This window comes from Anabrus simplex, chromosome 5 (assembly GCF_040414725.1).
Source record: "Anabrus simplex isolate iqAnaSimp1 chromosome 5, ASM4041472v1, whole genome shotgun sequence".
Lineage (NCBI taxonomy): Eukaryota > Metazoa > Arthropoda > Insecta > Orthoptera > Tettigoniidae > Anabrus > Anabrus simplex.
This window is the reverse complement of record NC_090269.1, coordinates 225,111,051-225,183,139: the sequence shown is the minus strand read 5'-3', so window position 1 is coordinate 225,183,139 and position 72,089 is coordinate 225,111,051.

Genomic DNA, 72,089 nt, shown 5'->3' with positions numbered 1-72,089 from the left:
ATGAAGCCAAATTTAATGACGATGCAGACTTTCGTTTAGAGCTATTTTGTGGCTGAACGGTAATTGCTATCAATGAACTGATTGCACTTTCGCGTCCTAAAATTAAGATGTCTACAATTTTGGTCGTATGACTTTTTGTCGTATCTCGACCCCTTCTACCTTAGACTGACCTTCATTTCCCCGGTTTTTATCAATTTTGTTAAATTTCCACACATTTTTTACTGATTAACACACTCATAAGACAGATAGACACTAAATTCAGCACGTTCCCTGACACGACCATTGGCCATATGTAGACCGACTTTGATTATTCTACTGCTATGAATGTATGGGAAACTGAAGGAATAACTTACCTAGAAACACTACCTTAATTTCAGCATAATGCATGTACCGTAATCAATTTATGGTGAAGACCATGGAGATACGGCAAAACTTCAAACAACCAAAATTGTAGGTCGTTATATTGTCGTCCAGCGTGCCAAGTTTCAAGAGTGTAGGTGTCTGCTAAGTTGGCAAAATCTTTTTTCAACTTGTTTAAAGCTGTCGAAATTTGACATGGATCGATATGTTCACCTCCTTCCTTGGTATAAATACGCAAGATACTAGAAAGGGCCTAAGACAGTAATGTAGAAGACTAAAGGGGTCGTCTGATGGCGCAATCCATACTTTGATACGACGTACCGTTTTTCCGCAATAAATTTCCTAACCAAAGTCTCCACTATTTAGCGTGCACATTGCCTGGCTCTATATTATATATATAAAACTGTTTGGCTCACTGGCTGGCATAAATGTTTACCCACTTCGGCATGACCTAGAAACTTAAAATTTAACAATATGATAGCAAATAGGCTGTATTGTGGAAAAGTTCCATATGTTGATTTTGTGTTAATTTTACTTCCCTTGCCTTAAACTAAATTTTGGACGATATGTTGCAGTGCGCCAAAGAATTAAAATTTGCCGCAATTACATCTTTGGCCTGCAACCGACGGAGAAATTCTAAGGAGTTGAATTGTTTAACGTTTTCATCTCCAGAAGTTATCAAAATCTGGAAGCAAATTTCAGTATGGTGCTAAGTAACGTTTCGATAATTTTAGTGGCTAAACTGTAAGTCGTACCGCGAAATGGACAAGACGTTCGGATCCCATCATGAAGGGTTCTACAACTTCGGTCCCGGGAATTTTAGCGTATCATGATCCCTTATGCCTTGGATAGAACTCCATTTTTCAGATTTAACTTCAGTTTTCTACATTTTCCGTAATTAATTTACTGTTTTACACACTTATAAGACCGATAGAATCATGAAATTTGGCAGGCTCATTGGAACGTTTGTGGGCCACAAGTGACCAAATGCATGATTCTAGCACCCTGTAAACATGGAAAAACGAAAGTAATACGTAAACCCTGTCCTCCTAATCCAAGGTTCTAAACCAATCTACGGTCAACTCGAACAGATACGACAAAACATCAAATAACGGAAATATAGAGCGTTTCAACCACAATAAACCTTCCAAGTTTCAAGATTATAGCTCCCCGTTACGTTAGGAAAATAATTTCTTATCTTGTGAGAATCGTACGTAATTTTCACCACGTCGGAACGTTTAACGCTACCTCGTCTATAAATCGTGAATATACGGTACGAGAAAATATTACAGGACCAAATATGTACGCGAATATATGCGCCGTCTGGTGGCGAATTCGTTCTTCGTAACGAAGTACCTTTTCGTCACAGTAGTTTTCCATGTGAGCACTTGAAATATAGAGGAATTGGGGGTTTGGGGGCGCAGCCCCCAACGAGCGAAAGCGAGTCTTATATATATAAAGCCGCAAGGCTCACTGACTGACATAAATGTTTACCCACTTCGACATGAGCTAGAAAGTTGAAATTTGGCAAGGTGATAGCTATTAGCGTGTAACCTACGGAAAAATTCCAAAAATTTTAAATTTTAAATTTTTGCCCCCCTCCCCCCAAACAAAATGGCGGATACCGTGATGCAGTGCCCTAGAAAATTCATATTTGGCAAAGTTCTAGCTCCTAGCCTGTAACCGACGTAGAAATTGCAAAAAGTTAAAATATTTAATATTTCATCCACTAAAGAATTCGAAATATTAAGCCAAATTACATGACGGTGCAGGCTTTCGTTTCGAGCTCTCTTGTGGCTAAACGGTAATTGTTATCAATAAACGGACTGCACTTTCGGCCCTTAAAATGAAGAGATCTACAACTTGGGTCCTATGACATTTTGTCGTATCTCGACTCCTTCTACCTTAGATTGAGCTTCATTTTTCCGGTTTTGGTCATTTTTGTTAAATTTCCATAAATGATTTTACTGATTCACACACTCATAAGATGGATAGATGAACTAAATTCAGGAAGCTCCTTGGTAACGTCATTGGCCATATGTAGACCGACTTTCGTTATTCTAGCTGCCTTGCAAGTATGGGAAAACGGAGGGTACATGTGGAAACACTATTGAAATTTCGGCCTAATTTATGATTCTTAAGCAATTTATGGCGAAACCCGTTGAGATACGGCAAAACCTTAAATAACCAAAATTATAGGTCGTTTCATCATCAACCTGCCTGCAAAGTTTCAAGACTGTAGCTGTCTGCTATGTTGGCAAAATTATTTTTCAACTGTTGCTAAGCGGACGAAATTTGATATGGATCGAAACGTTCACCCCTTTATATGGTATAAATAGGCGAGATACGAGAGAATGCCCCACACAGCACTGTAGGCGACTAAATGGGACGTCCGATGGTGAAATCCTTACCTCGATACGACTTACCGTTTGGACGCAATGAATTTCCAAGTGGAAGTCTGCACTATTTAGCGTGCACATTGCCCGGCTCTATCTTATCTTATATATATAAAGCCACAAGGCTGACTCACTGACTGACTGACTGACTGACTGACTGACATTAATGTTTGCCCACTTCCAAGTGAGCTAGGAACTTGAAATTCGGCAGTCTGACAGCTTTTAGGCTGCAACCCAAGGAAAAATTGCAAAAAGTACAATTTTTTTATATTTAGCCCCCCTTCCGCCCAATCAAAGAAATTTCGTGTTAGACCCTTCCAGATGAGCTAGGAACTTCAAATTCGGCAACCTGATAGATATTAGGCTGTAACCCAAGGAAAAATTCCAAAAAGTTCAAATTTTGTGTACGTAGCCCCCCACGGAATAAAAAAGTTTCGGGTTAGATCCTTCAGTTCCAGATGCGCTAGAAACTTGAAATTTGGCAAGGTGATAGCTATTAGCGTGCAACCTACGGAAAAATTCCAAAAATTTTAAATTTTTAATTTTTGCCCCCTCCCCCCAAACCAAATGGCGGATACCGTGATGCAGTGCCCTACAAAATTAATATTTGGCAAAGTTGTAGCTTCTAGCCTGTAACCGACCTAGACATTGCAAAAAGTTAAAATATTTAATATTTCATCCACTAAAAAATTCGAAATTTTAAGCCAAATTAAATCACGGTGCAGGCTTTCGTTTCGAGCTCTCTTGTGGCTAAACGGTAATTGTTATCAATAAACGGACTGCACTTTCGTCTCCTAAAATGAAGAGATCTACAACTTTGGTCCTATGACTTTTTATCGTATCTCGACTCCTTCTACCTTAGATTGAGCTTCGTTTTCCCGGTTTCGGTAATTTTTGTTAAATTTCCATAAATGATTTTACTGATTCACACACTCATAAGATGGATAGATGAACGAAATTCAGGACGCTCCTTGGCAACGTCATTGGCCATATGTAGACCGACTTTCGTTATTCTAGCTGCCTTGCAAGTATGGGAAAACGGAGGGTACATGTGGAAACACTATTGAAATTTCGGCCTAATTTATGATTCTTAAGCAATTTATGGCGAACCCCGTTGAGATACGGCAAAACCTCAAATAACCAAAATTATAGGTCGTTTCATCGTTAACCAGCCTGCAAAGTTTCAAGACTGTAGCTGTCTGCTATGTTGGCAAAATTATTTTTCAACTGTTGCTAAGCGGACGAAATTTGATACGGATCGAAACGTTCACCCCTTTATATGGTATAAATAGGCGAGATACGAGAGAATGCCCCATACAGTACTGTAGGCGACTAAATGGGACGTCCGATGGTGAAATCCTTACCTCGATACGACTTACCGTTTGGACGCAATGAATTTCCAAATGGAAGTCTGCACTATTTAGCGTGCACATTGCCCGGCTCTATCTTATATATATAAAGCCGCAAGGCTAACTGACTGACTGACTCACTCACTCACTGACATTAATGTTTGCCCACTTCCAGGTGAGCTAGGAACTTGAAATTCGGCAGTCTGATAGCTTTTAGGCTGCAACCCAAGGAAAAATTGCAAAAAGTTGAAATTTTTCATATTTAGCCCCCCTTCCGCCCAATCAAAGAAATTTCGTGTTAGACCCTTACAGATGAGCTAGGAACTTGAAATTCGGCAACCTGATAGTTATTAGGCTGTAACCCCTGGAAAAAATCCGAAAAGCTAAAATTTTTAATAATTAACCCCCTCCCACCGAATCAATATATAGGACGGTGCAGGCTTTCGTTTCGAGCTCTCTTGTGGCCGAACGGTAATTGCTATCAATGAACGGATTGCACTTTCGGCTCCTAAAATTAAGAGATCTACAACTTTGGTCTTATGACTTTTTGTCGTATCTCGACCCCTTCTACCTTAGATTGAGCTTCATTTTCCCGGTTTCGCAAAATTTTGTTAAATTTCCATAAATTATTTTCTGATTCACACACTCATATGATAGATAGATGAACGAAATTCAGCACGCTCCTTGGCAACGGCATTGGCCATATGTAGACCGACTTTCGTTATTCTAGCTGCCTTGCAAGTATGGGAAAACGGAGGGTACATGTGGAAACACTACTGAAATTTCGGCCTAATTGATGATTCTTAAGCAATTTATGGCGAAACCCGTTGAGATACGGTAAAACCTCAAATAACCGAAATTATAGGCCGTTTCATCGTCAACGTGCCTGCAAAGTTTCAACACTGTAGCTGTCTGCCAAGTTGGCAAATTTATTTTTCAATTTGTGACAAGTGGGCGAAATTTGACATGGATCGAAACGTTCACCTCTTTCTATGGCAAAAATATGCAGGATAGGAGAAAGCGCCTAAGACAGTAATGTAGACCACTAAAAGGGTCGCCTAACGCCGCAATCCGTACCTCGATTCGACGTACCGTTTGCTCGCAATAAATTTCCAAACGAAAGCCTGCACTATTTAGCATGCACATTGCCTGGCTAAATGTTGACTTTTGCTATTTTTATTTCCCTCCTTTTAAACTAAATTGTGGACGATGTGTTGCCGTGCGCAAGAAAATTAATATTTGTCGCAGTTACAACTTTGGCCTGCAACCGAGGGAGAAATTCGAAAGAGTTGCATTGTTTAACGTTTTTATCTCCAGAAATTATCGAAATCTGGAAGCAGTTTTCATGATGGTGATAACTAACGTTTCGAGGATTTTGGTGGCTAAACTGTAAGTCTTACCGCCAAATCGACCAGGCGTTCGGATCACATCATGAAGAGATCTACAACCCCGGTCCCGGGAATTTTAGTCGTATCTTGATCCCTTATGACTTGGATAGAGCTGCTTTTTCAGATTTGACGTCCATTTTTTTTACATTTTCCCTAATTAATGTTACTGTTTTACACACTTATAAGACCGACAGAATCATGAAATATGGCAGGCTCGTTGGAACGTTCGTGGATCATATGTGAGCAAAATGCATGATTCTAGCACCCTGTAAAAATGCAAAACGGAAGTAATTCGTAAAGACTGTACTCCTAATCAAAGGTTCTACACCAATCTTCCCCTAATTCGATGCAGATACGACAGAACATCAAAGAACGTAAAAATAGAGCGTTTCAACCACGATGAACCTACCAAGATTCAAGACTATAAATCCCCTTTACGTTAGGAAAATATTTCATATCTTGTGAGAATCGTACGTAATTTGCACCACGTCCAAACGTTTAACGCAATCTTTGCTATAAATCGTGTATATACGGTACGAGAAAATATTATAGGACCAAAAATATACGCAAATAAATGGGCCGTCTGGTGGCACAATCCGTTTTCCGTAACGAAGTACCCATTCCTCACAGTAATTTCCCATAAGACCACTTGTAATATAGAGGAATTGGGGGTTTGGGGGCGCAGCCCCCAACGAGCGAAAGCGAGTCTTATATATATAAAGCCGCAAGGCTCACTGACTGACATAAATGTTTACCCACTTCGACATGAGCTAGAAAGTTGAAATTTGGCAAGGTGATAGCTATTAGCGTGTAACCTACGGAAAAATTCCAAAAATTTTAAATTTTAAATTTTTGCCCCCCTCCCCCCAAACAAAATGGCGGATACCGTGATGCAGTGCCCTAGAAAATTCATATTTGGCAAAGTTCTAGCTCCTAGCCTGTAACCGACGTAGAAATTGCAAAAAGTTAAAATATTTAATATTTCATCCACTAAAGAATTCGAAATATTAAGCCAAATTACATGACGGTGCAGGCTTTCGTTTCGAGCTCTCTTGTGGCTAAACGGTAATTGTTATCAATAAACGGACTGCACTTTCGGCCCTTAAAATGAAGAGATCTACAACTTGGGTCCTATGACATTTTGTCGTATCTCGACTCCTTCTACCTTAGATTGAGCTTCATTTTTCCGGTTTTGGTCATTTTTGTTAAATTTCCATAAATGATTTTACTGATTCACACACTCATAAGATGGATAGATGAACTAAATTCAGGAAGCTCCTTGGTAACGTCATTGGCCATATGTAGACCGACTTTCGTTATTCTAGCTGCCTTGCAAGTATGGGAAAACGGAGGGTACATGTGGAAACACTATTGAAATTTCGGCCTAATTTATGATTCTTAAGCAATTTATGGCGAAACCCGTTGAGATACGGCAAAACCTTAAATAACCAAAATTATAGGTCGTTTCATCATCAACCTGCCTGCAAAGTTTCAAGACTGTAGCTGTCTGCTATGTTGGCAAAATTATTTTTCAACTGTTGCTAAGCGGACGAAATTTGATATGGATCGAAACGTTCACCCCTTTATATGGTATAAATAGGCGAGATACGAGAGAATGCCCCACACAGCACTGTAGGCGACTAAATGGGACGTCCGATGGTGAAATCCTTACCTCGATACGACTTACCGTTTGGACGCAATGAATTTCCAAGTGGAAGTCTGCACTATTTAGCGTGCACATTGCCCGGCTCTATCTTATATATATAAAGCTAGAAGGCAAACTGACTCACTCACTCACTCACTCACTCACTCACTGACTGACATTAATGTTTGCCCACTTCCAAGTGAGCTAGGAACTTGAAATTCGGCAGTCTGATAGCTTTTAGGCTGCAACCCAAGGAAAAATTCAAAAAAGTTGAAATTTTTCACATTTAGCCCCCCTTCCGCCCAATCAAAGTATCGGGCTGAAATTTCGTGTTAGACCCTGCCAGATGAGCTAGGAACTTGAAATGTGGCAATCTGATAGCTATTAGGGTGTGTTTCAAGGGAAAATTACAAAAAGTTCAAATTTTTGGTATTTAGCCCCCCCTTCGCCGAAACACTGAAATTTCGTGTTACACCCTTGCAGATGAGCTAGGAACTTGAAATTCGGCAATCAAATAGCTATTAGGCTGCAACCCAAGGAAAAATTCCGAAAAGTTAAATTTTTTTGTATTTAGCCCCCCACGGAATCAAAATATCGGACTCAAATTTCGGGTCTGACCCTTCAGTTCCAGATGAGCTAGGAACTTGAAATTCGGCAATCTGATAGCTATTTGGCTGCAACCCAAGGAAAAATTCAAAAAAGTTGAAATTTTTCATATTTAGCCCCCCTTCCGCCCAATCAAAGAAATTTCGTGTTAGACCCTTCCAGATGAGCTAGGAACTTGAAATTCGGCAACCTGATATATATGAGGCTGTAACCCAAGGAAAAATTCCAAAAAGTTAATTTTTTTGTATTTAGCCCCCCACGGAATCAAAATATCGGACTCGAATTTCGGGTCAGACCCTTCAGATCCAGATGAGCTAGGAACTTGAAATTCGGTAATCTGATAGCTATTCCGCTGTAACACCAGGAAAAAATGCAAATAGCTGAATCATTTCCTATTTAGCCCGCCTCCACCCAATCAAAGTTTCGGACTGAAATTTCGGGGTAGATCCTTCCAGATGAGCTAGGAACTTGAAATTCAGCATTCTGATAGTTATTAGTCTGTAACCTCTGGAAAAAATCCGAAAAGCTAAAATTTTTAATAATTAACCCCCTCCCACCGATTCAATATATAGGACGGTGCAGGCTTTCGTTTCGAGCTCTCTTGTGGCCGAACGGTAATTGCTATCAATGAACGGATTGCACTTTCGGGTCCTAAAATTAAGAGATCTACAACTTTGGTCTTATGACTTTTTGTCCTATCTCGACCCCTTCTACCTTAGATTGAGCTTCATTTTCCCGGTTTCGCAAAATTTTGTTAAATTTCCATAAATTATTTTCTGATTCACACACTCATATGATAGATAGATGAACGAAATTCGGCACGCTCCTTGGCAACGTCATTGGCCATATGTAGACCGATTTTCGTTATTCTAGCTGCCTTGCAAGTATGGGAAAACGGAGGGTACATGTGGAAACACTATTGAAATTTCGGCCTAATTGATGATTCTTAAGCAATTTATGGCGAAACCCGTTGAGATACGGTAAAACCTCAAATAACCGAAATTATAGGCCGTTTCATCGTCAACGTGCCTGCAAAGTTTCAAGACTGTAGCTGTCTGCCAAGTTGGAAAAATTATTTTTCAATTTGTGAAAAGTGGGCGAAATTTGACATGGATCGAAACGTTCACCTCCTCTATGGCATAAATATGCGGGGTAGGAGAAAGCGCCAAAGACAGTAATATAGACCACTAAAAGGGTCGCCTAACGCCGCAAACCGTACCGCGATACGATGCACCGTTTGCTCGCAATAAATTTCCAAACGAAAGCCTGCACTATTCAGCGTGCACATTGCCTGGCTCTATCTTATCCTATATATATAAGGCCGCAAGGCTAACTGACTGACTGACTGACTGACTCACTGACATTAATGTTTGCCCACTTCCAGGTGAGCCAGGAACTTGAAATTCGGCAGTCTGATAGCTTTTAGGCTGCAACCCAAGGAAAAATTCCAAAAAGTTGAAATTTTTCATATTTACCCCCCCTTCCGCCCAATCAAATTATCGGACTGAAATTTCATGTTAGACCCTGCCAGATGAGCTAGGAACTTGAAATGTGGCAATCTGATAGCTATTAGGGTGTGTCCCATGGGGAAATTCCAAAAACTTCAAATTTTTTGTAATTAGCCCCCCCTTCGCCGAAACACTGAAATTTTGTGTTACACCCTTGCAGATGAGCTAGGAACTTGAAATTCGGCAATCAAATAGCTGTTGGGCTGCAACCCAAGGAAAAATTCCAAAAAGTCGAAATTTTTCATATTTAGCCCCCCTTCTGCCCAATCAAAATATCGGAGTGAAATTTCGTGTTAGGCCCTTCCAGATGAGCTAGGAACTTGAAATGTGGCAATCTGATAGCTATTAGGGTGTGTCCCAAGGGGAAATACCAAAAAGTTCAATTTTTTGGTATTTAGCCCCCCTTCGCCGAATCACTCAAATTTCGGTGTTACACCTTTGCAGATTTGCTAGGAACTTGAAATTCGGTAATCAAATAGCTATTAGGCTGCAACCCAAGGAAAAATTCCGAAAAGTTGAAAATTTTTCATTTTTAGCCCCCCTTCCGCCCAATCAAAATATCGGAGTGAAATTTCATGTTAGGCCCTTCCAGATGAGCTAGGAACTTGAAATGTGGCAATCTGATAGCTATTAGGGTGTGTCCCAAGGGGAAATACCAAAAAGTTCAATTTTTTGGTATTTAGCCCCCCTTCGCCGAATCACTCAAATTTCGGTGTTACACCTTTGCAGATTTGCTAGGAACTTGAAATTCGGTAATCAAATAGCTATTAGGCTGCAACCCAAGGAAAAATTCCGAAAAGTTGAAAATTTTTCATTTTTAGCCCCCCTTCCGCCCAATCAAAATATCGGAGTGAAATTTCATGTTAGGCCCTTCCAGATGAGCTAGGAACTTGAAATGTGGCAATCTGATAGCTATTAGGGTGTGTCCCAAGGGGAAATACCAAAAAGTTCAATTTTTTGGTATTTAGCCCCCCTTCGCCGAATCACTCAAATTTCGGTGTTACACCCTTGCAGATTAGGTAGGAACTTGAAATTAGGCAATCAAATAGCTATTAGGCTGCAACCCAAGGAAAAATTCCGAAAAGTTGAAAATTTTTCATATTTAGCCCCCCTTCCGCCCAATCAAAATATCGGAGTGAAATTTCATGTTAGGCCCTTCCAGATGAGCTAGGAACTTGAAATGTGGCAATCTGATAGCTATTAGGGTGTGTCCCAAGGGGAAATTCCAAAAAGTTCAATTTTTTGGTATTTAGCCCCCCCTTCGCCGAATCACTCAAATTTCGGTGTTACACCCTTGCAGATTAGCTAGGAACTTGAAATTCGGCAATCAAATAGCTATTAGGCTGCAACCCAAGGGAAATATCCGAAAAGTTGAAAATTTTTCATATTTAGCCCCCCTTCCGCCCAATCAAAATATCGGAGTGAAATTTCATGTTAGGGCCTTCCAGATGAGCTAGGAACTTGAAATGTGGCAATCTGATAGCTATTAGGTTGTGTCCCAAGGGAAAATTCCAAAAAGTTCAAATTTTTTGTATTTAGCCCCCCTTCGCCGAATCACTCAAATTTCGGTGTTACACCCTTGCAGATTAGCTAGGAACTTGAAATTCGGCAATCAAATAGCTATTAGGCTGCAACCCAAGGGAAATATCCGAAAAGTTGAAATTTTTCATATTTAGCCCCCTTCCGCCCAATCAAAATATCGGACTGAAATTTCGTGTTAGACCCTTCCATATGAGCTAGGAACTTGAAATTCGGCTGCCTGATAGCTATTTGGCTGTAACCCAATTAAGAATTCCAAAAAGTTCAAAATTTTCATATTTAGCCTCCACCGAATTGAAATATCGGACTCAAATTTCTGGTAAGACCCTTCAGTTCCGGATGAGCTAGAAGCTTGGAATTCGGTAATCTGATAGCTATTAAGCTGCAACCTTGGGAAAAATTCTAAAAAGTTGAAATGTTTCATATTTAGCCGCTTTTCCGTCCAATCAAATTATCGGACTGAAATTTCGCGTTAGACCCTTCCAGATGAGCTACGAACTTGAAATTTGGCAATCTGATATAAATTAGGCTGCAACCCAAGGGAAAATTCCAATAAGTTCAAATTTTTCATATTTATCCCCCCACCGAATCAAAATATGGGACTCAAATTTCGGTTTAGAACCTTCCGTTCCAGATGCGCTAGAATATTGGAATTCGGCAATCTGATAGCTATTAGGCTGAAACCCAAGGAAAATGCCAAAAAGTTAAAATTTTTCATATTTAATCCCCCCCGACCAATCAATATATCGAGCTCAAATTTTTTGTTAGAGCCTTCCTGATGATTTACGATCTTGAGATTCGGCGATGTGATGGCTATTAGGTTGCAACCCAAGGAAAAATTCAAATTTAGTTCAAATTTTTCATACTTAGCCCTCTCCCCGCCCAATGAAATTATCAGACTCAAATTTCGTGTTAGGCCCATCCAGATGATCCAGGAATTGAAATTTATCAATATGATAGAAATTGGGCTGTCAGCCAAGAAAAAATTCCAAAACATTCCATTTTCTCATATTTTCCCCTCCACCACCCAATCAAAATCCTCTGCACCCCTCCCCCCAAACAAAATGGCGGACGCCATGATGCAGTGCCCTACAAAATTAATATTTGGCAATGCTCTAGATCCAAGCCTGTAACCGACGAAGAAATCGCAACAAGTTCAAATTTTGAATAATTAACCCACTGAAAAATCGAAATATGAAGCCAAATTTAATGACGATGCAGACTTTCGTTTAGAGCTATTTTGTGGCTGAACGGTAATTGCTATCAATGAACTGATTGCACTTTCGCGTCCTAAAATTAAGATGTCTACAATTTTGGTCGTATGACTTTTTGTCGTATCTCGACCCCTTCTACCTTAGACTGACCTTCATTTCCCCGGTTTTTATCAATTTTGTTAAATTTCCACACATTTTTTACTGATTAACACACTCATAAGACAGATAGACACTAAATTCAGCACGTTCCCTGACACGACCATTGGCCATATGTAGACCGACTTTGATTATTCTACTGCTATGAATGTATGGGAAACTGAAGGAATAACTTACCTAGAAACACTACCTTAATTTCAGCATAATGCATGTACCGTAATCAATTTATGGTGAAGACCATGGAGATACGGCAAAACTTCAAACAACCAAAATTGTAGGTCGTTATATTGTCGTCCAGCGTGCCAAGTTTCAAGAGTGTAGGTGTCTGCTAAGTTGGCAAAATCTTTTTTCAACTTGTTTAAAGCTGTCGAAATTTGACATGGATCGATATGTTCACCTCCTTCCTTGGTATAAATACGCAAGATACTAGAAAGGGCCTAAGACAGTAATGTAGAAGACTAAAGGGGTCGTCTGATGGCGCAATCCATACTTTGATACGACGTACCGTTTTTCCGCAATAAATTTCCTAACCAAAGTCTCCACTATTTAGCGTGCACATTGCCTGGCTCTATATTATATATATAAAACTGTTTGGCTCACTGGCTGGCATAAATGTTTACCCACTTCGGCATGACCTAGAAACTTAAAATTTAACAATATGATAGCAAATAGGCTGTATTGTGGAAAAGTTCCATATGTTGATTTTGTGTTAATTTTACTTCCCTTGCCTTAAACTAAATTTTGGACGATATGTTGCAGTGCGCCAAAGAATTAAAATTTGCCGCAATTACATCTTTGGCCTGCAACCGACGGAGAAATTCTAAGGAGTTGAATTGTTTAACGTTTTCATCTCCAGAAGTTATCAAAATCTGGAAGCAAATTTCAGTATGGTGCTAAGTAACGTTTCGATAATTTTAGTGGCTAAACTGTAAGTCGTACCGCGAAATGGACAAGACGTTCGGATCCCATCATGAAGGGTTCTACAACTTCGGTCCCGGGAATTTTAGCGTATCATGATCCCTTATGCCTTGGATAGAACTCCATTTTTCAGATTTAACTTCAGTTTTCTACATTTTCCGTAATTAATTTACTGTTTTACACACTTATAAGACCGATAGAATCATGAAATTTGGCAGGCTCATTGGAACGTTTGTGGGCCACAAGTGACCAAATGCATGATTCTAGCACCCTGTAAACATGGAAAAACGAAAGTAATACGTAAACCCTGTCCTCCTAATCCAAGGTTCTAAACCAATCTACGGTCAACTCGAACAGATACGACAAAACATCAAATAACGGAAATATAGAGCGTTTCAACCACAATAAACCTTCCAAGTTTCAAGATTATAGCTCCCCGTTACGTTAGGAAAATAATTTCTTATCTTGTGAGAATCGTACGTAATTTTCACCACGTCGGAACGTTTAACGCTACCTCGTCTATAAATCGTGAATATACGGTACGAGAAAATATTACAGGACCAAATATGTACGCGAATATATGCGCCGTCTGGTGGCGAATTCGTTCTTCGTAACGAAGTACCTTTTCGTCACAGTAGTTTTCCATGTGAGCACTTGAAATATAGAGGAATTGGGGGTTTGGGGGCGCAGCCCCCAACGAGCGAAAGCGAGTTATATATATATAAAGCCGCAAGGCTAACTCACTCACTCACTCACTCACTGACATTAATGTTTGCCCACTTCCAGGTGAGCTAGGAACTTGAAATTCGGCAGTCTGATAGCTTTTAGGCTGCAACCCAAGGAAAAATTCCAAAAAGTTGAAATTTTTCATATTTAGCCCCCCTTCCGCCCAATCAAAGAAATTTCGTGTTAGACCCTTCCAGATGAGCTAGGAACTTGAAATTCGGCAACCTGATATATATGAGGCTGTAACCCAAGGAAAAATTCCAAAAAGTTAATTTTTTTTGTATTTAGCCCCCCACGGAAACAAAATATCGCACTCAAATTTCGGGTCAGACCCTTCAGTTCCAGATGAGCTAGGAACTTGAAATTCGGTAATCTGATAGCTATTCCGCTGTAACACCAGGAAAAAATGCAAATAGCTGAATCATTTCCTATTTGGCCCCCCTCCACCCAATCAAAGTTTCGGACTAAAATTTCGGGGTAGATCCTTCCAGATGAGCTAGGAACTTGAAATTCAGCATTCTGATAGTTATTAGGCTGTAACCCCTGGAAAAAATCCGAAAAGCTAAAATTTTTAATAATTAACCCCCTCCCACCGAATCAATATATAGGACGGTGCAGGCTTTCGTTTCGAGCTCTCTTGTGGCCGAACGGTAATTGCTATCAATGAACGGATTGCACTTTCGTCTCCTAAAATTAAGAGATCTACAACTTTGGTCTTATGACTTTTTGTCGTATCTCGACCCCTTCTACCTTAGATTGAGCTTCATTTTCCCGGTTTCGCAAAATTTTGTTAAATTTCCATAAATTATTTTCTGATTCACACACTCGTATGATAGATAGATGAACGAAATTCAGCACGCTCCTTGGCAACGGCATTGGCCATATGTAGACCGACTTTCGTTATTCTAGCTGCCTTGCAAGTATGGGAAAACGGAGGGTACATGTGGAAACACTACTGAAATTTCGGCCTAATTGATGATTCTTAAGCAATTTATGGCGAAACCCGTTGAGATACGGTAAAACCTCAAATAACCGAAATTATAGGCCGTTTCATCGTCAACGTGCCTGCAAAGGTTCAAGGCTGTAGCTGTCTGCCAAGTTGGAAAAATTATTTTTCAATTTGTGAAAAGTGGGCGAAATTTGACATGGATCGAAACGTTCACCTCCTCTATGGCATAAATATGCGGGGTAGGAGAAAGCGCCAAAGACAGTAATGTAGACCACTAAAAGGGCCGCCTAACGCCGCAAACCGTACCGCGATACGATGCACCGTTTGCTCGCAATCAATTTCCAAACGAAAGCCTGCACTATTCAGCGTGCACATTGCCTGACTATCTTATCTTATTATATTATATATATATAAAGCCGCAAGGCTAACTCACTCACTCACTCACTCACTGACATTAATGTTTGCCCACTTCCAGGTGAGCTAGGAACTTGAAATTCGGCAGTCTGATAGCTTTTAGGCTGCAACCCAAGGAAAAATTCCAAAAAGTTGAAATTTTTCATATTTAGCCCCCCTTCCGCCCAATCAAAGAAATTTCGTGTTAGACCCTTCCAGATGAGCTAGGAACTTGAAATTCGGCAACCTGATATATATGAGGCTGTAACCCAAGGAAAAATTCCAAAAAGTTAATTTTTTTTGTATTTAGCCCCCCACGGAAACAAAATATCGCACTCAAATTTCGGGTCAGACCCTTCAGTTCCAGATGAGCTAGGAACTTGAAATTCGGTAATCTGATAGCTATTCCGCTGTAACACCAGGAAAAAATGCAAATAGCTGAATCATTTCCTATTTGGCCCCCCTCCACCCAATCAAAGTTTCGGACTAAAATTTCGGGGTAGATCCTTCCAGATGAGCTAGGAACTTGAAATTCAGCATTCTGATAGTTATTAGGCTGTAACCCCTGGAAAAAATCCGAAAAGCTAAAATTTTTAATAATTAACCCCCTCCCACCGAATCAATATATAGGACGGTGCAGGCTTTCGTTTCGAGCTCTCTTGTGGCCGAACGGTAATTGCTATCAATGAACGGATTGCACTTTCGTCTCCTAAAATTAAGAGATCTACAACTTTGGTCTTATGACTTTTTGTCGTATCTCGACCCCTTCTACCTTAGATTGAGCTTCATTTTCCCGGTTTCGCAAAATTTTGTTAAATTTCCATAAATTATTTTCTGATTCACACACTCGTATGATAGATAGATGAACGAAATTCAGCACGCTCCTTGGCAACGGCATTGGCCATATGTAGACCGACTTTCGTTATTCTAGCTGCCTTGCAAGTATGGGAAAACGGAGGGTACATGTGGAAACACTACTGAAATTTCGGCCTAATTGATGATTCTTAAGCAATTTATGGCGAAACCCGTTGAGATACGGTAAAACCTCAAATAACCGAAATTATAGGCCGTTTCATCGTCAACGTGCCTGCAAAGGTTCAAGGCTGTAGCTGTCTGCCAAGTTGGAAAAATTATTTTTCAATTTGTGAAAAGTGGGCGAAATTTGACATGGATCGAAACGTTCACCTCCTCTATGGCATAAATATGCGGGGTAGGAGAAAGCGCCAAAGACAGTAATGTAGACCACTAAAAGGGCCGCCTAACGCCGCAAACCGTACCGCGATACGATGCACCGTTTGCTCGCAATCAATTTCCAAACGAAAGCCTGCACTATTCAGCGTGCACATTGCCTGACTATCTTATCTTATTATATTATATATATATAAAGCCGCAAGGCTAACTCACTCACTCACTCACTCACTGACATTAATGTTTGCCCACTTCCAGGTGAGCTAGGAACTTGAAATTCGGCAGTCTGATAGCTTTTAGGCTGCAACCCAAGGAAAAATTCCAAAAAGTTGAAATTTTTCATATTTAGCCCCCCTTCCGCCCAATCAAAGAAATTTCGTGTTAGACCCTTCCAGATGAGCTAGGAACTTGAAATTCGGCAACCTGATATATATGAGGCTGTAACCCAAGGAAAAATTCCAAAAAGTTAATTTTTTTTGTATTTAGCCCCCCACGGAAACAAAATATCGCACTCAAATTTCGGGTCAGACCCTTCAGTTCCAGATGAGCTAGGAACTTGAAATTCGGTAATCTGATAGCTATTCCGCTGTAACACCAGGAAAAAATGCAAATAGCTGAATCATTTCCTATTTGGCCCCCCTCCACCCAATCAAAGTTTCGGACTAAAATTTCGGGGTAGATCCTTCCAGATGAGCTAGGAACTTGAAATTCAGCATTCTGATAGTTATTAGGCTGTAACCCCTGGAAAAAATCCGAAAAGCTAAAATTTTTAATAATTAACCCCCTCCCACCGAATCAATATATAGGACGGTGCAGGCTTTCGTTTCGAGCTCTCTTGTGGCCGAACGGTAATTGCTATCAATGAACGGATTGCACTTTCGTCCCCTAAAATTAAGAGATCTACAACTTTGGTCTTATGACTTTTTGTCGTATCTCGACCCCTTCTACCTTAGATTGAGCTTCATTTTCCCGGTTTCGCAAAATTTTGTTAAATTTCCATAAATTATTTTCTGATTCACACACTCGTATGATAGATAGATGAACGAAATTCAGCACGCTCCTTGGCAACGGCATTGGCCATATGTAGACCGACTTTCGTTATTCTAGCTGCCTTGCAAGTATGGGAAAACGGAGGGTACATGTGGAAACACTACTGAAATTTCGGCCTAATTGATGATTCTTAAGCAATTTATGGCGAAACCCGTTGAGATACGGTAAAACCTCAAATAACCGAAATTATAGGCCGTTTCATCGTCAACGTGCCTGCAAAGGTTCAAGGCTGTAGCTGTCTGCCAAGTTGGAAAAATTATTTTTCAATTTGTGAAAAGTGGGCGAAATTTGACATGGATCGAAACGTTCACCTCCTCTATGGCATAAATATGCGGGGTAGGAGAAAGCGCCAAAGACAGTAATGTAGACCACTAAAAGGGCCGCCTAACGCCGCAAACCGTACCGCGATACGATGCACCGTTTGCTCGCAATCAATTTCCAAACGAAAGCCTGCACTATTCAGCGTGCACATTGCCTGACTATCTTATCTTATTATATTATATATATATAAAGCCGCAAGGCTAACTCACTCACTCACTCACTCACTGACATTAATGTTTGCCCACTTCCAGGTGAGCTAGGAACTTGAAATTCGGCAGTCTGATAGCTTTTAGGCTGCAACCCAAGGAAAAATTCCAAAAAGTTGAAATTTTTCATATTTAGCCCCCCTTCCGCCCAATCAAAGAAATTTCGTGTTAGACCCTTCCAGATGAGCTAGGAACTTGAAATTCGGCAACCTGATATATATGAGGCTGTAACCCAAGGAAAAATTCCAAAAAGTTAATTTTTTTTGTATTTAGCCCCCCACGGAAACAAAATATCGCACTCAAATTTCGGGTCAGACCCTTCAGTTCCAGATGAGCTAGGAACTTGAAATTCGGTAATCTGATAGCTATTCCGCTGTAACACCAGGAAAAAATGCAAATAGCTGAATCATTTCCTATTTGGCCCCCCTCCACCCAATCAAAGTTTCGGACTAAAATTTCGGGGTAGATCCTTCCAGATGAGCTAGGAACTTGAAATTCAGCATTCTGATAGTTATTAGGCTGTAACCCCTGGAAAAAATCCGAAAAGCTAAAATTTTTAATAATTAACCCCCTCCCACCGAATCAATATATAGGACGGTGCAGGCTTTCGTTTCGAGCTCTCTTGTGGCCGAACGGTAATTGCTATCAATGAACGGATTGCACTTTCGTCCCCTAAAATTAAGAGATCTACAACTTTGGTCTTATGACTTTTTGTCGTATCTCGACCCCTTCTACCTTAGATTGAGCTTCATTTTCCCGGTTTCGCAAAATTTTGTTAAATTTCCATAAATTATTTTCTGATTCACACACTCGTATGATAGATAGATGAACGAAATTCAGCACGCTCCTTGGCAACGGCATTGGCCATATGTAGACCGACTTTCGTTATTCTAGCTGCCTTGCAAGTATGGGAAAACGGAGGGTACATGTGGAAACACTACTGAAATTTCGGCCTAATTGATGATTCTTAAGCAATTTATGGCGAAACCCGTTGAGATACGGTAAAACCTCAAATAACCGAAATTATAGGCCGTTTCATCGTCAACGTGCCTGCAAAGGTTCAAGGCTGTAGCTGTCTGCCAAGTTGGAAAAATTATTTTTCAATTTGTGAAAAGTGGGCGAAATTTGACATGGATCGAAACGTTCACCTCCTCTATGGCATAAATATGCGGGGTAGGAGAAAGCGCCAAAGACAGTAATGTAGACCACTAAAAGGGCCGCCTAACGCCGCAAACCGTACCGCGATACGATGCACCGTTTGCTCGCAATCAATTTCCAAACGAAAGCCTGCACTATTCAGCGTGCACATTGCCTGACTATCTTATCTTATTATATTATATATATATAAAGCCGCAAGGCTAACTCACTCACTCACTCACTCACTGACATTAATGTTTGCCCACTTCCAGGTGAGCTAGGAACTTGAAATTCGGCAGTCTGATAGCTTTTAGGCTGCAACCCAAGGAAAAATTCCAAAAAGTTGAAATTTTTCATATTTAGCCCCCCTTCCGCCCAATCAAAGAAATTTCGTGTTAGACCCTTCCAGATGAGCTAGGAACTTGAAATTCGGCAACCTGATATATATGAGGCTGTAACCCAAGGAAAAATTCCAAAAAGTTAATTTTTTTTGTATTTAGCCCCCCACGGAAACAAAATATCGCACTCAAATTTCGGGTCAGACCCTTCAGTTCCAGATGAGCTAGGAACTTGAAATTCGGTAATCTGATAGCTATTCCGCTGTAACACCAGGAAAAAATGCAAATAGCTGAATCATTTCCTATTTGGCCCCCCTCCACCCAATCAAAGTTTCGGACTAAAATTTCGGGGTAGATCCTTCCAGATGAGCTAGGAACTTGAAATTCAGCATTCTGATAGTTATTAGGCTGTAACCCCTGGAAAAAATCCGAAAAGCTAAAATTTTTAATAATTAACCCCCTCCCACCGAATCAATATATAGGACGGTGCAGGCTTTCGTTTCGAGCTCTCTTGTGGCCGAACGGTAATTGCTATCAATGAACGGATTGCACTTTCGTCCCCTAAAATTAAGAGATCTACAACTTTGGTCTTATGACTTTTTGTCGTATCTCGACCCCTTCTACCTTAGATTGAGCTTCATTTTCCCGGTTTCGCAAAATTTTGTTAAATTTCCATAAATTATTTTCTGATTCACACACTCGTATGATAGATAGATGAACGAAATTCAGCACGCTCCTTGGCAACGGCATTGGCCATATGTAGACCGACTTTCGTTATTCTAGCTGCCTTGCAAGTATGGGAAAACGGAGGGTACATGTGGAAACACTACTGAAATTTCGGCCTAATTGATGATTCTTAAGCAATTTATGGCGAAACCCGTTGAGATACGGTAAAACCTCAAATAACCGAAATTATAGGCCGTTTCATCGTCAACGTGCCTGCAAAGGTTCAAGGCTGTAGCTGTCTGCCAAGTTGGAAAAATTATTTTTCAATTTGTGAAAAGTGGGCGAAATTTGACATGGATCGAAACGTTCACCTCCTCTATGGCATAAATATGCGGGGTAGGAGAAAGCGCCAAAGACAGTAATGTAGACCACTAAAAGGGCCGCCTAACGCCGCAAACCGTACCGCGATACGATGCACCGTTTGCTCGCAATCAATTTCCAAACGAAAGCCTGCACTATTCAGCGTGCACATTGCCTGACTATCTTATCTTATTATATTATATATATATAAAGCCGCAAGGCTAACTCACTCACTCACTCACTCACTGACATTAATGTTTGCCCACTTCCAGGTGAGCTAGGAACTTGAAATTCGGCAGTCTGATAGCTTTTAGGCTGCAACCCAAGGAAAAATTCCAAAAAGTTGAAATTTTTCATATTTAGCCCCCCTTCCGCCCAATCAAAGAAATTTCGTGTTAGACCCTTCCAGATGAGCTAGGAACTTGAAATTCGGCAACCTGATATATATGAGGCTGTAACCCAAGGAAAAATTCCAAAAAGTTAATTTTTTTTGTATTTAGCCCCCCACGGAAACAAAATATCGCACTCAAATTTCGGGTCAGACCCTTCAGTTCCAGATGAGCTAGGAACTTGAAATTCGGTAATCTGATAGCTATTCCGCTGTAACACCAGGAAAAAATGCAAATAGCTGAATCATTTCCTATTTGGCCCCCCTCCACCCAATCAAAGTTTCGGACTAAAATTTCGGGGTAGATCCTTCCAGATGAGCTAGGAACTTGAAATTCAGCATTCTGATAGTTATTAGGCTGTAACCCCTGGAAAAAATCCGAAAAGCTAAAATTTTTAATAATTAACCCCCTCCCACCGAATCAATATATAGGACGGTGCAGGCTTTCGTTTCGAGCTCTCTTGTGGCCGAACGGTAATTGCTATCAATGAACGGATTGCACTTTCGTCCCCTAAAATTAAGAGATCTACAACTTTGGTCTTATGACTTTTTGTCGTATCTCGACCCCTTCTACCTTAGATTGAGCTTCATTTTCCCGGTTTCGCAAAATTTTGTTAAATTTCCATAAATTATTTTCTGATTCACACACTCGTATGATAGATAGATGAACGAAATTCAGCACGCTCCTTGGCAACGGCATTGGCCATATGTAGACCGACTTTCGTTATTCTAGCTGCCTTGCAAGTATGGGAAAACGGAGGGTACATGTGGAAACACTACTGAAATTTCGGCCTAATTGATGATTCTTAAGCAATTTATGGCGAAACCCGTTGAGATACGGTAAAACCTCAAATAACCGAAATTATAGGCCGTTTCATCGTCAACGTGCCTGCAAAGGTTCAAGGCTGTAGCTGTCTGCCAAGTTGGAAAAATTATTTTTCAATTTGTGAAAAGTGGGCGAAATTTGACATGGATCGAAACGTTCACCTCCTCTATGGCATAAATATGCGGGGTAGGAGAAAGCGCCAAAGACAGTAATGTAGACCACTAAAAGGGCCGCCTAACGCCGCAAACCGTACCGCGATACGATGCACCGTTTGCTCGCAATCAATTTCCAAACGAAAGCCTGCACTATTCAGCGTGCACATTGCCTGACTATCTTATCTTATTATATTATATATATATAAAGCCGCAAGGCTAACTCACTCACTCACTCACTCACTGACATTAATGTTTGCCCACTTCCAGGTGAGCTAGGAACTTGAAATTCGGCAGTCTGATAGCTTTTAGGCTGCAACCCAAGGAAAAATTCCAAAAAGTTGAAATTTTTCATATTTAGCCCCCCTTCCGCCCAATCAAAGAAATTTCGTGTTAGACCCTTCCAGATGAGCTAGGAACTTGAAATTCGGCAACCTGATATATATGAGGCTGTAACCCAAGGAAAAATTCCAAAAAGTTAATTTTTTTTGTATTTAGCCCCCCACGGAAACAAAATATCGCACTCAAATTTCGGGTCAGACCCTTCAGTTCCAGATGAGCTAGGAACTTGAAATTCGGTAATCTGATAGCTATTCCGCTGTAACACCAGGAAAAAATGCAAATAGCTGAATCATTTCCTATTTGGCCCCCCTCCACCCAATCAAAGTTTCGGACTAAAATTTCGGGGTAGATCCTTCCAGATGAGCTAGGAACTTGAAATTCAGCATTCTGATAGTTATTAGGCTGTAACCCCTGGAAAAAATCCGAAAAGCTAAAATTTTTAATAATTAACCCCCTCCCACCGAATCAATATATAGGACGGTGCAGGCTTTCGTTTCGAGCTCTCTTGTGGCCGAACGGTAATTGCTATCAATGAACGGATTGCACTTTCGTCTCCTAAAATTAAGAGATCTACAACTTTGGTCTTATGACTTTTTGTCGTATCTCGACCCCTTCTACCTTAGATTGAGCTTCATTTTCCCGGTTTCGCAAAATTTTGTTAAATTTCCATAAATTATTTTCTGATTCACACACTCGTATGATAGATAGATGAACGAAATTCAGCACGCTCCTTGGCAACGGCATTGGCCATATGTAGACCGACTTTCGTTATTCTAGCTGCCTTGCAAGTATGGGAAAACGGAGGGTACATGTGGAAACACTACTGAAATTTCGGCCTAATTGATGATTCTTAAGCAATTTATGGCGAAACCCGTTGAGATACGGTAAAACCTCAAATAACCGAAATTATAGGCCGTTTCATCGTCAACGTGCCTGCAAAGGTTCAAGGCTGTAGCTGTCTGCCAAGTTGGAAAAATTATTTTTCAATTTGTGAAAAGTGGGCGAAATTTGACATGGATCGAAACGTTCACCTCCTCTATGGCATAAATATGCGGGGTAGGAGAAAGCGCCAAAGACAGTAATGTAGACCACTAAAAGGGCCGCCTAACGCCGCAAACCGTACCGCGATACGATGCACCGTTTGCTCGCAATCAATTTCCAAACGAAAGCCTGCACTATTCAGCGTGCACATTGCCTGACTATCTTATCTTATTATATTATATATATATAAAGCCGCAAGGCTAACTCACTCACTCACTCACTCACTGACATTAATGTTTGCCCACTTCCAGGTGAGCTAGGAACTTGAAATTCGGCAGTCTGATAGCTTTTAGGCTGCAACCCAAGGAAAAATTCCAAAAAGTTGAAATTTTTCATATTTAGCCCCCCTTCCGCCCAATCAAAGAAATTTCGTGTTAGACCCTTCCAGATGAGCTAGGAACTTGAAATTCGGCAACCTGATATATATGAGGCTGTAACCCAAGGAAAAATTCCAAAAAGTTAATTTTTTTTGTATTTAGCCCCCCACGGAAACAAAATATCGCACTCAAATTTCGGGTCAGACCCTTCAGTTCCAGATGAGCTAGGAACTTGAAATTCGGTAATCTGATAGCTATTCCGCTGTAACACCAGGAAAAAATGCAAATAGCTGAATCATTTCCTATTTGGCCCCCCTCCACCCAATCAAAGTTTCGGACTAAAATTTCGGGGTAGATCCTTCCAGATGAGCTAGGAACTTGAAATTCAGCATTCTGATAGTTATTAGGCTGTAACCCCTGGAAAAAATCCGAAAAGCTAAAATTTTTAATAATTAACCCCCTCCCACCGAATCAATATATAGGACGGTGCAGGCTTTCGTTTCGAGCTCTCTTGTGGCCGAACGGTAATTGCTATCAATGAACGGATTGCACTTTCGTCCCCTAAAATTAAGAGATCTACAACTTTGGTCTTATGACTTTTTGTCGTATCTCGACCCCTTCTACCTTAGATTGAGCTTCATTTTCCCGGTTTCGCAAAATTTTGTTAAATTTCCATAAATTATTTTCTGATTCACACACTCGTATGATAGATAGATGAACGAAATTCAGCACGCTCCTTGGCAACGGCATTGGCCATATGTAGACCGACTTTCGTTATTCTAGCTGCCTTGCAAGTATGGGAAAACGGAGGGTACATGTGGAAACACTACTGAAATTTCGGCCTAATTGATGATTCTTAAGCAATTTATGGCGAAACCCGTTGAGATACGGTAAAACCTCAAATAACCGAAATTATAGGCCGTTTCATCGTCAACGTGCCTGCAAAGGTTCAAGGCTGTAGCTGTCTGCCAAGTTGGAAAAATTATTTTTCAATTTGTGAAAAGTGGGCGAAATTTGACATGGATCGAAACGTTCACCTCCTCTATGGCATAAATATGCGGGGTAGGAGAAAGCGCCAAAGACAGTAATGTAGACCACTAAAAGGGCCGCCTAACGCCGCAAACCGTACCGCGATACGATGCACCGTTTGCTCGCAATCAATTTCCAAACGAAAGCCTGCACTATTCAGCGTGCACATTGCCTGACTATCTTATCTTATTATATTATATATATATAAAGCCGCAAGGCTAACTCACTCACTCACTCACTCACTGACATTAATGTTTGCCCACTTCCAGGTGAGCTAGGAACTTGAAATTCGGCAGTCTGATAGCTTTTAGGCTGCAACCCAAGGAAAAATTCCAAAAAGTTGAAATTTTTCATATTTAGCCCCCCTTCCGCCCAATCAAAGAAATTTCGTGTTAGACCCTTCCAGATGAGCTAGGAACTTGAAATTCGGCAACCTGATATATATGAGGCTGTAACCCAAGGAAAAATTCCAAAAAGTTAATTTTTTTTGTATTTAGCCCCCCACGGAAACAAAATATCGCACTCAAATTTCGGGTCAGACCCTTCAGTTCCAGATGAGCTAGGAACTTGAAATTCGGTAATCTGATAGCTATTCCGCTGTAACACCAGGAAAAAATGCAAATAGCTGAATCATTTCCTATTTGGCCCCCCTCCACCCAATCAAAGTTTCGGACTAAAATTTCGGGGTAGATCCTTCCAGATGAGCTAGGAACTTGAAATTCAGCATTCTGATAGTTATTAGGCTGTAACCCCTGGAAAAAATCCGAAAAGCTAAAATTTTTAATAATTAACCCCCTCCCACCGAATCAATATATAGGACGGTGCAGGCTTTCGTTTCGAGCTCTCTTGTGGCCGAACGGTAATTGCTATCAATGAACGGATTGCACTTTCGTCTCCTAAAATTAAGAGATCTACAACTTTGGTCTTATGACTTTTTGTCGTATCTCGACCCCTTCTACCTTAGATTGAGCTTCATTTTCCCGGTTTCGCAAAATTTTGTTAAATTTCCATAAATTATTTTCTGATTCACACACTCGTATGATAGATAGATGAACGAAATTCAGCACGCTCCTTGGCAACGGCATTGGCCATATGTAGACCGACTTTCGTTATTCTAGCTGCCTTGCAAGTATGGGAAAACGGAGGGTACATGTGGAAACACTACTGAAATTTCGGCCTAATTGATGATTCTTAAGCAATTTATGGCGAAACCCGTTGAGATACGGTAAAACCTCAAATAACCGAAATTATAGGCCGTTTCATCGTCAACGTGCCTGCAAAGGTTCAAGGCTGTAGCTGTCTGCCAAGTTGGAAAAATTATTTTTCAATTTGTGAAAAGTGGGCGAAATTTGACATGGATCGAAACGTTCACCTCCTCTATGGCATAAATATGCGGGGTAGGAGAAAGCGCCAAAGACAGTAATGTAGACCACTAAAAGGGCCGCCTAACGCCGCAAACCGTACCGCGATACGATGCACCGTTTGCTCGCAATCAATTTCCAAACGAAAGCCTGCACTATTCAGCGTGCACATTGCCTGACTATCTTATCTTATTATATTATATATATATAAAGCCGCAAGGCTAACTCACTCACTCACTCACTCACTGACATTAATGTTTGCCCACTTCCAGGTGAGCTAGGAACTTGAAATTCGGCAGTCTGATAGCTTTTAGGCTGCAACCCAAGGAAAAATTCCAAAAAGTTGAAATTTTTCATATTTAGCCCCCCTTCCGCCCAATCAAAGAAATTTCGTGTTAGACCCTTCCAGATGAGCTAGGAACTTGAAATTCGGCAACCTGATATATATGAGGCTGTAACCCAAGGAAAAATTCCAAAAAGTTAATTTTTTTTGTATTTAGCCCCCCACGGAAACAAAATATCGCACTCAAATTTCGGGTCAGACCCTTCAGTTCCAGATGAGCTAGGAACTTGAAATTCGGTAATCTGATAGCTATTCCGCTGTAACACCAGGAAAAAATGCAAATAGCTGAATCATTTCCTATTTGGCCCCCCTCCACCCAATCAAAGTTTCGGACTAAAATTTCGGGGTAGATCCTTCCAGATGAGCTAGGAACTTGAAATTCAGCATTCTGATAGTTATTAGGCTGTAACCCCTGGAAAAAATCCGAAAAGCTAAAATTTTTAATAATTAACCCCCTCCCACCGAATCAATATATAGGACGGTGCAGGCTTTCGTTTCGAGCTCTCTTGTGGCCGAACGGTAATTGCTATCAATGAACGGATTGCACTTTCGTCCCCTAAAATTAAGAGATCTACAACTTTGGTCTTATGACTTTTTGTCGTATCTCGACCCCTTCTACCTTAGATTGAGCTTCATTTTCCCGGTTTCGCAAAATTTTGTTAAATTTCCATAAATTATTTTCTGATTCACACACTCGTATGATAGATAGATGAACGAAATTCAGCACGCTCCTTGGCAACGGCATTGGCCATATGTAGACCGACTTTCGTTATTCTAGCTGCCTTGCAAGTATGGGAAAACGGAGGGTACATGTGGAAACACTACTGAAATTTCGGCCTAATTGATGATTCTTAAGCAATTTATGGCGAAACCCGTTGAGATACGGTAAAACCTCAAATAACCGAAATTATAGGCCGTTTCATCGTCAACGTGCCTGCAAAGGTTCAAGGCTGTAGCTGTCTGCCAAGTTGGAAAAATTATTTTTCAATTTGTGAAAAGTGGGCGAAATTTGACATGGATCGAAACGTTCACCTCCTCTATGGCATAAATATGCGGGGTAGGAGAAAGCGCCAAAGACAGTAATGTAGACCACTAAAAGGGCCGCCTAACGCCGCAAACCGTACCGCGATACGATGCACCGTTTGCTCGCAATCAATTTCCAAACGAAAGCCTGCACTATTCAGCGTGCACATTGCCTGACTATCTTATCTTATTATATTATATATATATAAAGCCGCAAGGCTAACTCACTCACTCACTCACTCACTGACATTAATGTTTGCCCACTTCCAGGTGAGCTAGGAACTTGAAATTCGGCAGTCTGATAGCTTTTAGGCTGCAACCCAAGGAAAAATTCCAAAAAGTTGAAATTTTTCATATTTAGCCCCCCTTCCGCCCAATCAAAGAAATTTCGTGTTAGACCCTTCCAGATGAGCTAGGAACTTGAAATTCGGCAACCTGATATATATGAGGCTGTAACCCAAGGAAAAATTCCAAAAAGTTAATTTTTTTTGTATTTAGCCCCCCACGGAAACAAAATATCGCACTCAAATTTCGGGTCAGACCCTTCAGTTCCAGATGAGCTAGGAACTTGAAATTCGGTAATCTGATAGCTATTCCGCTGTAACACCAGGAAAAAATGCAAATAGCTGAATCATTTCCTATTTGGCCCCCCTCCACCCAATCAAAGTTTCGGACTAAAATTTCGGGGTAGATCCTTCCAGATGAGCTAGGAACTTGAAATTCAGCATTCTGATAGTTATTAGGCTGTAACCCCTGGAAAAAATCCGAAAAGCTAAAATTTTTAATAATTAACCCCCTCCCACCGAATCAATATATAGGACGGTGCAGGCTTTCGTTTCGAGCTCTCTTGTGGCCGAACGGTAATTGCTATCAATGAACGGATTGCACTTTCGTCTCCTAAAATTAAGAGATCTACAACTTTGGTCTTATGACTTTTTGTCGTATCTCGACCCCTTCTACCTTAGATTGAGCTTCATTTTCCCGGTTTCGCAAAATTTTGTTAAATTTCCATAAATTATTTTCTGATTCACACACTCGTATGATAGATAGATGAACGAAATTCAGCACGCTCCTTGGCAACGGCATTGGCCATATGTAGACCGACTTTCGTTATTCTAGCTGCCTTGCAAGTATGGGAAAACGGAGGGTACATGTGGAAACACTACTGAAATTTCGGCCTAATTGATGATTCTTAAGCAATTTATGGCGAAACCCGTTGAGATACGGTAAAACCTCAAATAACCGAAATTATAGGCCGTTTCATCGTCAACGTGCCTGCAAAGGTTCAAGGCTGTAGCTGTCTGCCAAGTTGGAAAAATTATTTTTCAATTTGTGAAAAGTGGGCGAAATTTGACATGGATCGAAACGTTCACCTCCTCTATGGCATAAATATGCGGGGTAGGAGAAAGCGCCAAAGACAGTAATGTAGACCACTAAAAGGGCCGCCTAACGCCGCAAACCGTACCGCGATACGATGCACCGTTTGCTCGCAATCAATTTCCAAACGAAAGCCTGCACTATTCAGCGTGCACATTGCCTGACTATCTTATCTTATTATATTATATATATATAAAGCCGCAAGGCTAACTCACTCACTCACTCACTCACTGACATTAATGTTTGCCCACTTCCAGGTGAGCTAGGAACTTGAAATTCGGCAGTCTGATAGCTTTTAGGCTGCAACCCAAGGAAAAATTCCAAAAAGTTGAAATTTTTCATATTTAGCCCCCCTTCCGCCCAATCAAAGAAATTTCGTGTTAGACCCTTCCAGATGAGCTAGGAACTTGAAATTCGGCAACCTGATATATATGAGGCTGTAACCCAAGGAAAAATTCCAAAAAGTTAATTTTTTTTGTATTTAGCCCCCCACGGAAACAAAATATCGCACTCAAATTTCGGGTCAGACCCTTCAGTTCCAGATGAGCTAGGAACTTGAAATTCGGTAATCTGATAGCTATTCCGCTGTAACACCAGGAAAAAATGCAAATAGCTGAATCATTTCCTATTTGGCCCCCCTCCACCCAATCAAAGTTTCGGACTAAAATTTCGGGGTAGATCCTTCCAGATGAGCTAGGAACTTGAAATTCAGCATTCTGATAGTTATTAGGCTGTAACCCCTGGAAAAAATCCGAAAAGCTAAAATTTTTAATAATTAACCCCCTCCCACCGAATCAATATATAGGACGGTGCAGGCTTTCGTTTCGAGCTCTCTTGTGGCCGAACGGTAATTGCTATCAATGAACGGATTGCACTTTCGTCTCCTAAAATTAAGAGATCTACAACTTTGGTCTTATGACTTTTTGTCGTATCTCGACCCCTTCTACCTTAGATTGAGCTTCATTTTCCCGGTTTCGCAAAATTTTGTTAAATTTCCATAAATTATTTTCTGATTCACACACTCGTATGATAGATAGATGAACGAAATTCAGCACGCTCCTTGGCAACGGCATTGGCCATATGTAGACCGACTTTCGTTATTCTAGCTGCCTTGCAAGTATGGGAAAACGGAGGGTACATGTGGAAACACTACTGAAATTTCGGCCTAATTGATGATTCTTAAGCAATTTATGGCGAAACCCGTTGAGATACGGTAAAACCTCAAATAACCGAAATTATAGGCCGTTTCATCGTCAACGTGCCTGCAAAGGTTCAAGGCTGTAGCTGTCTGCCAAGTTGGAAAAATTATTTTTCAATTTGTGAAAAGTGGGCGAAATTTGACATGGATCGAAACGTTCACCTCCTCTATGGCATAAATATGCGGGGTAGGAGAAAGCGCCAAAGACAGTAATGTAGACCACTAAAAGGGCCGCCTAACGCCGCAAACCGTACCGCGATACGATGCACCGTTTGCTCGCAATCAATTTCCAAACGAAAGCCTGCACTATTCAGCGTGCACATTGCCTGACTATCTTATCTTATTATATTATATATATATAAAGCCGCAAGGCTAACTCACTCACTCACTCACTCACTGACATTAATGTTTGCCCACTTCCAGGTGAGCTAGGAACTTGAAATTCGGCAGTCTGATAGCTTTTAGGCTGCAACCCAAGGAAAAATTCCAAAAAGTTGAAATTTTTCATATTTAGCCCCCCTTCCGCCCAATCAAAGAAATTTCGTGTTAGACCCTTCCAGATGAGCTAGGAACTTGAAATTCGGCAACCTGATATATATGAGGCTGTAACCCAAGGAAAAATTCCAAAAAGTTAATTTTTTTTGTATTTAGCCCCCCACGGAAACAAAATATCGCACTCAAATTTCGGGTCAGACCCTTCAGTTCCAGATGAGCTAGGAACTTGAAATTCGGTAATCTGATAGCTATTCCGCTGTAACACCAGGAAAAAATGCAAATAGCTGAATCATTTCCTATTTGGCCCCCCTCCACCCAATCAAAGTTTCGGACTAAAATTTCGGGGTAGATCCTTCCAGATGAGCTAGGAACTTGAAATTCAGCATTCTGATAGTTATTAGGCTGTAACCCCTGGAAAAAATCCGAAAAGCTAAAATTTTTAATAATTAACCCCCTCCCACCGAATCAATATATAGGACGGTGCAGGCTTTCGTTTCGAGCTCTCTTGTGGCCGAACGGTAATTGCTATCAATGAACGGATTGCACTTTCGTCCCCTAAAATTAAGAGATCTACAACTTTGGTCTTATGACTTTTTGTCGTATCTCGACCCCTTCTACCTTAGATTGAGCTTCATTTTCCCGGTTTCGCAAAATTTTGTTAAATTTCCATAAATTATTTTCTGATTCACACACTCGTATGATAGATAGATGAACGAAATTCAGCACGCTCCTTGGCAACGGCATTGGCCATATGTAGACCGACTTTCGTTATTCTAGCTGCCTTGCAAGTATGGGAAAACGGAGGGTACATGTGGAAACACTACTGAAATTTCGGCCTAATTGATGATTCTTAAGCAATTTATGGCGAAACCCGTTGAGATACGGTAAAACCTCAAATAACCGAAATTATAGGCCGTTTCATCGTCAACGTGCCTGCAAAGGTTCAAGGCTGTAGCTGTCTGCCAAGTTGGAAAAATTATTTTTCAATTTGTGAAAAGTGGGCGAAATTTGACATGGATCGAAACGTTCACCTCCTCTATGGCATAAATATGCGGGGTAGGAGAAAGCGCCAAAGACAGTAATGTAGACCACTAAAAGGGCCGCCTAACGCCGCAAACCGTACCGCGATACGATGCACCGTTTGCTCGCAATCAATTTCCAAACGAAAGCCTGCACTATTCAGCGTGCACATTGCCTGACTATCTTATCTTATTATATTATATATATATAAAGCCGCAAGGCTAACTCACTCACTCACTCACTCACTGACATTAATGTTTGCCCACTTCCAGGTGAGCTAGGAACTTGAAATTCGGCAGTCTGATAGCTTTTAGGCTGCAACCCAAGGAAAAATTCCAAAAAGTTGAAATTTTTCATATTTAGCCCCCCTTCCGCCCAATCAAAGAAATTTCGTGTTAGACCCTTCCAGATGAGCTAGGAACTTGAAATTCGGCAACCTGATATATATGAGGCTGTAACCCAAGGAAAAATTCCAAAAAGTTAATTTTTTTTGTATTTAGCCCCCCACGGAAACAAAATATCGCACTCAAATTTCGGGTCAGACCCTTCAGTTCCAGATGAGCTAGGAACTTGAAATTCGGTAATCTGATAGCTATTCCGCTGTAACACCAGGAAAAAATGCAAATAGCTGAATCATTTCCTATTTGGCCCCCCTCCACCCAATCAAAGTTTCGGACTAAAATTTCGGGGTAGATCCTTCCAGATGAGCTAGGAACTTGAAATTCAGCATTCTGATAGTTATTAGGCTGTAACCCCTGGAAAAAATCCGAAAAGCTAAAATTTTTAATAATTAACCCCCTCCCACCGAATCAATATATAGGACGGTGCAGGCTTTCGTTTCGAGCTCTCTTGTGGCCGAACGGTAATTGCTATCAATGAACGGATTGCACTTTCGTCTCCTAAAATTAAGAGATCTACAACTTTGGTCTTATGACTTTTTGTCGTATCTCGACCCCTTCTACCTTAGATTGAGCTTCATTTTCCCGGTTTCGCAAAATTTTGTTAAATTTCCATAAATTATTTTCTGATTCACACACTCGTATGATAGATAGATGAACGAAATTCAGCACGCTCCTTGGCAACGGCATTGGCCATATGTAGACCGACTTTCGTTATTCTAGCTGCCTTGCAAGTATGGGAAAACGGAGGGTACATGTGGAAACACTACTGAAATTTCGGCCTAATTGATGATTCTTAAGCAATTTATGGCGAAACCCGTTGAGATACGGTAAAACCTCAAATAACCGAAATTATAGGCCGTTTCATCGTCAACGTGCCTGCAAAGGTTCAAGGCTGTAGCTGTCTGCCAAGTTGGAAAAATTATTTTTCAATTTGTGAAAAGTGGGCGAAATTTGACATGGATCGAAACGTTCACCTCCTCTATGGCATAAATATGCGGGGTAGGAGAAAGCGCCAAAGACAGTAATGTAGACCACTAAAAGGGCCGCCTAACGCCGCAAACCGTACCGCGATACGATGCACCGTTTGCTCGCAATCAATTTCCAAACGAAAGCCTGCACTATTCAGCGTGCACATTGCCTGACTATCTTATCTTATTATATTATATATATATAAAGCCGCAAGGCTAACTCACTCACTCACTCACTCACTGACATTAATGTTTGCCCACTTCCAGGTGAGCTAGGAACTTGAAATTCGGCAGTCTGATAGCTTTTAGGCTGCAACCCAAGGAAAAATTCCAAAAAGTTGAAATTTTTCATATTTAGCCCCCCTTCCGCCCAATCAAAGAAATTTCGTGTTAGACCCTTCCAGATGAGCTAGGAACTTGAAATTCGGCAACCTGATATATATGAGGCTGTAACCCAAGGAAAAATTCCAAAAAGTTAATTTTTTTTGTATTTAGCCCCCCACGGAAACAAAATATCGCACTCAAATTTCGGGTCAGACCCTTCAGTTCCAGATGAGCTAGGAACTTGAAATTCGGTAATCTGATAGCTATTCCGCTGTAACACCAGGAAAAAATGCAAATAGCTGAATCATTTCCTATTTGGCCCCCCTCCACCCAATCAAAGTTTCGGACTAAAATTTCGGGGTAGATCCTTCCAGATGAGCTAGGAACTTGAAATTCAGCATTCTGATAGTTATTAGGCTGTAACCCCTGGAAAAAATCCGAAAAGCTAAAATTTTTAATAATTAACCCCCTCCCACCGAATCAATATATAGGACGGTGCAGGCTTTCGTTTCGAGCTCTCTTGTGGCCGAACGGTAATTGCTATCAATGAACGGATTGCACTTTCGTCCCCTAAAATTAAGAGATCTACAACTTTGGTCTTATGACTTTTTGTCGTATCTCGACCCCTTCTACCTTAGATTGAGCTTCATTTTCCCGGTTTCGCAAAATTTTGTTAAATTTCCATAAATTATTTTCTGATTCACACACTCGTATGATAGATAGATGAACGAAATTCAGCACGCTCCTTGGCAACGGCATTGGCCATATGTAGACCGACTTTCGTTATTCTAGCTGCCTTGCAAGTATGGGAAAACGGAGGGTACATGTGGAAACACTACTGAAATTTCGGCCTAATTGATGATTCTTAAGCAATTTATGGCGAAACCCGTTGAGATACGGTAAAACCTCAAATAACCGAAATTATAGGCCGTTTCATCGTCAACGTGCCTGCAAAGGTTCAAGGCTGTAGCTGTCTGCCAAGTTGGAAAAATTATTTTTCAATTTGTGAAAAGTGGGCGAAATTTGACATGGATCGAAACGTTCACCTCCTCTATGGCATAAATATGCGGGGTAGGAGAAAGCGCCAAAGACAGTAATGTAGACCACTAAAAGGGCCGCCTAACGCCGCAAACCGTACCGCGATACGATGCACCGTTTGCTCGCAATCAATTTCCAAACGAAAGCCTGCACTATTCAGCGTGCACATTGCCTGACTATCTTATCTTATTATATTATATATATATAAAGCCGCAAGGCTAACTCACTCACTCACTCACTCACTGACATTAATGTTTGCCCACTTCCAGGTGAGCTAGGAACTTGAAATTCGGCAGTCTGATAGCTTTTAGGCTGCAACCCAAGGAAAAATTCCAAAAAGTTGAAATTTTTCATATTTAGCCCCCCTTCCGCCCAATCAAAGAAATTTCGTGTTAGACCCTTCCAGATGAGCTAGGAACTTGAAATTCGGCAACCTGATATATATGAGGCTGTAACCCAAGGAAAAATTCCAAAAAGTTAATTTTTTTTGTATTTAGCCCCCCACGGAAACAAAATATCGCACTCAAATTTCGGGTCAGACCCTTCAGTTCCAGATGAGCTAGGAACTTGAAATTCGGTAATCTGATAGCTATTCCGCTGTAACACCAGGAAAAAATGCAAATAGCTGAATCATTTCCTATTTGGCCCCCCTCCACCCAATCAAAGTTTCGGACTAAAATTTCGGGGTAGATCCTTCCAGATGAGCTAGGAACTTGAAATTCAGCATTCTGATAGTTATTAGGCTGTAACCCCTGGAAAAAATCCGAAAAGCTAAAATTTTTAATAATTAACCCCCTCCCACCGAATCAATATATAGGACGGTGCAGGCTTTCGTTTCGAGCTCTCTTGTGGCCGAACGGTAATTGCTATCAATGAACGGATTGCACTTTCGACTCCTAAAATTAAGAGATCTACAACTTTGGTCTTATGACTTTTTGTCGTATCTCGACCCCTTCTACCTTAGATTGAGCTTCATTTTCCCGGTTTCGCAAAATTTTGTTAAATTTCCATAAATTATTTTCTGATTCACACACTCGTATGATAGATAGATGAACGAAATTCAGCACGCTCCTTGGCAACGGCATTGGCCATATGTAGACCGACTTTCGTTATTCTAGCTGCCTTGCAAGTATGGGAAAACGGAGGGTACATGTGGAAACACTACTGAAATTTCGGCCTAATTGATGATTCTTAAGCAATTTATGGCGAAACCCGTTGAGATACGGTAAAACCTCAAATAACCGAAATTATAGGCCGTTTCATCGTCAACGTGCCTGCAAAGGTTCAAGGCTGTAGCTGTCTGCCAAGTTGGAAAAATTATTTTTCAATTTGTGAAAAGTGGGCGAAATTTGACATGGATCGAAACGTTCACCTCCTCTATGGCATAAATATGCGGGGTAGGAGAAAGCGCCAAAGACAGTAATGTAGACCACTAAAAGGGCCGCCTAACGCCGCAAACCGTACCGCGATACGATGCACCGTTTGCTCGCAATCAATTTCCAAACGAAAGCCTGCACTATTCAGCGTGCACATTGCCTGACTATCTTATCTTATTATATTATCCTATATATATAAAGCCACAAGGCTAACTGACTCACTCACTCACTCACTGACTGACTGACATTAATGTTTGCCCACTTCCAAGTGAGGTAGGAACTTGAAATTCGGCAGTCTGATAGCTATTAGGCTGCAACCAAAGGAAAAATTCCAAAAAGTTGAATTTTTTAATATTTAGCCCCCCTTCCGCCCAATCAAAGAAATTTCGTGTTAGACCCTTCCAGATGAGCTAGGAACTTGAAATTCGGCAACCTGATGTATATGAGGCTGTAAACCAAGGAAAAATTCCAAACAGTTAAATTTTTTTGTATTTAGCCCCCCCACGGAATCAAAATATCGGACTCAAATTTCGGGTCAGACCCTTCAGTTCCAGACGAGCTAGGAACTTGAAATTCGGTAATCTGATAGCTATTCGGCTGTAACACCAGGAAAAAATGCAAAAAGCTGAATCTTTTCCTATTTAGCCCAACTCCACCCAATCAAAGTATCGGACTAAAATTTCGGGGTATATCCTTCCAGATGAGCTAGGAACTTGAAATTCAGCAATCTGATAGTTATTAGGCTGTAACCCCTGGAAAAAGTCCGAAAAGCTAAAATTTTTAACAATTAACCCCCTCCCACCGAATCAATATATAGGACGGTGCAGGCTTTCGTTTCGAGCTCTCTTGTGGCCGAACGGTAATTGCTATCAATGAACGGATTGCACTTTCGACTCCTAAAATTAAGCGATCTACAACTTTGGTCTTATGACTTTTTGTCGTATCTCGACCCCTTCTACCTTAGATTGAGCTTCATTTTCCCGGTTTCGCAAAATTTTGTTAAATTTCCATAAATTATTTTCTGATTCACACACTCATATGATAGATAGATGAACGAAATTCAGCACGCTCCTTGGCAACGGCATTGTCCATATGTAGACCGACTTTCGTTATTCTAGCTGCCTTGCAAGTATGGGAAAACGGAGGGTACATGTGGAAACACTACTGAAATTTCGGCCTAATTGATGATTCTTAAGCAATTTATGGCGAAACCCGTTGAGATACGGTAAAACCTCAAATAACCGAAATTATAGGCCGTTTCATCGTCAACGTGCCTGCAAAGTTTCAAGACTGTAGCTGTCTGCCAAGTTGGAAAAATTATTTTTCAATTTGTGAAAAGTGGGCGAAATTTGATATGGATCGAAACGTTCACCTCCTGTATGGCATAAATATGCGGGGTAGGAGAAAGCGCCAAAGACAGTAATGTAGACCACTAAAAGGGTCGCCTAACGCCGCAAACCGTACCGCGATACGATGCACCGTTTGCTCGCAATAAATTTCCAAACGAAAGCCTGCACTATTCAGCGTGCACATTGCTTGACTATCTTATCCTATATATATAAAGCCACAAGGCTAACTGACTCACTCACTCACTCACTGACTGACTGACATTAATGTTTGCCCACTTCCAAGTGAGGTAGGAACTTGAAATTCGGCAGTCTGATAGCTATTAGGCTGCAACCAAAGGAAAAATTCCAAAAAGTTGAATTTTTTAATATTTAGCCCCCCTTCCGCCCAATCAAAGAAATTTCGTGTTAGACCCTTCCAGATGAGCTAGGAACTTGAAATTCGGCAACCTGATGTATATGAGGCTGTAAACCAAGGAAAAATTCCAAACAGTTAAATTTTTTTGTATTTAGCCCCCCCACGGAATCAAAATATCGGACTCAAATTTCGGGTCAGACCCTTCAGTTCCAGACGAGCTAGGAACTTGAAATTCGGTAATCTGATAGCTATTCGGCTGTAACACCAGGAAAAAATGCAAAAAGCTGAATCTTTTCCTATTTAGCCCAACTCCACCCAATCAAAGTATCGGACTAAAATTTCGGGGTATATCCTTCCAGATGAGCTAGGAACTTGAAATTCAGCAATCTGATAGTTATTAGGCTGTAACCCCTGGAAAAAGTCCGAAAAGCTAAAATTTTTAACAATTAACCCCCTCCCACCGAATCAATATATAGGACGGTGCAGGCTTTCGTTTCGAGCTCTCTTGTGGCCGAACGGTAATTGCTATCAATGAACGGATTGCACTTTCGACTCCTAAAATTAAGCGATCTACAACTTTGGTCTTATGACTTTTTGTCGTATCTCGACCCCTTCTACCTTAGATTGAGCTTCATTTTCCCGGTATTGGTAATTTTTGTTAAATTTCCATAAATGATGTTACTCATTCACACACTCATAAGATGGATAGATGAACGAAATTCAGGACGCTCCTTGGCAACGTCATTGGCCATATGTAGACAGACTTTCGTCATTCCAGCTGCCTTGCAAGTATGGGAAAACGGAAGGTACATGTGGAAACACTACTGATATTTCGGCCTAATTTATGATTCTTAAGCAATTTATGGCGAAACCCGTTGAGATACGGCAAAACCTCAAATAAGCAAAATTATAGGTAGTTTCATCGTCAATCTGCCTGCAAAGTTTCAAGACTGTAGCTGTCTGCCAAGTTGGCAAATTAATTTTTCAATTTGTGACAAGTGGGCGAAATTTGACATGGATCGAAACGTTCACCTCTTTCTATGGCATAAATATGCGGGATAGGAGAAAGCGCCTAAAACAGTAATGTAGACCACTAAAAGGGTCGCCTAATGCCGCAATCCGTACCTCGATACGACGCACCGTTTGCTCGCAATAAATTTCCAAACGAAAGCCTGCACTATTTAGCGTGCACATTGCCTGGCTCTATCTTATCCTATATATATAAAGCCACAAGGCTAACTGACTCACTCACTCACTCACTCACTGACTCACTGACATTAATGTTTGCCCACTTCCAAGTGAGGTAGGAACTTGAAATTCGGCAGTCTGATAGCTATTAGGCTGCAACCAAAGGAAAAATTCCAAAAAGTTGAATTTTTTTATATTTAGCCCCCCTTCCGCCCAATCAAAGAAATTTCGTGTTAGACCCTTCCAGATGAGCTAGGAACTTGAAATTCGGCAACCTGATGTATATGAGGCTGTAAACCAAGGAAGAATTCCAAACAGTTAAATTTTTTTGTATTTAGCCCCCCCACGGAATCAAAATATCGGACTCAAATTTCGGGTCAGACCCTTCAGTTCCAGACGAGCTAGGAACTTGAAATTCGGTAATCTGATAGCTATTCGGCTGTAACACCAGGAAAAAATGCAAAAAGCTGAATCTTTTCCTATTTAGCCCAACTCCACCCAATCAAAGTATCGGACTAAAATTTCGGGGTATATCCTTCCAGATGAGCTAGGAACTTGAAATTCAGCAATCTGATAGTTATTAGGCTGTAACCCCTGGAAAAATTCCGAAAAGCTAAAATTTTTAACAATTAACCCCCTCCCACCGAATCAATATATAGGACGGTGCAGGCTTTCGTTTCGAGCTCTCTTGTGGCCGAACGGTAATTGCTATCAATGAACGGATTGCACTTTCGACTCCTAAAATTAAGCGATCTACAACTTTGGTCTTATGACTTTTTGTCGTATCTCGACCCCTTCTACCTTAGATTGAGCTTCATTTTCCCGGTTTCGCAAAATTTTGTTAAATTTCCATAAATTATTTTCTGATTCACACACTCATATGATAGATAGATGAACGAAATTCAGCACGCTCCTTGGCAACAGCATTGTCCATATGTAGACCGACTTTCGTTATTCTAGCTGCCTTGCAAGTATGGGAAAACGGAGGGTACATGTGGAAACACTACTGAAATTTCGGCCTAATTGATGATTCTTAAGCAATTTATGGCGAAACCCGTTGAGATACGGTAAAACCTCAAATAACCGAAATTATAGGCCGTTTCATCGTCAACGTGCCTGCAAAGTTTCAAGACTGTAGCTGTCTGCCAAGTTGGAAAAATTATTTTTCAATTTGTGAAAAGTGGGCGAAATTTGATATGGATCGAAACGTTCACCTCCTGTATGGCATAAATATGCGGGGTAGGAGAAAGCGCCAAAGACAGTAATGTAGACCACTAAAAGGGTCGCCTAACGCCGCAAACCGTACCGCGATACGATGCACCGTTTGCTCGCAATAAATTTCCAAACGAAAGCCTGCACTATTCAGCGTGCACATTGCTTGACTATCTTATCCTATATATATAAAGCCACAAGGCTAACTGACTCACTCACTCACTCACTGACTGACTGACATTAATGTTTGCCCACTTCCAAGTGAGGTAGGAACTTGAAATTCGGCAGTCTGATAGCTATTAGGCTGCAACCAAAGGAAAAATTCCAAAAAGTTGAATTTTTTAATATTTTGCCCCCCTTCCGCCCAATCAAAGAAATTTCGTGTTAGACCCTTCCAGATGAGCTAGGAACTTGAAATTCGGCAACCTGATGTATATGAGGCTGTAAACCAAGGAAAAATTCCAAACAGTTAAATTTTTTTGTATTTAGCCCCCCCACGGAATCAAAATATCGGACTCAAATTTCGGGTCAGACCCTTCAGTTCCAGACGAGCTAGGAACTTGAAATTCGGTAATCTGATAGCTATTCGGCTGTAACACCAGGAAAAAATGCAAAAAGCTGAATCTTTTCCTATTTAGCCCAACTCCACCCAATCAAAGTATCGGACTAAAATTTCGGGGTATATCCTTCCAGATGAGCTAGGAACTTGAAATTCAGCAATCTGATAGTTATTAGGCTGTAACCCCTGGAAAAAGTCCGAAAAGCTAAAATTTTTAACAATTAACCCCCTCCCACCGAATCAATATATAGGACGGTGCAGGCTTTCGTTTCGAGCTCTCTTGTGGCCGAACGGTAATTGCTATCAATGAACGGATTGCACTTTCGACTCCTAAAATTAAGCGATCTACAACTTTGGTCTTATGACTTTTTGTCGTATCTCGACCCCTTCTACCTTAGATTGAGCTTCATTTTCCCGGTTTCGCAAAATTTTGTTAAATTTCCATAAATTATTTTCTGATTCACACACTCATATGATAGATAGATGAACGAAATTCAGCACGCTCCTTGGCAACGGCATTGTCCATATGTAGACCGACTTTCGTTATTCTAGCTGCCTTGCAAGTATGGGAAAACGGAGGGTACATGTGGAAACACTACTGAAATTTCGGCCTAATTGATGATTCTTAAGCAATTTATGGCGAAACCCGTTGAGATACGGTAAAACCTCAAATAACCGAAATTATAGGCCGTTTCATCGTCAACGTGCCTGCAAAGTTTCAAGACTGTAGCTGTCTGCCAAGTTGGAAAAATTATTTTTCAATTTGTGAAAAGTGGGCGAAATTTGATATGGATCGAAACGTTCACCTCCTGTATGGCATAAATATGCGGGGTAGGAGAAAGCGCCAAAGACAGTAATGTAGACCACTAAAAGGGTCGCCTAACGCCGCAAACCGTACCGCGATACGATGCACCGTTTGCTCGCAATAAATTTCCAAACGAAAGCCTGCACTATTCAGCGTGCACATTGCTTGACTATCTTATCCTATATATATAAAGCCACAAGGCTAACTGACTCACTCACTCACTCACTGACTGACTGACATTAATGTTTGCCCACTTCCAAGTGAGGTAGGAACTTGAAATTCGGCAGTCTGATAGCTATTAGGCTGCAACCAAAGGAAAAATTCCAAAAAGTTGAATTTTTTAATATTTAGCCCCCCTTCCGCCCAATCAAAGAAATTTCGTGTTAGACCCTTCCAGATGAGCTAGGAACTTGAAATTCGGCAACCTGATGTATATGAGGCTGTAAACCAAGGAAAAATTCCAAACAGTTAAATTTTTTTGTATTTAGCCCCCCCACGGAATCAAAATATCGGACTCAAATTTCGGGTCAGACCCTTCAGTTCCAGACGAGCTAGGAACTTGAAATTCGGTAATCTGATAGCTATTCGGCTGTAACACCAGGAAAAAATGCAAAAAGCTGAATCTTTTCCTATTTAGCCCAACTCCACCCAATCAAAGTATCGGACTAAAATTTCGGGGTATATCCTTCCAGATGAGCTAGGAACTTGAAATTCAGCAATCTGATAGTTATTAGGCTGTAACCCCTGGAAAAAGTCCGAAAAGCTAAAATTTTTAACAATTAACCCCCTCCCACCGAATCAATATATAGGACGGTGCAGGCTTTCGTTTCGAGCTCTCTTGTGGCCGAACGGTAATTGCTATCAATGAACGGATTGCACTTTCGACTCCTAAAATTAAGCGATCTACAACTTTGGTCTTATGACTTTTTGTCGTATCTCGACCCCTTCTACCTTAGATTGAGCTTCATTTTCCCGGTTTTGGTAATTTTTGTTAAATTTCCATAAATGATGTTACTCATTCACACACTCATAAGATGGATAGATGAACGAAATTCAGGACGCTCCTTGGCAACGTCATTGGCCATATGTAGACAGACTTTCGTCATTCCAGCTGCCTTGCAAGTATGGGAAAACGGAAGGTACATGTGGAAACACTACTGATATTTCGGCCTAATTTATGATTCTTAAGCAATTTATGGCGAAACCCGTTGAGATACGGCAAAACCTCAAATAAGCAAAATTATAGGTAGTTTCATCGTCAATCTGCCTGCAAAGTTTCAAGACTGTAGCTGTCTGCCAAGTTGGCAAATTTATTTTTCAATTTGTGACAAGTGGGCGAAATTTGACATGGATCGAAACGTTCACCTCTTTCTATGGCATAAATATGCGGGATAGGAGAAAGCGCCTAAAACAGTAATGTAGACCACTAAAAGGGTCGCCTAATGCCGCAATCCGTACCTCGATACGACGCACCGTTTGCTCGCAATAAATTTCCAAACGAAAGCCTGCACTATTTAGCGTGCACATTGCCTGGCTCTATCTTATCCTATATATATAAAGCCACAAGGCTAACTGACTCACTCACTCACTCACTCACTGACTCACTGACATTAATGTTTGCCCACTTCCAAATGAGCTAGGAACTTGAAATTCTACAGTCTGATAGCTATTGGGGTGCAACCGAAGGAAAAATTCAAAAAAGTTCAATTTTTTTATATATAGCCCCCCTTACGCCCAATCAAATTATCGGACTAAAATTTAGTGTTAGACCCTTCCAGATGAGCTAGGAACTTGAAATTCGGCGGTCTGACAGCTCTTAGGCTGCAACCCAATGAAAAATTGCAAAACGTTCAATTTTTTCATATTTAGCCCCCCTTTCGCCCAATCAATGAAATTTCGTGTAAGACCCTTCCAGATGAGCTAGGAACTTGAAATTCGGCAACCTGATAGATATTAGGCTGTAACCCAAGAAAAAATTCCAAAAAGTTGAAATTTTTCATATTTAGCCCCCCTTCCACCAAATCAAAGTATCGGGCTGAAATTTCGTGTTAGACCCTGCCAGATGAGCTAGGAACTTGAAATGTGACAATCTGATAGCTATTAGGGTGTGTCCCAAGGGAAAATTCCAAAAAGTTCAAATTTTTTGTATTTAGCCCCCCTTCGCCGAATCACTCAAATTTCTGTGTTACAGCCTTGCAGATTAGCTAGGAACTTGAAATTCGGCAATCAAATAGCTATTAGGCTGCAACCCAGGAAAAAATTCCAAAAAGTTGAAATTTTTCATATATACTCCCCCTTCCGCCCAGTCAAAATATCGGAGTGAAATTTCGTGTTCGGTCCTTCCAGATGAGCTAGGAACTTGAAATGTGGCAATCTGATAGCTATTAGGGTGTGTCCCAAGGGAAAATTCCAAAAAGTTCAAATGTTTTGTTTTTAGCCCCCCTTTCGCCGAATCACTCAAATTTCGGTGTTACACCCTTGCAGATTAGCTAGGAACTTGAAATTCGGCAATCAAATAGCTATTAGGCTGCAACCCAAGGAAAAATTCCAAAAAGTTGAAATTTTTCATATTTAGCCCCCCTTCCGCCCAATCAAAATATCGGAGTGAAATTTCGTTTTGGGCCCTTCCACATGAGCTAGGAACTTGAAATGTGGCAATCTGATAGCTGTTAGAGTGTGTCCCAAGGAAAAATTCCAAAAAGTACAATTTTTTTGTATTTAGCCCCCCTTCGCCGAAATACTGAAATTTCGTGTTACACCCTTGCAGATGAGCTAGGAACTTGAAATTCGGCAGTCGAATAGCTATTAGGCTGCAACCCAAGGAAAAATTCCAAAGAGTTGAAATTTTTCATATTTAGCCCCCCTTCCGCCCAATCAAAATATCGGAGTGAAATTTCGTGTTAGGCCGTTCCAGATGAGCTAGGAACTTGAAATGTGACAATCTGATAGCTATTTTGGTGTTTCCCAAGGGAAAATTCCAAAAAGTTCAATTTTTTTGTATTTAGCCCCCCTTCGCCGAATCACTCAAATTTCGGTGTTACAGCCTTGCAGATTAGCTAGGAACTTGAAATTCGGCAATCAAATAGGTATTAGGCTGCAACCCAAGGAAAAATTCAAAAATGTTGACATTTTTTATATTTAGCCCCCCTTCCGCCCCATCAATATATCGGATTGAAATTTCGTGTTAGACCCTTCCAGATGAGCTAAGAAATTGAAATTCGGAAATCTGATAGCTATTAGGATGTAATACAAGGCAAAATTCCAAAAAGGTCTATTTTCCGTATTTAGCCCCCCGTCGAATCAAGATGTCGGACTCAAATTTCGGGTTAGACCCTTCCGTTCCAGATGAGCTGCAAACTTGGAATTCGGCAGTCTCATAGCTATTAGGCTGTAACCCAAGGCTAAATTAAGAAACGTTGACATTTTTTATATTTAGCCCCCCTTCCGCCCCATCAAAATATCGGACTGAAATTTCGTGTTAGACCCTTCCACATATGGTAGGAACTTGAAATGCGAAAATCTGATAACTGTTATTCCATAACCCAAGGAAATATTTCAAAAAGTTCAAATTTTTCATATTTAGCCCCCCACACCGGATTAAAATACCGGACTCAAATTTCGTGCTACCGCCTTCCGCCCAATCAAATTATCGGACTCAAATTTCATACACCCTTTCTGATACCTATTAGGCTGTAAACCAAGGACAAATTCCAGAAGTTCAAATTTTTCGTATGTAGCCCCCGTCGAATCAAATCGTCGGACTCAATTTTCGGATTAGACCCTTCAGTTCCAGATGAGCTAGCAACTTCGAATTTTTCAACATGATAGCTATTAGCGTGCAACCAACGGAAAAATTCCAAAAGTTTACATTTTTAATTTTTGCCAGCCTCCCCCCACACAAAATGGCGGACCCCGTGATGAAGTGCCCTACAAAATTAATATTTGGCAAAGTTCTAGCTCCTAGCCTGTAACCGACGTAGAAATTGCAAAAAGTAAAAATATTTAAGATTTCATCCACTAAAAAATTCGAAATATTAAGCCAAATTAAATGACGGTGCAGGCTTTCGTTTCGAGCTCTCTTGTGGCTAAACGGTAATTGTTATCAATAAACGGACTGCACTTTCGGCCCCTAAAATGAAGAGATCTACAACTTTGGTCCTATGACATTTTGTCGTATCTCGACTCCTTCTACCTTAGATTGAGCTTCATTTTCCCGGTTTCGGTCATTTTTGTTAAATTTCCATAAATGATTTTACTGATTCACACACTCATAAGATGGATAGATGAACGAAATTCAAGACGCTCCTTGGCAACGTCATTGGCCATATGTAGACCGACTTTCGTTATTCTAGCTGCCTTGCAAGTATGGGAAAACGGAGGGTACATGTGGAAACACTATTGAAATTTCGGCCTAATTTATGATTCTTAAGCAATTTATGGCGAAACCCGTTGAGATACGGCAAAACCTCAAATAACCAAACTTATAGGTCGTTTCATCGTCAACCTGCCTGCAAAGGTTCAAGACTGTAGCTGTCTGCCAAGTTGGCAAAATTATTTTTTCAATTTGTGAAAGTGGGCGAAATTTGACATGGATCGAAACGTTCACCTCTTTCTATGGCATAAATATGCGGGATAGGAGAAAGCGCCTAAAACAGTAATGTAGACCACTAAAAGGGTCGTCTAACGCCGCAATCCGTACCTCGATACGACGCACCGTTCGCTCGCAATAAATTTTCAAACGAAAGCCTGCACTATTTAGCGTGCACATTGCCGGGCTCTATCTTATCCTATATATATAAAGCCACAAGGCTAACTGACTCACTCACTCACTCACTGACTGACTGACATTAATGTTTGCCCACTTCCAAGTGAGGTAGGAACTTGAAATTCGGCAGTCTGATAGCTATTAGGCTGCAACCAAAGGAAAAATTCCAAAAAGTTGAATTTTTTAATATTTAGCCCCCCTTCCGCCCAATCAAAGAAATTTCGTGTTAGACCCTTCCAGATGAGCTAGGAACTTGAAATTCGGCAACCTGATGTATATGAGGCTGTAAACCAAGGAAAAATTCCAAACAGTTAAATTTTTTTGTATTTAGCCCCCCCACGGAATCAAAATATCGGACTCAAATTTCGGGTCAGACCCTTCAGTTCCAGACGAGCTAGGAACTTGAAATTCGGTAATCTGATAGCTATTCGGCTGTAACACCAGGAAAAAATGCAAAAAGCTGAATCTTTTCCTATTTAGCCCAACTCCACCCAATCAAAGTATCGGACTAAAATTTCGGGGTATATCCTTCCAGATGAGCTAGGAACTTGAAATTCAGCAATCTGATAGTTATTAGGCTGTAACCCCTGGAAAAAGTCCGAAAAGCTAAAATTTTTAACAATTAACCCCCTCCCACCGAATCAATATATAGGACGGTGCAGGCTTTCGTTTCGAGCTCTCTTGTGGCCGAACGGTAATTGCTATCAATGAACGGATTGCACTTTCGACTCCTAAAATTAAGCGATCTACAACTTTGGTCTTATGACTTTTTGTCGTATCTCGACCCCTTCTACCTTAGATTGAGCTTCATTTTCCCGGTTTCGCAAAATTTTGTTAAATTTCCATAAATTATTTTCTGATTCACACACTCATATGATAGATAGATGAACGAAATTCAGCACGCTCCTTGGCAACAGCATTGTCCATATGTAGACCGACTTTCGTTATTCTAGCTGCCTTGCAAGTATGGGAAAACGGAGGGTACATGTGGAAACACTACTGAAATTTCGGCCTAATTGATGATTCTTAAGCAATTTATGGCGAAACCCGTTGAGATACGGTAAAACCTCAAATAACCGAAATTATAGGCCGTTTCATCGTCAACGTGCCTGCAAAGTTTCAAGACTGTAGCTGTCTGCCAAGTTGGAAAAATTATTTTTCAATTTGTGAAAAGTGGGCGAAATTTGATATGGATCGAAACGTTCACCTCCTGTATGGCATAAATATGCGGGGTAGGAGAAAGCGCCAAAGACAGTAATGTAGACCACTAAAAGGGTCGCCTAACGCCGCAAACCGTACCGCGATACGATGCACCGTTTGCTCGCAATAAATTTCCAAACGAAAGCCTGCACTATTCAGCGTGCACATTGCTTGACTATCTTATCCTATATATATAAAGCCACAAGGCTAACTGACTCACTCACTCACTCACTGACTGACTGACATTAATGTTTGCCCACTTCCAAGTGAGGTAGGAACTTGAAATTCGGCAGTCTGATAGCTATTAGGCTGCAACCAAAGGAAAAATTCCAAAAAGTTGAATTTTTTAATATTTAGCCCCCCTTCCGCCCAATCAAAGAAATTTCGTGTTAGACCCTTCCAGATGAGCTAGGAACTTGAAATTCGGCAACCTGATGTATATGAGGCTGTAAACCAAGGAAAAATTCCAAACAGTTAAATTTTTTTGTATTTAGCCCCCCCACGGAATCAAAATATCGGACTCAAATTTCGGGTCAGACCCTTCAGTTCCAGACGAGCTAGGAACTTGAAATTCGGTAATCTGATAGCTATTCGGCTGTAACACCAGGAAAAAATGCAAAAAGCTGAATCTTTTCCTATTTAGCCCAACTCCACCCAATCAAAGTATCGGACTAAAATTTCGGGGTATATCCTTCCAGATGAGCTAGGAACTTGAAATTCAGCAATCTGATAGTTATTAGGCTGTAACCCCTGGAAAAAGTCCGAAAAGCTAAAATTTTTAACAATTAACCCCCTCCCACCGAATCAATATATAGGACGGTGCAGGCTTTCGTTTCGAGCTCTCTTGTGGCCGAACGGTAATTGCTATCAATGAACGGATTGCACTTTCGACTCCTAAAATTAAGCGATCTACAACTTTGGTCTTATGACTTTTTGTCGTATCTCGACCCCTTCTACCTTAGATTGAGCTTCATTTTCCCGGTTTTGGTAATTTTTGTTAAATTTCCATAAATGATGTTACTCATTCACACACTCATAAGATGGATAGATGAACGAAATTCAGGACGCTCCTTGGCAACGTCATTGGCCATATGTAGACAGACTTTCGTCATTCCAGCTGCCTTGCAAGTATGGGAAAACGGAAGGTACATGTGGAAACACTACTGATATTTCGGCCTAATTTATGATTCTTAAGCAATTTATGGCGAAACCCGTTGAGATACGGCAAAACCTCAAATAAGCAAAATTATAGGTAGTTTCATCGTCAATCTGCCTGCAAAGTTTCAAGACTGTAGCTGTCTGCCAAGTTGGCAAATTTATTTTTCAATTTGTGACAAGTGGGCGAAATTTGACATGGATCGAAACGTTCACCTCTTTCTATGGCATAAATATGCGGGATAGGAGAAAGCGCCTAAAACAGTAATGTAGACCACTAAAAGGGTCGCCTAATGCCGCAATCCGTACCTCGATACGACGCACCGTTTGCTCGCAATAAATTTCCAAACGAAAGCCTGCACTATTTAGCGTGCACATTGCCTGGCTCTATCTTATCCTATATATATAAAGCCACAAGGCTAACTGACTCACTCACTCACTCACTCACTGACTCACTGACATTAATGTTTGCCCACTTCCAAATGAGCTAGGAACTTGAAATTCTACAGTCTGATAGCTATTGGGGTGCAACCGAAGGAAAAATTCAAAAAAGTTCAATTTTTTTATATATAGCCCCCCTTACGCCCAATCAAATTATCGGACTAAAATTTAGTGTTAGACCCTTCCAGATGAGCTAGGAACTTGAAATTCGGCGGTCTGACAGCTCTTAGGCTGCAACCCAATGAAAAATTGCAAAACGTTCAATTTTTTCATATTTAGCCCCCCTTTCGCCCAATCAATGAAATTTCGTGTAAGACCCTTCCAGATGAGCTAGGAACTTGAAATTCGGCAACCTGATAGATATTAGGCTGTAACCCAAGAAAAAATTCCAAAAAGTTGAAATTTTTCATATTTAGCCCCCCTTCCACCAAATCAAAGTATCGGGCTGAAATTTCGTGTTAGACCCTGCCAGATGAGCTAGGAACTTGAAATGTGACAATCTGATAGCTATTAGGGTGTGTCCCAAGGGAAAATTCCAAAAAGTTCAAATTTTTTGTATTTAGCCCCCCTTCGCCGAATCACTCAAATTTCTGTGTTACAGCCTTGCAGATTAGCTAGGAACTTGAAATTCGGCAATCAAATAGCTATTAGGCTGCAACCCAGGAAAAAATTCCAAAAAGTTGAAATTTTTCATATATACTCCCCCTTCCGCCCAGTCAAAATATCGGAGTGAAATTTCGTGTTCGGTCCTTCCAGATGAGCTAGGAACTTGAAATGTGGCAATCTGATAGCTATTAGGGTGTGTCCCAAGGGAAAATTCCAAAAAGTTCAAATGTTTTGTTTTTAGCCCCCCTTTCGCCGAATCACTCAAATTTCGGTGTTACACCCTTGCAGATTAGCTAGGAACTTGAAATTCGGCAATCAAATAGCTATTAGGCTGCAACCCAAGGAAAAATTCCAAAAAGTTGAAATTTTTCATATTTAGCCCCCCTTCCGCCCAATCAAAATATCGGAGTGAAATTTCGTTTTGGGCCCTTCCACATGAGCTAGGAACTTGAAATGTGGCAATCTGATAGCTGTTAGAGTGTGTCCCAAGGAAAAATTCCAAAAAGTACAATTTTTTTGTATTTAGCCCCCCTTCGCCGAAATACTGAAATTTCGTGTTACACCCTTGCAGATGAGCTAGGAACTTGAAATTCGGCAGTCGAATAGCTATTAGGCTGCAACCCAAGGAAAAATTCCAAAGAGTTGAAATTTTTCATATTTAGCCCCCCTTCCGCCCAATCAAAATATCGGAGTGAAATTTCGTGTTAGGCCGTTCCAGATGAGCTAGGAACTTGAAATGTGACAATCTGATAGCTATTTTGGTGTTTCCCAAGGGAAAATTCCAAAAAGTTCAATTTTTTTGTATTTAGCCCCCCTTCGCCGAATCACTCAAATTTCGGTGTTACAGCCTTGCAGATTAGCTAGGAACTTGAAATTCGGCAATCAAATAGGTATTAGGCTGCAACCCAAGGAAAAATTCAAAAATGTTGACATTTTTTATATTTAGCCCCCCTTCCGCCCCATCAATATATCGGATTGAAATTTCGTGTTAGACCCTTCCAGATGAGCTAAGAAATTGAAATTCGGAAATCTGATAGCTATTAGGATGTAATACAAGGCAAAATTCCAAAAAGGTCTATTTTCCGTATTTAGCCCCCCGTCGAATCAAGATGTCGGACTCAAATTTCGGGTTAGACCCTTCCGTTCCAGATGAGCTGCAAACTTGGAATTCGGCAGTCTCATAGCTATTAGGCTGTAACCCAAGGCTAAATTAAGAAACGTTGACATTTTTTATATTTAGCCCCCCTTCCGCCCCATCAAAATATCGGACTGAAATTTCGTGTTAGACCCTTCCACATATGGTAGGAACTTGAAATGCGAAAATCTGATAACTGTTATTCCATAACCCAAGGAAATATTTCAAAAAGTTCAAATTTTTCATATTTAGCCCCCCACACCGGATTAAAATACCGGACTCAAATTTCGTGCTACCGCCTTCCGCCCAATCAAATTATCGGACTCAAATTTCATACACCCTTTCTGATACCTATTAGGCTGTAAACCAAGGACAAATTCCAGAAGTTCAAATTTTTCGTATGTAGCCCCCGTCGAATCAAATCGTCGGACTCAATTTTCGGATTAGACCCTTCAGTTCCAGATGAGCTAGCAACTTCGAATTTTTCAACATGATAGCTATTAGCGTGCAACCAACGGAAAAATTCCAAAAGTTTACATTTTTAATTTTTGCCAGCCTCCCCCCACACAAAATGGCGGACCCCGTGATGAAGTGCCCTACAAAATTAATATTTGGCAAAGTTCTAGCTCCTAGCCTGTAACCGACGTAGAAATTGCAAAAAGTAAAAATATTTAAGATTTCATCCACTAAAAAATTCGAAATATTAAGCCAAATTAAATGACGGTGCAGGCTTTAGTTTCGAGCTCTCTTGTGGCTAAACGGTAATTGTTATCAATAAACGGACTGCACTTTCGGCCCCTAAAATGAAGAGATCTACAACTTTGGTCCTATGACATTTTGTCGTATCTCGACTCCTTCTACCTTAGATTGAGCTTCATTTTCCCGGTTTCGGTCATTTTTGTTAAATTTCCATAAATGATTTTACTGATTCACACACTCATAAGATGGATAGATGAACGAAATTCAAGACGCTCCTTGGCAACGTCATTGGCCATATGTAGACCGACTTTCGTTATTCTAGCTGCCTTGCAAGTATGGGAAAACGGAGGGTACATGTGGAAACACTATTGAAATTTCGGCCTAATTTATGATTCTTAAGCAATTTATGGCGAAACCCGTTGAGATACGGCAAAACCTCAAATAACCAAACTTATAGGTCGTTTCATCGTCAACCTGCCTGCAAAGGTTCAAGACTGTAGCTGTCTGCCAAGTTGGCAAAATTATTTTTTCAATTTGTGAAAGTGGGCGAAATTTGACATGGATCGAAACGTTCACCTCTTTCTATGGCATAAATATGCGGGATAGGAGAAAGCGCCTAAAACAGTAATGTAGACCACTAAAAGGGTCGTCTAACGCCGCAATCCGTACCTCGATACGACGCACCGTTCGCTCGCAATAAATTTTCAAACGAAAGCCTGCACTATTTAGCGTGCACATTGCCGGGCTCTATCTTATCCTATATATATAAAGCCACAAGGCTAACTGACTCACTCACTCACTCACTGACTGACTGACATTAATGTTTGCCCACTTCCAAGTGAGGTAGGAACTTGAAATTCGGCAGTCTGATAGCTATTAGGCTGCAACCAAAGGAAAAATTCCAAAAAGTTGAATTTTTTAATATTTAGCCCCCCTTCCGCCCAATCAAAGAAATTTCGTGTTAGACCCTTCCAGATGAGCTAGGAACTTGAAATTCGGCAACCTGATGTATATGAGGCTGTAAACCAAGGAAAAATTCCAAACAGTTAAATTTTTTTGTATTTAGCCCCCCCACGGAATCAAAATATCGGACTCAAATTTCGGGTCAGACCCTTCAGTTCCAGACGAGCTAGGAACTTGAAATTCGGTAATCTGATAGCTATTCGGCTGTAACACCAGGAAAAAATGCAAAAAGCTGAATCTTTTCCTATTTAGCCCAACTCCACCCAATCAAAGTATCGGACTAAAATTTCGGGGTATATCCTTCCAGATGAGCTAGGAACTTGAAATTCAGCAATCTGATAGTTATTAGGCTGTAACCCCTGGAAAAAGTCCGAAAAGCTAAAATTTTTAACAATTAACCCCCTCCCACCGAATCAATATATAGGACGGTGCAGGCTTTCGTTTCGAGCTCTCTTGTGGCCGAACGGTAATTGCTATCAATGAACGGATTGCACTTTCGACTCCTAAAATTAAGCGATCTACAACTTTGGTCTTATGACTTTTTGTCGTATCTCGACCCCTTCTACCTTAGATTGAGCTTCATTTTCCCGGTTTCGCAAAATTTTGTTAAATTTCCATAAATTATTTTCTGATTCACACACTCATATGATAGATAGATGAACGAAATTCAGCACGCTCCTTGGCAACAGCATTGTCCATATGTAGACCGACTTTCGTTATTCTAGCTGCCTTGCAAGTATGGGAAAACGGAGGGTACATGTGGAAACACTACTGAAATTTCGGCCTAATTGATGATTCTTAAGCAATTTATGGCGAAACCCGTTGAGATACGGTAAAACCTCAAATAACCGAAATTATAGGCCGTTTCATCGTCAACGTGCCTGCAAAGTTTCAAGACTGTAGCTGTCTGCCAAGTTGGAAAAATTATTTTTCAATTTGTGAAAAGTGGGCGAAATTTGATATGGATCGAAACGTTCACCTCCTGTATGGCATAAATATGCGGGGTAGGAGAAAGCGCCAAAGACAGTAATGTAGACCACTAAAAGGGTCGCCTAACGCCGCAAACCGTACCGCGATACGATGCACCGTTTGCTCGCAATAAATTTCCAAACGAAAGCCTGCACTATTCAGCGTGCACATTGCTTGACTATCTTATCCTATATATATAAAGCCACAAGGCTAACTGACTCACTCACTCACTCACTGACTGACTGACATTAATGTTTGCCCACTTCCAAGTGAGGTAGGAACTTGAAATTCGGCAGTCTGATAGCTATTAGGCTGCAACCAAAGGAAAAATTCCAAAAAGTTGAATTTTTTAATATTTAGCCCCCCTTCCGCCCAATCAAAGAAATTTCGTGTTAGACCCTTCCAGATGAGCTAGGAACTTGAAATTCGGCAACCTGATGTATATGAGGCTGTAAACCAAGGAAAAATTCCAAACAGTTAAATTTTTTTGTATTTAGCCCCCCCACGGAATCAAAATATCGGACTCAAATTTCGGGTCAGACCCTTCAGTTCCAGACGAGCTAGGAACTTGAAATTCGGTAATCTGATAGCTATTCGGCTGTAACACCAGGAAAAAATGCAAAAAGCTGAATCTTTTCCTATTTAGCCCAACTCCACCCAATCAAAGTATCGGACTAAAATTTCGGGGTATATCCTTCCAGATGAGCTAGGAACTTGAAATTCAGCAATCTGATAGTTATTAGGCTGTAACCCCTGGAAAAAGTCCGAAAAGCTAAAATTTTTAACAATTAACCCCCTCCCACCGAATCAATATATAGGACGGTGCAGGCTTTCGTTTCGAGCTCTCTTGTGGCCGAACGGTAATTGCTATCAATGAACGGATTGCACTTTCGACTCCTAAAATTAAGCGATCTACAACTTTGGTCTTATGACTTTTTGTCGTATCTCGACCCCTTCTACCTTAGATTGAGCTTCATTTTCCCGGTTTCGCAAAATTTTGTTAAATTTCCATAAATTATTTTCTGATTCACACACTCATATGATAGATAGATGAACGAAATTCAGCACGCTCCTTGGCAACGGCATTGTCCATATGTAGACCGACTTTCGTTATTCTAGCTGCCTTGCAAGTATGGGAAAACGGAAGGTACATGTGGAAACACTACTGAAATTTCGGCCTAATTGATGATTCTTAAGCAATTTATGGCGAAACCCGTTGAGATACGGTAAAACCTCAAATAACCGAAATTATAGGCCGTTTCATCGTCAACGTGCCTGCAAAGTTTCAAGACTGTAGCTGTCTGCCAAGTTGGAAAAATTATTTTTCAATTTGTGAAAAGTGGGCGAAATTTGATATGGATCGAAACGTTCACCTCCTGTATGGCATAAATATGCGGGGTAGGAGAAAGCGCCAAAGACAGTAATGTAGACCACTAAAAGGGTCGCCTAACGCCGCAAACCGTACCGCGATACGATGCACCGTTTGCTCGCAATAAATTTCCAAACGAAAGCCTGCACTATTCAGCGTGCACATTGCTTGACTATCTTATCCTATATATATAAAGCCACAAGGCTAACTGACTCACTCACTCACTCACTGACTGACTGACATTAATGTTTGCCCACTTCCAAGTGAGGTAGGAACTTGAAATTCGGCAGTCTGATAGCTATTAGGCTGCAACCAAAGGAAAAATTCCAAAAAGTTGAATTTTTTAATATTTAGCCCCCCTTCCGCCCAATCAAAGAAATTTCGTGTTAGACCCTTCCAGATGAGCTAGGAACTTGAAATTCGGCAACCTGATGTATATGAGGCTGTAAACCAAGGAAAAATTCCAAACAGTTAAATTTTTTTGTATTTAGCCCCCCCACGGAATCAAAATATCGGACTCAAATTTCGGGTCAGACCCTTCAGTTCCAGACGAGCTAGGAACTTGAAATTCGGTAATCTGATAGCTATTCGGCTGTAACACCAGGAAAAAATGCAAAAAGCTGAATCTTTTCCTATTTAGCCCAACTCCACCCAATCAAAGTATCGGACTAAAATTTCGGGGTATATCCTTCCAGATGAGCTAGGAACTTGAAATTCAGCAATCTGATAGTTATTAGGCTGTAACCCCTGGAAAAAGTCCGAAAAGCTAAAATTTTTAACAATTAACCCCCTCCCACCGAATCAATATATAGGACGGTGCAGGCTTTCGTTTCGAGCTCTCTTGTGGCCGAACGGTAATTGCTATCAATGAACGGATTGCACTTTCGACTCCTAAAATTAAGCGATCTACAACTTTGGTCTTATGACTTTTTGTCGTATCTCGACCCCTTCTACCTTAGATTGAGCTTCATTTTCCCGGTTTCGCAAAATTTTGTTAAATTTCCATAAATTATTTTCTGATTCACACACTCATATGATAGATAGATGAACGAAATTCAGCACGCTCCTTGGCAACAGCATTGTCCATATGTAGACCGACTTTCGTTATTCTAGCTGCCTTGCAAGTATGGGAAAACGGAGGGTACATGTGGAAACACTACTGAAATTTCGGCCTAATTGATGATTCTTAAGCAATTTATGGCGAAACCCGTTGAGATACGGTAAAACCTCAAATAACCGAAATTATAGGCCGTTTCATCGTCAACGTGCCTGCAAAGTTTCAAGACTGTAGCTGTCTGCCAAGTTGGCATAAATATGCGGGGTAGGAGAAAGCGCCAAAGACAGTAATGTAGACCACTAAAAGGGTCGCCTAACGCCGCAAACCGTACCGCGATACGATGCACCGTTTGCTCGCAATAAATTTCCAAACGAAAGCCTGCACTATTCAGCGTGCACATTGCTTGACTATCTTATCCTATATATATAAAGCCACAAGGCTGACTGACTCACTGACTGACTGACTGACTGACTGACATTAATGTTTGCCCACTTCCAAGTGAGGTAGGAACTTGAAATTCGGCAGTCTGATAGCTATTAGGCTGCAACCAAAGGAAAAATTCCAAAAAGTTGAATTTTTTTATATTTAGCCCCCCTTCCGCCCAATCAAAGAAATTTCGTGTTAGACCCTTCCAGATGAGCTAGGAACTTGAAATTCGGCAACCTGATGTATATGAGGCTGTAACCCAAGGAAAAATTCCAAAAAGTTAAATTTTTTTGTATTTAGCCCCCCACGGAATCAAAATATCGGACTCAAATTTCGGGTCAGACCCTTCAGTTCCAGACGAGCTAGGAACTTGAAATTCGGTAATCTGATAGCTATTCGGCTGTAACACCAGGAAAAAATGCAAAAAGCTGAATCTTTTCCTATTTAGCCCAACTCCACCCAATCAAAGTATCGGACTAAAATTTCGGGGTATATCCTTCCAGATGAGCTAGGAACTTGAAATTCAGCAATCTGATAGTTATTAGGCTGTAACCCCTGGAAAAAGTCCGAAAAGCTAAAATTTTTAACAATTAACCCCCTCCCACCGATTCAATATATAGGACGGTGCAGACTTTCGTTTCGAGCTATTTTGTGGCCGAACGGTAATTGCTATCAATGAACGGATTGCACTTTCGTTCCCTAAAATTAAGAGATCTACAACTTTGGTCCTATGACTTTTTGTCGTATCTCGACCCCTTCTACCTTAGATTGAGCTTCATTTTCCCGGTTTTGGAAAATTTTGTTAAATTTTCAAAAATTAATTTACTGATTCACACACTCATGAGACAGATAGATGCACTAAATTCAGCACGGTCCTTGGCACGGTTATTGGGCATATGCAGACCGACATTCATTATTCTAGCTGCCTTGAATGTATAGGAAAATGAAGGAATATATGGAAACACCAATAAAATTTCAGGCTAATTTAAGGTTCCTAAGCAATTTATGGTGAATCCTTTGGAGATACGGCAAAACATTAAATAAGTAAAATTCTATCTCCAGAAAATATCGAAATCTGGAAGTAATTTTCATTATGGTGCTAACTAGCGTTTCGAGGATTTTGGTGGCTAAACTGTAAGTTCTACCACCAAATGGACAAGACGGATCCGATCATGAAGAGATCTACAACTTCTGACCCGGGAATTTTAGTCGTATCATGATCCCTTATGCCTTAGATAGAGCTGCATTTTTCAGATTTAACGTCAATTTTTACATTTTCCGTAGTTAATTTTACTGTGTTACACACTTATAAGACCGATAGGTTCATGAAATTTAGCAGGCTCACTGGAACTTTCGAGGGTGACACGTGAGCAAAATGCATGATTCTAGCACCCTGTAAAAATGGAAAAACGAAAGTAAAACGGAAACACTGTATTCCTAATCAAAGGTTCTAAACCAATCTGCGGCGAAAACGATGCAGATACGAATAACATCAAATAACGGAAATATAGAGCGTTTCAAAAACGATAAACCTACCAACTTTCAAGACTGTAGCTCCCCGTTACGTTAGGAAAATAATTTCTTATCTTGTGAGAATCGTATGTAATTTTCACCACGTCGAAACGTTTAACGCTATCATTTCTATAACTCGTGAATGTACGGTACGAGAAAATATTAGAGGACCATACATGTAAGCGAATATATGGGCCGTCTGGTGGCGCAATCCGTTTTTCGTAACGAAGTACCGGTTCGCGACTGTAATTTTCCATGTGACCACTTATAATGTACAGGAATGGGGGGTTTGGGGGCGCAGCCCCCAACGAGCGAAAGCGAGTTATATATATATAAAGCCGCAAGGCTAACTGACTGACTGACTGACTCACTGACTCACTGACATTAATGTTTGCCCACTTCCAGGTGAGCTAGGAACTTGAAATTCGGCAGTCTGATAGCTTTTAGACTGCAACCCAAGGAAAAATTCCAAAAAGTTGAAATTTTTCATATTTACCCCCCCTTCCGCCCAATCAAATTATCGGACTGAAATTTCGTTTTAGACCGTTCCAGTTAAGCTGGGAACTTGAAATTCGGCAATCTCATAGCTATTAGGGTGTGTCCCATGGGGAAATTCCAAGAAGTTCATATTTTTTGTATTTAGCCCCCCCTTCGCCGAAACACTGAAATTTCGTGTTACACCCTTGCAGATGAGCAGGGAACTTGAAATTCGGCTATCAAATAGCTCTTGGGCTGCAACCCAAGGAAAAATTCTAAAAAGTTGAAATTTTTCATATTTAGCCCCCCTTCCGCCCAATCAAATTATCGGACTGAAATTTCATGTTAGACCCTGCCAGATGAGCTAGGAACTTGAAATGTGGCAATCTGATAGCTATTAGGGTGTGTCCCATGGGAAAATTCCAAAAAGTTCAAATGTTTTGTAATTAGCCCCCCCCCCCCCCCCTTCGCCGAAACACTGAAATTTTGTGTCACACCCTTGCAGATGAGCTAGGAACTTGAAATTCGGCATTCAAATAGCTATTAGGCTGCAACCCAAGGAAAAATTCCGAAAAGTTGAAATTTTTTTATATTTAGCCCCCCTTCCGCCCAATCAAAATATCGGAGTGAAATTTCGTGTTAGGCCCTTCCAGATGAGCTAGGAACTTGAAATGTGGGAATCTGATAGCTATTAGGGTGTGTCCAAAGGGGAAAATCCAAAAAGTTCAATTTTTGGGTATTTAGCCCCCCCTTTCGCCGAAACACTGAAATTTTCTGTTACACCCTTGCAGATGAGCTAGGAACTTGAAATTCGACAATCAAATAGCTATTAGGCTGCAACCCAAGGAAAAATTCCGAAAAGTTGAAAATTTTTTATATTTAGCCCCCCTTCCGCCCAATCAAAATATCGGAGTGAAATTTCATGTTAGGCCCTTCCAGATGAGCTAGGAACTTGAAATTCGGCAGACTGATAGCTTTTAGGCTGCAACCCAAGGAAAAATTCCAAAAAGTTTAAATTTTTCATATTTACCCCCCCTTCCGCCCAATCAAATTATCGGACTGAAATTTCGTTTTAGACCTTTCCAGTTAAGCTGGGAACTTGAAATTCGACAGTCTGATAGCTATTAAGGTGTGTCCCATGGGGAAATTCCAAGAAGTTCATATTTTTTGTATTTAGCACCCCCTTCGCCGAAACACTGAAATTTCGTGTTACACCCTTGCAGATGAGCAAGGAACTTGAAATTCGGCTATCAAATAGCTCTTGGGCTGCAACCCAAGGAAAAAATCATAAAAATTGAAATTTTTCATATTTAGCCCCCCTTCCGCCCAATCAATTTATCGGACTGAAATTTCATGTTAGACCCTGCCAGATGAGCTAGGAACTTAAAATGTGGCAATCTGATAGCTATTAGGGTGTGTCCCATGGGGAAATTCCAAAAAGTTCAAATTTTTTGTAATTAGCCCCCCCCCTTCGCCGAAACACTGAAATTTTGTGTTACACCCTTGCAGATGAGCTAGGAACTTGAAATTCGGAAATCAAATAGCTGTTGGGCTGCAACCCAAGGAAAAATTCCAAAAAGTTGAAATATTTTCATATTTAGCCCCCCTTCTGCCCAATCAAAATATCGGAGTGAAATTTCGTGTTAGGCCCTTCCAGATGAGCTAGGAACTTGAAATGTGGCAATCTGATAGCTATTAGGGTGTGTCCCAAGGGGAAATTCCAAAAAGTTCTATTTTTCTGTTATTTAGCTCCCCCTTCGCCGAATCACTCAAATTTTGGTGTTACACCCTTGCAGATTAGCTAGGAACTTGAAATTCGGCAATCAAATAGCTATTAGGCTGCAACCCAAGGAAAAATTCCGAAAAGTTGAAAATTTTTCGTATTTAACCCCCCTTCCGCCCAATCAAAATATCGGAGTGAAATTTCATGTTAGGCCCTTCCAGATGAGCTAGGAACTTGAAATGTAGCAATCTGATAGCTATTAGGGTGTGTCCCAAGGAAAAATTCCAAAAAGTTCAAATTTTTTGTATTTAGCCCCCCTTCGCCGAATCACTCAAATTTCGGTGTTACACCCTTGCAGATTAGCTAGGAACTTGAAATTCGGCAATCAAATAGCTCTTGGGCTGCAACCCAAGGAAAAATTCCGAAAAGTTGAAATTTTTCATATTTAGCCCCCCTTCCGCCCAATCAAAATATCGGACTGAAAATTCATGTTAGACCCTGCCAGATGAGCTAGGAACTTGAAATGTGGCAATCTGATAGCTATTAGAGTGTGTCCCATGGGGAAATTCCAAAAAGTTCAAATTTTTTGTATTTAGCCCCCCCTGCGCCGAAACACTGAAATTTCGTGTTACACCCTTGCAGATGAGGTAGGAACTTGAAATTCGGCAATCAAATAGCTGTTGGGCTGCAACCCAAGGAAAAATTCCAAAAAGTTGAAATTTTTCATATTTAGCCCCCCTTCCGCCCAATCAAAATATCGGAGTGAAATTTCGTGTTAGGCCCTTCCAGATGAGCTAGGAACTTGAAATGTGGCAATCTGATAGCTATTAGGGTGTGTCCCAAGGGGAAATTCCAAAAAAATCATTTTTTTGTATTTAGCCCCCCCTTCGCCGAATCACTCAAATTTCGGTGTTACACCCTTGCAAATTAGCTAGGAACTTGTCGGCAATCAAATAGCTATTAGGCTGCAACCCAAGGAAAAATTCCGAAAAGTTGAACATTTTTCATATTTAGCCCCCCTTCCGCCGAATCAAAATATCGGAGTGAAATTTCGTGTTAGGCCCTTCCAGATGAGCTAGGAACTTGAAATTTGGCAATCTGATTGCTATTAGGGTGTGTCCCAAGGGAAAATTCCAAAGAGTTCAATTTTTTTTATTTAGCCCCCCCTTCGCCGAATCACTCAAATTTCGGTGTTACACCCTTGCAGATTAGCTAGGAACTTGAAATTCGGCAATGAAATAGCTATTAGGCTGCAACCCGAGGAAAAATTCCGAAAAGTTGAAATTTTTTATATTTAGCCCCCCTTCCGCCCAATCAAAATATCGGAGTGAAATTTCGTGTTAGGCCCTTCCAGATGAGCTACGAACTTGAAATGTGACAATCTGATAGCTATTAGGGTGTGTCCCAAGGGAGAATTCCAAAAAGTTCAAATTTTTTGTATTTAGCCCCCCTTCGCTGAATCACTCAAATTTCGGTGTTACACCCTTGCAGATTAGCTAGGAACTTGAAATTCGGCAATCAAATAGCTATTACTGTGCAACCCAAGGAAAAATTCCGAAAAGTTGAAATTTTTCATATTTAGCCCCCCTTCCGCCCAATCAAAATATCGGAGTGAAATTTCGTGTTAGGCCCTTCCAGATGAGCTAGGAACTTGAAATGTAGCAATCTGATAGCTATTAGGGTGTGTCCCAAGGGAAAATTCCAAAAAGTTCAAATTTTTTGTATTTAGCCCCCCCTTCGCCGAATCACTCAAATTTCGGTGTTACACCCTTGCAGATTAGATAGGAATTTGAAATTCGGCAATCAAATAGCTATTAGGCTGCAACCCAAGGAAAAGTTCCAAAAAGTTGAAATTTTTCACATTTAGCACCCCTTCCGCCCAATCAAAATATCGGAGTGAAATTTCGTGTTGGGCCCTTCCAGATGAGCTAGGAACTTGAAATGTGGCAATGTGATGGCTATTAGCGTGTGTCCCAAGGGATAATTATAAAAAGTTCAAATTTTTTGTATTTAGCCCCCCACCGAATCACTCCAATTTCGGTGTTACACCCTTGCAGATTAGCTAGGAACTTGAAATTCGGCAATCTGACAGTTATTAGGCTGCAAACCAAGGAAAAATTCCGAAAAGTTGAAATTTTTCATATTTAGCCCCCTTCCGCCCAATCAAAATATCGCACTGAAATTTCGTGTTAGACCCTTCCATATGAGCTAGGAACTTGAAATTCGGCTGCCTGATAGCTATTTGGCTGTAACCCAATTAAGAATTTCAAAAAGTTCAAAATTTTCATATTTAGCCTCCACCGAATCGAAATATCGGACTCAAATTTCGGGTAAGACCCTTCAGTTTCGGATGAGCTAGAAACTTGGAATTCGGTAATCTGATTGCTATTAAGCTTCAACCTTGGGAAAAATTCTAAAAAGTTGAAATGTTTCATATTTAGCCGCTTTTCCGTCCAATCAAATTATCGGACTGAAATTTCGCGTTAGACCCTTCCAAATGAGGTACGAACTTGAAATTTGGCAATCTGATATAAATTAGGCTGCAACCCAAGGGAAAATTCCAAAAAGTTCAAATTTTTCATATTTATCCCCCCATCGAATCAAAATATGGGACTCAAATTTCGGTTTAGAACCTTCCGTTCCAGATGCGCTAGAATATTGGAATTCGGCTATCTGATAGCTATTAGGCTGAAACCCAAGGAAAATGCCAAAAAGTTAAAATTTTTCATATTTAATCCCCCCGCCCAATCAATATATCGAGCTCAATTTTTTTGTTAGAGCCTTCCAGATGATCTACGATCTTGAGATTCGGCGATGTGATGGCTATTAGGTTGCAACCCAAGAAAAAATTCAAATTTAGTTCAAATTTTTCATATTTAGCCCTCTCCCCGCCCAATCAAATTATCAGACTCAAATTTCGCGTTAGGCCCATCCAGATGATCCAGGAATTGAAATTAATCAATATGATAGAAATTGGGCTGTAAGCCAAGAAAAAATTCCAAAACATTCCATTTTCTCATATTTACCCCTCCACCACCCAATCAAAATCCTCTGCACCCCTCCCCCCAAACAAAATGGCGGACGCCATGATGCAGTGCCCTACAAAATCAATATTTGGCAATGCTCTAGATCCAAGCCTGTAACCGACGAAGAAATCGCAACAAGTTCAAATTTTGAATAATTAACCCACTGAAAAATCGAAATATGAAGCCAAATTTAATGACGATGCAGACTTTCGTTTAGAGCTATTTTGTGGCTGAACGGTAATTGCTATCAATGAACTGATTGCACTTTCGCTTCCTAAAATTAAGATGTCTACAATTTTGGTCGTATGACTTTTTGTCGTATCTCGACCCCTTCTACCTTAGACTGACCTTCATTTCCCCGGTTTTTATCAATTTTGTTAAATTTCCATACATTTTTTACTGATTAACACACTCATAAGACAGATAGACACTAAATTCAGCACGCTCCCTGACACGACCATTGGCCATATGTAGACCGACTTTGATTATTCTACTGCTATGAATGTATGGGAAACTGAAGGAATAACTTACCCAGAAACGCTACCTTAATTTCAGCATAATGTATGTACCGTAATCAATTTATGGTGAAGACCATGGAGATACGGCAAAACCTCAAACAACCAAAATTGTAGGTCGTTATATTGTCGTCCAGCGTGCCAAGCTTCAAGAGTGTAGGTGTCTGCTAAGTTTGCAAAATCTCTTTTCAACTTGTTTAAAGCGGTCGAAATTTGACATGTATCGATATGTTCACCTCCTTCCTTGGTATAAATACGCAAGATACTAGAAAAGGCCTAAGACAGTAATGTAGAAGACTAAAGGGGTCGTCTGATGGCGCAATCCATACTTTGATACGACGTACCGTTTTTCCGCAATAAATTTCCTAACCAAAGTCTCCACTATTTAGCGTGCACATTGCCTGGCTCTATATTATATATATATAACTGTTTGGCTCACTGGCTGGCATAAATGTTTACCCACTTCGGCATGAGCTAGAAACTTAAAATTTGACAATACGATAGCAAATGGGCTGTATTGTGGAAAAGTTCCATATGTTGATTTTGTGTTATTTTTACTTCCCTTGCCTTAAACTAAATTTTGGACGATATGTTGCAGTGCGCCAAAGAATTAAAATTTGTCGCAGTTACATCTTTGGCCTGCAACCGACGGAGAAATTCTAAGGAGTTGAATTGTTTAACGTTTTCATCTCCAGAAGTTATCGAAATCTGGAAGCTATTTTCATTATGGTGCTAAGTAACGTTTCGATAATTTTGGTGGCTAAACTGTAAGTCGTACCGCCAAATGGACAAGACGTTCGGATCCCATCATGAAGGGTTCTACAACTTCGGTCCCGGGAATTTTAGTCGTATCATGATCCCTTATGCCTTGGATAGAACTCCATTTTTCAGATTAACGTCAATTTTTTACAGTTTTCGTAATTAATTTACTGTTTTACACACTTAAAAGACCGATAGAATCATGAAATTTGGCAGGCTCATTGGAACGTTTGTGGGCCACAAGTGACCAAATGCATGATTCTAGCACCCTGTAAACATGGAAAAACGAAAGTAATACGTAAACCCTGTCCTCCTAATCCAAGGTTCTAAACCAATCTACGGTCAACTCGAACAGATACGACAAAACATAAAATAACGGAAATATAGAGCGTTTCAACCACAATAAACCTTCCAAGTTTCAAGATTATAGCTCCCCGTTACGTTAGGAAAATAATTTCTTATCTTGTGAGAATCGTACGTAATTTTCACCACGTCGGAACGTTTAACGCTACCTCGTCTATAAATCGTGAATATACAGTACGAGAAAATATTACAGGACCAAATATGTACGCGAATATATGCGCCGTCTGGTGGCGAATTCGTTCTTCGTAACGAAGTACCTTTCCGTCACAGTAGTTTTCCATTTGAGCACTTGAAATATAGAGGAATTGGGGGTTTGGGGGCGCAGCCCCCAACGAGCGAAAGCGAGTATATATATAAAGCCGCAAGGCTAACTCACTCACTCACTCACTCACTGACATTAATGTTTGCCCACTTCCAGGTGAGCTAGGAACTTGAAATTCGGCAGTCTGATAGCTTTTAGGCTGCAACCCAAGGAAAAATTCCAAAAAGTTGAAATTTTTCATATTTAGCCCCCCTTCCGCCCAATCAAAGAAATTTCGTGTTAGACCCTTCCAGATGAGCTAGGAACTTGAAATTCGGCAACCTGATATATATGAGGCTGTAACCCAAGGAAAAATTCCAAAAAGTTAATTTTTTTTGTATTTAGCCCCCCACGGAAACAAAATATCGCACTCAAATTTCGGGTCAGACCCTTCAGTTCCAGATGAGCTAGGAACTTGAAATTCGGTAATCTGATAGCTATTCCGCTGTAACACCAGGAAAAAATGCAAATAGCTGAATCATTTCCTATTTGGCCCCCCTCCACCCAATCAAAGTTTCGGACTAAAATTTCGGGGTAGATCCTTCCAGATGAGCTAGGAACTTGAAATTCAGCATTCTGATAGTTATTAGGCTGTAACCCCTGGAAAAAATCCGAAAAGCTAAAATTTTTAATAATTAACCCCCTCCCACCGAATCAATATATAGGACGGTGCAGGCTTTCGTTTCGAGCTCTCTTGTGGCCGAACGGTAATTGCTATCAATGAACGGATTGCACTTTCGTCTCCTAAAATTAAGAGATCTACAACTTTGGTCTTATGACTTTTTGTCGTATCTCGACCCCTTCTACCTTAGATTGAGCTTCATTTTCCCGGTTTCGCAAAATTTTGTTAAATTTCCATAAATTATTTTCTGATTCACACACTCGTATGATAGATAGATGAACGAAATTCAGCACGCTCCTTGGCAACGGCATTGGCCATATGTAGACCGACTTTCGTTATTCTAGCTGCCTTGCAAGTATGGGAAAACGGAGGGTACATGTGGAAACACTACTGAAATTTCGGCCTAATTGATGATTCTTAAGCAATTTATGGCGAAACCCGTTGAGATACGGTAAAACCTCAAATAACCGAAATTATAGGCCGTTTCATCGTCAACGTGCCTGCAAAGGTTCAAGGCTGTAGCTGTCTGCCAAGTTGGAAAAATTATTTTTCAATTTGTGAAAAGTGGGCGAAATTTGACATGGATCGAAACGTTCACCTCCTCTATGGCATAAATATGCGGGGTAGGAGAAAGCGCCAAAGACAGTAATGTAGACCACTAAAAGGGCCGCCTAACGCCGCAAACCGTACCGCGATACGATGCACCGTTTGCTCGCAATCAATTTCCAAACGAAAGCCTGCACTATTCAGCGTGCACATTGCCTGACTATCTTATCTTATTATATTATATATATATAAAGCCGCAAGGCTAACTCACTCACTCACTCACTCACTGACATTAATGTTTGCCCACTTCCAGGTGAGCTAGGAACTTGAAATTCGGCAGTCTGATAGCTTTTAGGCTGCAACCCAAGGAAAAATTCCAAAAAGTTGAAATTTTTCATATTTAGCCCCCCTTCCGCCCAATCAAAGAAATTTCGTGTTAGACCCTTCCAGATGAGCTAGGAACTTGAAATTCGGCAACCTGATATATATGAGGCTGTAACCCAAGGAAAAATTCCAAAAAGTTAATTTTTTTTGTATTTAGCCCCCCACGGAAACAAAATATCGCACTCAAATTTCGGGTCAGACCCTTCAGTTCCAGATGAGCTAGGAACTTGAAATTCGGTAATCTGATAGCTATTCCGCTGTAACACCAGGAAAAAATGCAAATAGCTGAATCATTTCCTATTTGGCCCCCCTCCACCCAATCAAAGTTTCGGACTAAAATTTCGGGGTAGATCCTTCCAGATGAGCTAGGAACTTGAAATTCAGCATTCTGATAGTTATTAGGCTGTAACCCCTGGAAAAAATCCGAAAAGCTAAAATTTTTAATAATTAACCCCCTCCCACCGAATCAATATATAGGACGGTGCAGGCTTTCGTTTCGAGCTCTCTTGTGGCCGAACGGTAATTGCTATCAATGAACGGATTGCACTTTCGTCCCCTAAAATTAAGAGATCTACAACTTTGGTCTTATGACTTTTTGTCGTATCTCGACCCCTTCTACCTTAGATTGAGCTTCATTTTCCCGGTTTCGCAAAATTTTGTTAAATTTCCATAAATTATTTTCTGATTCACACACTCGTATGATAGATAGATGAACGAAATTCAGCACGCTCCTTGGCAACGGCATTGGCCATATGTAGACCGACTTTCGTTATTCTAGCTGCCTTGCAAGTATGGGAAAACGGAGGGTACATGTGGAAACACTACTGAAATTTCGGCCTAATTGATGATTCTTAAGCAATTTATGGCGAAACCCGTTGAGATACGGTAAAACCTCAAATAACCGAAATTATAGGCCGTTTCATCGTCAACGTGCCTGCAAAGGTTCAAGGCTGTAGCTGTCTGCCAAGTTGGAAAAATTATTTTTCAATTTGTGAAAAGTGGGCGAAATTTGACATGGATCGAAACGTTCACCTCCTCTATGGCATAAATATGCGGGGTAGGAGAAAGCGCCAAAGACAGTAATGTAGACCACTAAAAGGGCCGCCTAACGCCGCAAACCGTACCGCGATACGAAGCACCGTTTGCTCGCAATCAATTTCCAAACGAAAGCCTGCACTATTCAGCGTGCACATTGCCTGACTATCTTATCTTATTATATTATATATATATAAAGCCGCAAGGCTAACTCACTCACTCACTCACTCACTGACATTAATGTTTGCCCACTTCCAGGTGAGCTAGGAACTTGAAATTCGGCAGTCTGATAGCTTTTAGGCTGCAACCCAAGGAAAAATTCCAAAAAGTTGAAATTTTTCATATTTAGCCCCCCTTCCGCCCAATCAAAGAAATTTCGTGTTAGACCCTTCCAGATGAGCTAGGAACTTGAAATTCGGCAACCTGATATATATGAGGCTGTAACCCAAGGAAAAATTCCAAAAAGTTAATTTTTTTTGTATTTAGCCCCCCACGGAAACAAAATATCGCACTCAAATTTCGGGTCAGACCCTTCAGTTCCAGACGAGCTAGGAACTTGAAATTCGGTAATCTGATAGCTATTCGGCTGTAACACCAGGAAAAAATGCAACAAGCTGAATCTTTTCCTATTTAGCCCAACTCCACCCAATCAAAGTATCGGACTAAAATTTCGGGGTATATCCTTCCAGATGAGCTAGGAACTTGAAATTCAGCAATCTGATAGTTATTAGGCTGTAACCCCTGGAAAAAATCCGAAAAGCTAAAATTTTTAATAATTAACCCCCTCCCACCGATTCAATATATAGGACGGTGCAGGCTTTCGTTTCGAGCTCTCTTGTGGCCGAACGGTAATTGCTATCAATGAACGGATTGCACTTTCGACTCCTAAAATTAAGAGATCTACAACTTTGGTCTTATGACTTTTTGTCGTATCTCGACCCCTTCTACCTTAGATTGAGCTTCATTTTCCCGGTTTCGCAAAATTTTGTTAAATTTCCATAAATTATTTTCTGATTCACACACTCATATGATAGATAGATGAACGAAATTCAGCACGCTCCTTGGCAACGGCATTGGCCATATGTAGACCGACTTTCGTTATTCTAGCTGCCTTGCAAGTATGGGAAAACGGAGGGTACATGTGGAAACACTACTGAAATTTCGGCCTAATTGATGATTCTTAAGCAATTTATGGCGAAACCCGTTGAGATACGGTAAAACCTCAAATAACCGAAATTATAGGCCGTTTCATCGTCAACGTGCCTGCAAAGTTTCAACACTGTAGCTGTCTGCAAAGTTGGAAAAATTCTTTTTCAATTTGTGAAAAGTGGGCGAAATTTGACATGGATCGAATCGTTCACCTCCTCTATGGCATAAATATGCGGGGTAGGAGAAAGCGCCAAAGACAGTAATATAGACCACTAAAAGCGTCGCCTAACGCCGCAAACCGTACCGCGATACGATGCACCGTTTGCTCGCAATAAATTTCCAAACGAAAGCCTGCACTATTCAGCGTGCACATTGCCCGACTCTATCTTATCCTATATATATAAAGCCGCAAGGCTAACTGACTGACTGACTGACTGACTGACTCACTGACATTAATGTTTGCCCACTTCCAGGTGAGCCAGGAACTTGAAATTCGGCAGTCTGATAGCTTTTAGGCTGCAACCCAAGGAAAAATTCCAAAAAGTTGAAATTTTTCATATTTACCCCCCCTTCCGCCCAATCAAATTATCGGACTGAAATTTCATGTTAGACCCTGCCAGATGAGCTAGGAACTTGAAATGTGGCAATCTGATAGCTATTAGGGTGTGTCCCATGGGGAAATTCCAAAAACTTCAATTTTTTGTAATTAGCCCCCCCTTCGCCGAAACACTGAAATTTTGTGTTACACCCTTGCAGATGAGCTAGGAACTTGAAATTCGGCAATCAAATAGCTGTTGGGCTGCAACCCAAGGAAAAATTCCAAAAAGTCGAAATTTTTCATATTTAGCCCCCCTTCTGCCCAATCAAAATATCGGAGTGAAATTTCGTGTTAGGCCCTTCCAGATGAGCTAGGAACTTGAAATGTGGCAGTCTGATAGCTATTAGGGTGTGTCCCAAGGGGAAATACCAAAAAGTTCAATTTTTTGGTATTTAGCCCCCCTTCGCCGAATCACTCAAATTTCGGTGTTACACCCTTGCAGATTTGCTAGGAACTTGAAATTCGGCAATCAAATAGCTATTAGGCTGCAACCCAAGGAAAAATTCCGAAAAGTTGAAAATTTTTCATTTTTAGCCCCCCTTCCGCCCAATCAAAATATCGGAGTGAAATTTCATGTTAGGCCCTTCCAGATGAGCTAGGAACTTGAAATGTGGCAATCTGATAGCTATTAGGGTGTGTCCCAAGGGGAAATACCAAAAAGTTCAATTTTTTGGTATTTAGCCCCCCTTCGCCGAATCACTCAAATTTCTGTGTTACACCCTTGCAGATTAGGTAGGAACTTGAAATTAGGCAATCAAATAGCTATTAGGCTGCAACCCAAGGAAAAATTCCGAAAAGTTGAAAATTTTTCATATTTAGCCCCCCTTCCGCCCAATCAAAATATCGGAGTGAAATTTCATGTTAGGCCCTTCCAGATGAGCTAGGAACTTGAAATGTGGCAATCTGATAGCTATTAGGGTGTGTCCGAAGGGGAAATTCCAAAAAGTTCAATTTTTTGGTATTTAGCCCCCCTTTCGCCGAATCAGTCAAATTTCGGTGTTACACCCTTGCAGATTTGCTAGGAACTTGAAATTCGGCAATCAAATAGCTATTAGGCTGCAACCCAAGGAAAAATTCCAAAAAGTTGAAATTTCTCATATTTACCCCCCTTCCGCCCAATCAAATTATCGGACTGAAATTTCATGTTAGACCCTGCCAGATGAGCTAGGAACTTGAAATGTGGCAATCTGATAGCTATTAGGGTGTGTCCCATGGGGAAATTCCAAAAACTTCAATTTTTTTGTAATTAGCCCCCCCTTCGCCGAAACACTGAAATTTTGTGTTACACCCTTGCAGATGAGCTAGGAACTTGAAATTCGGCAATCAAATAGCTGTTGGGCTGCAACCCAAGGAAAAATTCCAAAAAGTCGAAATTTTTCATATTTAGCCCCCCTTCTGCCCAATCAAAATATCGGAGTGAAATTTCGTGTTAGGCCCTTCCAGATGAGCTAGGAACTTGAAATGTGGCAGTCTGATAGCTATTAGGGTGTGTCCCAAGGGGAAATACCAAAAAGTTCAATTTTTTGGTATTTAGCCCCCCTTCGCCGAATCACTCAAATTTCGGTGTTACACCCTTGCAGATTTGCTAGGAACTTGAAATTCGGCAATCAAATAGCTATTAGGCTGCAACCCAAGGAAAAATTCCGAAAAGTTGAAAATTTTTCATTTTTAGCCCCCCTTCCGCCCAATCAAAATATCGGAGTGAAATTTCATGTTAGGCCCTTCCAGATGAGCTAGGAACTTGAAATGTGGCAATCTGATAGCTATTAGGGTGTGTCCCAAGGGGAAATACCAAAAAGTTCAATTTTTTGGTATTTAGCCCCCCTTCGCCGAATCACTCAAATTTCGGTGTTACACCCTTGCAGATTAGGTAGGAACTTGAAATTAGGCAATCAAATAGCTATTAGGCTGCAACCCAAGGAAAAATTCCGAAAAGTTGAAAATTTTTCATATTTAGCCCCCCTTCCGCCCAATCAAAATATCGGAGTGAAATTTCATGTTAGGCCCTTCCAGATGAGCTAGGAACTTGAAATGTGGCAATCTGATAGCTATTAGGGTGTGTCCGAAGGGGAAATTCCAAAAAGTTCAATTTTTTGGTATTTAGCCCCCCCTTCGCCGAATCACTCAAATTTCGGTGTTACACCCTTGCAGATTTGCTAGGAACTTGAAATTCGGCAATCAAATAGCTATTAGGCTGCAACCCAAGGAAAAATTCCGAAAAGTTGAAAATTTTTCATTTTTAGCCCCCCTTCCGCCCAATCAAAATATCGGAGTGAAATTTCATGTTAGGCCCTTCCAGATGAGCTAGGAACTTGAAATGTGGCAATCTGATAGCTATTAGGGTGTGTCCCAAGGGGAAATACCAAAAAGTTCAATTTTTTGGTATTTAGCCCCCCTTCGCCGAATCACTCAAATTTCGGTGTTACACCCTTGCAGATTAGGTAGGAACTTGAAATTAGGCAATCAAATAGCTATTAGGCTGCAACCCAAGGAAAAATTCCGAAAAGTTGAAAATTTTTCATATTTAGCCCCCCTTCCGCCCAATCAAAATATCGGAGTGAAATTTCATTTAGGCCCTTCCAGATGAGCTAGGAACTTGAAATGTGGCAATCTGATAGCTATTAGGGTGTGTCCGAAGGGGAAATTCCAAAAAGTTCAATTTTTTGGTATTTAGCCCCCCCTTCGCCGAATCACTCAAATTTCGGTGTTACACCCTTGCAGATTAGCTAGGAACTTGAAATTCGGCAATCAAATAGCTATTAGGCTGCAACCCAAGGGAAATATCCGAAAAGTTGAAAATTTTTCATATTTAGCCCCCCTTCCGCCCAATCAAAATATCGGAGTGAAATTTCATGTTAGGGCCTTCCAGATGAGCTAGGAACTTGAAATGTGGCAATCTGATAGCTATTAGGTTGTGTCCCAAGGGAAAATTCCAAAAAGTTCAAATTTTTTGTATTTAGCCCCCCTTCGCCGAATCACTCAAATTTCGGTGTTACACCCTTGCAGATTAGCTAGGAACTTGAAATTCGGTAATCAAATAGCTATTAGGCTGCAAACCAAGGAAAAATTCCGAAAAGTTGAAATTTTTCATATTTAGCCCCCTTCCGCCCAATCAAAATATCGGACTGAAATTTCGTGTTAGACCCTTCCATATGAGCTAGGAACTTGAAATTCGGCTGCCTGATAGCTATTTGGCTGTAACCCAATTAAGAATTCCAAAAAGTTCAAAATTTTCATATTTAGCCTCCACCGAATTGAAATATCGGACTCAAATTTCGGGTAGGACCCTTCAGTTCCGGATGAGCTAGAAGCTTGGAATTCGGTAATCTGATAGCTATTAAGCTGCAACCTTGGGAAAAATTCTAAAAAGTTGAAATGTTTCATATTTAGCCGC